At 48.0% G+C, this 58,152-nt stretch overlaps 17 protein-coding genes across 17 annotated transcripts; 7 read left to right on the top strand and 10 right to left on the bottom strand.

Moving 5' to 3' along the window:
* Nucleotides 1–2,374: 2,374 nt before the first annotated feature.
* EDD37DRAFT_698807 (uncharacterized protein) lies at nt 2,375–2,807 on the bottom strand (the record flags this gene model as incomplete). The annotated part of the gene is made up of 2 exons (XM_062820186.1): nt 2,746–2,807; nt 2,375–2,688 (listed from the first exon to the last, which is right to left on the bottom strand). The coding sequence occupies exons 1-2, from the start codon at nt 2,768–2,770 to the stop codon at nt 2,375–2,377; spliced, it is 339 nt and encodes a 112-aa protein (XP_062665098.1). The 5' UTR covers nt 2,771–2,807.
* A 3,340-nt stretch (nt 2,808–6,147) lies between these two features.
* On the bottom strand, nt 6,148–6,378 carry EDD37DRAFT_548102 (uncharacterized protein; the record flags this gene model as incomplete). The annotated part of the gene is made up of 1 exon (XM_062813675.1): nt 6,148–6,378. A coding segment is annotated over one exon (231 nt), but the record flags the coding sequence as incomplete, so codon positions are not given.
* A 3,458-nt stretch (nt 6,379–9,836) lies between these two features.
* On the bottom strand, nt 9,837–10,619 carry EDD37DRAFT_644093 (uncharacterized protein). Its single transcript, XM_062817462.1, has one exon. It carries the CDS (start codon nt 10,470–10,472, stop codon nt 9,900–9,902), a length of 573 nt encoding a protein of 190 aa, XP_062665096.1. The 5' UTR covers nt 10,473–10,619; the 3' UTR covers nt 9,837–9,899.
* A 2,677-nt stretch (nt 10,620–13,296) lies between these two features.
* EDD37DRAFT_614145 (uncharacterized protein) lies at nt 13,297–15,897 on the top strand (the record flags this gene model as incomplete). Its single annotated transcript, XM_062815511.1, is given in 3 exon segments — nt 13,297–13,327; nt 13,347–13,468; nt 13,489–15,897. 3 exon segments carry the CDS (start codon nt 13,297–13,299, stop codon nt 15,895–15,897), a joined length of 2,562 nt encoding a protein of 853 aa, XP_062665095.1.
* A 984-nt stretch (nt 15,898–16,881) lies between these two features.
* On the top strand, nt 16,882–17,750 carry EDD37DRAFT_655002 (uncharacterized protein; the record flags this gene model as incomplete). Its single annotated transcript, XM_062818733.1, has 5 exons — nt 16,882–17,043; nt 17,098–17,163; nt 17,214–17,310; nt 17,410–17,561; nt 17,616–17,750. 5 exons carry the CDS (start codon nt 16,882–16,884, stop codon nt 17,748–17,750), a joined length of 612 nt encoding a protein of 203 aa, XP_062665094.1.
* On the bottom strand, nt 17,573–19,861 carry EDD37DRAFT_584745 (uncharacterized protein). Its single transcript, XM_062814441.1, has 6 exons — nt 19,500–19,861; nt 19,317–19,449; nt 18,898–19,263; nt 18,270–18,798; nt 18,122–18,224; nt 17,573–18,073 (listed from the first exon to the last, which is right to left on the bottom strand). The coding sequence occupies exons 1-6, from the start codon at nt 19,623–19,625 to the stop codon at nt 17,840–17,842; spliced, it is 1,491 nt and encodes a 496-aa protein (XP_062665093.1). The 5' UTR covers nt 19,626–19,861; the 3' UTR covers nt 17,573–17,839.
* A 4,754-nt stretch (nt 19,862–24,615) lies between these two features.
* Nucleotides 24,616–28,166, bottom strand: EDD37DRAFT_305779 (CHAT domain-containing protein). The gene is made up of 2 exons (XM_062811258.1): nt 28,057–28,166; nt 24,616–27,994 (listed from the first exon to the last, which is right to left on the bottom strand). The coding sequence occupies exon 2, from the start codon at nt 27,846–27,848 to the stop codon at nt 24,837–24,839; it is 3,012 nt and encodes a 1,003-aa protein (XP_062665092.1). The 5' UTR covers nt 27,849–27,994; nt 28,057–28,166; the 3' UTR covers nt 24,616–24,836.
* A 900-nt stretch (nt 28,167–29,066) lies between these two features.
* On the top strand, nt 29,067–30,127 carry EDD37DRAFT_305791 (uncharacterized protein). Its single transcript, XM_062811259.1, has 2 exons — nt 29,067–29,940; nt 29,999–30,127. Exons 1-2 carry the CDS (start codon nt 29,104–29,106, stop codon nt 30,008–30,010), a joined length of 849 nt encoding a protein of 282 aa, XP_062665091.1. The 5' UTR covers nt 29,067–29,103; the 3' UTR covers nt 30,011–30,127.
* Nucleotides 30,128–31,182: 1,055 nt separating this feature from the next.
* EDD37DRAFT_305872 (uncharacterized protein) lies at nt 31,183–32,112 on the top strand. Its single transcript, XM_062811260.1, has one exon. It carries the CDS (start codon nt 31,300–31,302, stop codon nt 31,777–31,779), a length of 480 nt encoding a protein of 159 aa, XP_062665090.1. The 5' UTR covers nt 31,183–31,299; the 3' UTR covers nt 31,780–32,112.
* On the bottom strand, nt 31,840–32,986 carry EDD37DRAFT_660450 (alcohol dehydrogenase; the record flags this gene model as incomplete). The annotated part of the gene is made up of 6 exons (XM_062819108.1): nt 31,840–32,183; nt 32,229–32,279; nt 32,341–32,397; nt 32,512–32,563; nt 32,625–32,791; nt 32,878–32,986. 6 exons carry the CDS (start codon nt 32,984–32,986, stop codon nt 31,840–31,842), a joined length of 780 nt encoding a protein of 259 aa, XP_062665089.1.
* Nucleotides 32,987–33,895: 909 nt separating this feature from the next.
* EDD37DRAFT_678547 (uncharacterized protein) lies at nt 33,896–34,529 on the bottom strand (the record flags this gene model as incomplete). Its single annotated transcript, XM_062819652.1, has 1 exon — nt 33,896–34,529. A coding segment is annotated over one exon (369 nt), but the record flags the coding sequence as incomplete, so codon positions are not given.
* Nucleotides 34,530–39,367: 4,838 nt separating this feature from the next.
* EDD37DRAFT_571635 (uncharacterized protein) lies at nt 39,368–39,643 on the top strand (the record flags this gene model as incomplete). Its single annotated transcript, XM_062814347.1, has 1 exon — nt 39,368–39,643. A coding segment is annotated over one exon (276 nt), but the record flags the coding sequence as incomplete, so codon positions are not given.
* Nucleotides 39,644–43,705: 4,062 nt separating this feature from the next.
* EDD37DRAFT_614137 (uncharacterized protein) lies at nt 43,706–44,672 on the top strand (the record flags this gene model as incomplete). Its single annotated transcript, XM_062815510.1, has 3 exons — nt 43,706–43,858; nt 43,908–44,243; nt 44,319–44,672. The coding sequence occupies 3 exons, from the start codon at nt 43,706–43,708 to the stop codon at nt 44,670–44,672; spliced, it is 843 nt and encodes a 280-aa protein (XP_062665086.1).
* A 50-nt stretch (nt 44,673–44,722) lies between these two features.
* EDD37DRAFT_571625 (uncharacterized protein) lies at nt 44,723–45,505 on the bottom strand (the record flags this gene model as incomplete). Its single annotated transcript, XM_062814346.1, has 1 exon — nt 44,723–45,505. A coding segment is annotated over one exon (783 nt), but the record flags the coding sequence as incomplete, so codon positions are not given.
* Nucleotides 45,506–46,493: 988 nt separating this feature from the next.
* EDD37DRAFT_678539 (glycosyl transferase) lies at nt 46,494–47,080 on the bottom strand (the record flags this gene model as incomplete). Its single annotated transcript, XM_062819651.1, has 2 exons — nt 46,494–46,832; nt 46,888–47,080. Coding segments are annotated over 2 exons (532 nt in total), but the record flags the coding sequence as incomplete, so codon positions are not given.
* A 4,350-nt stretch (nt 47,081–51,430) lies between these two features.
* EDD37DRAFT_614134 (uncharacterized protein) lies at nt 51,431–52,382 on the top strand (the record flags this gene model as incomplete). Its single annotated transcript, XM_062815509.1, has 5 exons — nt 51,431–51,496; nt 51,561–51,700; nt 51,726–51,962; nt 52,004–52,071; nt 52,105–52,382. 5 exons carry the CDS (start codon nt 51,431–51,433, stop codon nt 52,380–52,382), a joined length of 789 nt encoding a protein of 262 aa, XP_062665083.1.
* Nucleotides 52,383–55,031: 2,649 nt separating this feature from the next.
* Nucleotides 55,032–56,760, bottom strand: EDD37DRAFT_660448 (uncharacterized protein; the record flags this gene model as incomplete). The annotated part of the gene is made up of 5 exons (XM_062819107.1): nt 55,032–55,308; nt 55,375–55,574; nt 55,692–56,075; nt 56,139–56,265; nt 56,729–56,760. The coding sequence occupies 5 exons, from the start codon at nt 56,758–56,760 to the stop codon at nt 55,032–55,034; spliced, it is 1,020 nt and encodes a 339-aa protein (XP_062665082.1).
* Between the last annotated feature and the right edge of the window lie 1,392 nt (nt 56,761–58,152).

Genomic DNA, 58,152 nt, shown 5'->3' with positions numbered 1-58,152 from the left:
AATAAGACTTATAATAAGTTATATATTAAATATAAATATTAATTTGTCCTATTTTATATTTTATAATAAATAAAGTACGTCGCGATATAAAGGGCTCGCTTTCACGTCGATACGGTATAGCGCCGCTTTAACGCCCTCGATCGAGTTTAGCGGCTGCTCCTTCGGGGAAGGCGTAACCGTTCGAGGTTTAGTGCTGATCGGTCGAGCCTCTCGTCGCTTTGCCTTCGACCCCCTACGACCCTCCCACTATAAAGAGACGTCGTCCCTCGCCGTTTTGTCGAGACTCCTTCTCTTCGACTATCGTGCCGTTCGTCCTTATCCCTTATCGTCCCGGAAAAGAAAAGCGTCAGCCGATAGCAATAAGGATCTTGCGATGCTCGTAACCGTACTACTATCGTCGCCGAGAGCGGACCCTAAGCCCCTTTACCACTTAGCGCCTTGCGACGATCGAACCGCCCTTGTCCTTCGGAACGAGAAAGTTAGGCACGTCTACCGAGCCGTATTCACGCCTATATTGATCTTACTTACTACTCTAGCTACAATGCCCCTCGGTCAACGAGGTCCACGCGTATAGGCGTCACCTTACGTCTCTCTACCGTTCAGCTAGTTAGGCGTCCTTAACGTCTAGTCGCCTTGCACGAGGACTCGTAACAGCATTAATTAGGGCTCTCTACGGCTACAACGGGTTAGAGGAGCCTCCTTAGTCCTCGAGGCCTTCTGAGATAGCGAATTAAATTAGGACGAATATCGTCCGGGGGTTTTAAGAGCGTCGTGAAGACTACTTCTTATTACTAGACTCGTTTTACACGATTAACGATTTCACTAAGGACAAATTCTTATCTAGAGCGGATAAAGCACTGCCCGGTACTCGATACTACGTATAGCGCTAGCCTATTCACGGAAGAGTACGAAGAGATTATGCGTCTCCGTAAGGGCTACTAGCTTCCCGCTAACGTTCTATCCAAAGCCGCCCTTTCTCGTAGCTCTAGAATTTTTGCTTTCGAAGTCTTAGGGAGAATTGCTTTATATTCTAGTACTAATTGAACTAGTAGTCGGGCAATAATAGGGTTAACTACGAGCGTAATAGTATATTGCCGATTGAGACGTCCTTAACCCTCGTCTTCCCCTACTACGGCCTACTACTCTTTCATAAACGGGCGGTATTACTCGACTCGGCTAGGATCCGCGTCGCGGCCCCTTCGAATACTCTCTACTTAACTATACTAAGGCCTAAGGACTTTAGAGCTTAGAAGCGTTGGCTTACTTCCCTATACGGCCTATCGCTTGATTGGCCTCTACTTATATCTCGGCCCGCCCTAAACGAGGTTATAAGCTTAGGGGTTAAGGGAATAGTTCTATCGCTTCGTCCTCTAGCTAGCTAAGAGTTACGCGATTCCTATAGATATCGATAGATAAAAGCTACTCCTAACTAGACGGGCTAGAGAACGCTATTATAAACTATCGTCGCTCTATACTCGATGTATTTATCTATAACTCTTATAATCGAATATTAAGGGCGCGACCTAAGTACGCCGAGTATATTCGGACTTTCTATACGGTCTCTAGCTTCGGCAACTTTAGCTATAGCCTATCTAGCGAAGGCTAAATTACGGAAGACGCCGAGTAAAATAGCTAGGGGAATAGTAAAACCAATAGCGGTATTGATAACTATAGTCGTTCATTGATCGCGTAATCGCGACTTCCTCGCCGGTGGTAGTTAGGCTCTAGCAAGGGCTAGATAACCATTATCCTTTCCGAGCTCGCTATTCATTAAGTTCCACTCGTAACTCTCTGGCTACGATAGCCCTAGCTATGTTTAGATCTAGATAATCTTCGCTATCTAGGAAATACAAAGGAAACCGCGCCTAGCTAGACCCATAATTATATTAACTACCTTAGAGGATCCGACGATACCTACCGCGATAGGGTTATACTACCTCTCGGCGTGACTATCTCACTATACGGTAAGCTACCCCTTATATAGAAGAGGACGATCGGTTGATTTCGTCCGATACTAGGATCCCGACACTATTCTATCCCCGTAGTCTACTCGAGCTACGGATCGCCTCGGCGGTAGCTAACACACCACGCTAGTAAAAGTAGACCCCGACGCTATAAGGCTAGTTAAAGAATTAGACGGCCTGCCCCTTGCTCTCTCTGCGGCTGGTGCATATCTGGAGCACGTGAGCACGAGTTTCTCAGATTACCTCAGGCTCTACAAGGCATCATTGCTAAGCTTCATATGACGAGCCCGCGGTTGAGATCCTATGAGGATCGGTCATTGTACACGACATGCAGATCACTTTCGATCGAATCGAAAAAAAGAATGCTGCATCGGCATTGAATGACCCACGCAAATCTAGCTACTATAACCTTATGGCTTCGATTCCTCCTTGGCAAGCTGGTCATCTCGCCAGCCAGTAACATCTTGCACAGCTTTGGCAGGATCTTTCTTGCGAGTCAGAAGGAAACCTTGAATCTGAGCTGGGCTGAAGACGCCACCAGGCAGCATTCCCGCGAAACTATCTGCCAATTGCGAAAGGTTCGCATCTTCGGACGGCGTCTCGAATTCTTGCGTTGAGTTGTCGTTCGCCGTGTGCTTAGACTGGACACTATGTCTATCCATGTCACCGCCGTTGGACCGTGACTTCGGTAAGATGTCGCTCATTTTTGTAAGATGTCGATTATCAATGTTCGCGTTAGTACGGTACATGCGGACAAACAACTCCCTCATCTACTGCTTACTCGCTCGCCTGAACTCAATCGTCATGTCTACCCGTCCAGGACGGACGAGGGCTTCGTCCAGCTAATCACGGTAATTGGTGGTCATGATAAGAACTCGGCCTTCGGCAGCCGCTACGCCGTCAATAGCGTTGAGCAGGCTAGACAAGCTGATTTTGCTATCGCTTAGTCTTTGTAAGTCTCCTAAAGGAGCTCTATCCTCCGACGACTTTTAATCCACGTACTTAACCGACTCCTTAGATATAGGGATCCCCTTATTACTCCTTTAAGTCCGTTACCGAGAGACTCTAGTAGAATCGATATCTTCTAGGAGAACAATGCACCGAGGTGAAAGTATATTCAAGAGCGATTTCATATCTTCCTCGGTTATACTAGAGTCGCTTAGCGATAGATAGAAAATCGGGAGCCCAAAAACACTAGCCAAGGCGAAACTCATGCTCGACTTTCCCGTCCTAGGCGGACCCGTGAACAAATAGCCACGTCGATATGGAATACCGCGGTACGCGTACTATATAGCCGTCTTAGGATAGAGGAATTCATTTATATCCAACAAAAGTTCTTCTTTTAGTTGATTATCGAGCGTAACTATCGACACTAGCCGTAACGGTCGAGTAGCCGCGACTTGCCAATAATAGCTCCTCTACTGATCCATAGCTACTAATAGTCGATGAATAAACGTATACGATATAGATTTAGATAAGTAGAATTCGCGAGCCTCTTTAATTAGAGACTTTCTCGGCTCCGTAGATAGCCAAAGCACCATAATACGTAAGTTTTCTCGCGTCCGGCTATAGGTACTTTATAGACGTTCACGAGTGATACGAAAGAAGTACCCCTTGTGGAGAAAGAAGCTAAACGAAGAATAAGGATTATAAGTAAGCGGGGTTCTCGCGACTTAGGTAATAAAATTGAAAACTATAGTGTTAAGATACTCTTCGACGAGATCGTTATCACCGAAGTCCTCAGCGTAATCCGCATAGGTATTTTAGCTCCTTAACTAAATGGTGCGAAGACGTTACATTGATAATTGATTCCTCTACTACCGCAAGACCTCGTCGAAAGTCTCGTCGACCTCGTCAATTATGATGGTCGAGCTATAGAGTTATATTAATAGCTTAGTAAACGGGATAATCGTAATACGTATTCTAGTCTATAGAAGAAGTAGCAAGGTATACAACGAGACGTAGAAAGAGATATCGATGCCGATAGCCTCGGTAAGATAGCTAGCTAAGACTAAGTAGCCTAGTATAATAGTATCTAAAAGAGTCGGAGGTAGGTATAGAAAGGCTTGTGATCGAGCTTGAGCCGAGTTCGACTTGCTAGAATCGTTCATAATGGATATTTAAATAGCTATAGCACTCAAGGGATAAGAATTTAATAAAGAAAGATCGAATTAAGTTCTTACGTAGTTATCAGTTCTTTTAATATATAAGGCATCGAAATGAGGACGCTCACCGCCTCGTGAGTGAATTAGTACCAAGCGAAAGTAAGACCTCTTTTGCTCTTAGTGGTATATAGATTAGATACTAGCGCGGTTTCGGTCTATAGGTATTAGACTATACACACAAGTAGTATGCCATAACATAGATTTATATAGTGGATTTATACGAAGACGTATAGGATTAGGGTACGACGAGAAGAGTCATCTTTTGCCACTCGGTAGATCATTCAGGATATCTCGAAAGGGGTGCTTTTTGCTTCGCATACACCCTAGGAAACACCCCGCCTAAACACCTCTAACAAGATAGGAAATGAATACCGAGAACGCGAATAGAAGCGGTCCTGTAATGCCGTGGTCCCTAGACCCTCTCGTTTAGTTCTTCCTAGATAGATAATTGGAAGATACTCACTAGATAAAACTTGAAATAAATAGGGCGATAGGGACTAATGCTACGTAGACGAATAAGATCGCTACAAGACTGATTTTACGTCCCAATCAAGCGTAAAGAAAGGTATAATATAGCCAGAATTAAAAATATCGAGTGTGCCGTGATACCTTAATGACCTATGCGGACTTTCAGCAATAGTCCGGCAACGAATAGAAGATTCAACCGACTTCCACAAAATTGATAAGGAAAAGAGACGTTCGGTAAAGATGGATAGTCTCTTAGGGCAGCGGTTTCTTCACAATAGCGATAAGCGTAGCAGCAAGCGGCGTCAAGGCGTAAGTATTGACCAAATAGGCGTAGGGAGATATATGCTTCGGTGGTTTCAAGTTGACAACGGCTGATAGCCAGTAAAGTAAGGTTAAGACGAGCTGTAGATACTGCATGCGAACCTAATTCTGCTATGATATTGGATAACCGGTGAGAGAAGAACGAATGAGTGAAAGCTTAGAAGAAGAACGGCAACCAGGAAATAAGCTATCGTACAGGGCAAGGGGCTTTTTGTGTTTCTGCCCGGGTGTCGGAAGCTCCAACATCGCGGTAAAGTGAGTCATCGGCTCGATGGACGACGCGATTTTAAGGGACAAGTGTTATCGCTCTCGCTACTAGCATTGCGTATAGAACTGAGTGAAAGCACCTTAATGAGCAAGACATATACTATATAATCTAACCTAAAGTTCAAAGCTAGAACTTTCTTACACGTGCACCGTATTCCTACGTTTCTTGTTCTTGTGTGCTAAATATATCCTGCATTGCTTTGCTCCATGAGGCGAGGTTCTCTATGAGAACCTACTCTAAGTCCATTAAGTCACTCACTAGCTTAGTTCTCTAATCCTCGCTTCCTACTATAGTCTTGTAATAATTGATTAATATCTTCGGTAGTAGAATACTCTGACTTATCCTCGATTTCTATGAGCGTATCATCTTCATTTGAAAGCTTTAGGTAATGAACTCCGGACACGAAGGCTAGCAACGGGTAAAGATTATCGAGTGACTATACACGTATAGGCAGGGGCTTTATCCCACTCTCATAGGTTTTCAGAAGCGTCTCAAAGCAGGTACTATCAACATTGATCCTGAAGTCAACGACTTACCCATAAGAAGGAATCTCCCCTTTCTATGCGCGATATATATCGATAAGCAAAGTATAAGCCACTTAGTTTATCCGTATTATGGCGCTATATTTCCGTACTAACGCAAGGTCTAGTGAATCGAGCATTAATTTATACTCTATAGCCACGTTTCGAACGAATGCTACTAGTTAAGTATATAGTTACCATAAGGAAAGAGGTCGCCGAGAATGTAAAAGTGTGACAAGCTTAGGGAAGTTCCAGCAATATGTGTTGGTGGTTGACAAGCCAATTATTGTAGTAGTAAAATTAACGAGCGCATCCTGGAGGCGATCGTCGTTATGTCCGAAGAAGACCAGGTAGCCGACCAATCGGTCTCCGACCGTCAGTCCGGGGATACGGTGGAAACCACCGGTCCCGTCGGGGTAGACGTACTTCGCCGCCTTCCAGATGTTGTCGGTGTTCTGTAGAAACTCGTCCCAGTGACATTTCTTTTGTCGTTTCACCGTGTCGTGGAAGCGCTTTTTGGCCTCTCGGGCCGCCCGCTCCAGCGATTCATCACTGGTGCCAGCCCTTCGCAGGCCCCGACAGCGGTTTCGTACCTGGGTGTAATCTTTTCGGAGTCTCGTCAGATCGAGATTCCACCACCGTCGCGTATAGGGTGAGGGCCTCGACGTAGGCACGTGTTGATGGAGTACCCTTTACACCATCTCGTTCAAGCGAGTCGACTGCTCCTCCACTTCATCGTCTCCTATACTTTCAGGGAGAGTTCCCACCTCTCGGGCCATGGCCCTCCGAATCCGTTTCCAATCCGCGCTTTTAAACACCTTTCGAGGTGGCGCACTTACCTGGGGCACGTCCAAGGAATCATATAGTATTGTGCCGTATCTGCCTATCCAGATATACTCCTTGTTTTCCGCGCTCCTCGCTGGTCTACGCTTCCATAGAGTGAGGCGGACCAGACGTCTCCTCTACCTCGATGACTCCCTGTTTACTCCTCAAGCATACATCAACGGCCTGCACTGCTAGGCGATACCTCTTTGTCACAACTCCGACCCGTATGTTTCCCGCATGCCTGGCTCCAAACTATCCGTCGTGGACGCTCAGTCCCATCCGAGCTTGATCCCCTTCGTCTGTGTCAGGTTGCGGCTGTCGAGGGTCCCCTCCATCACGTGTGGGGTCGCGGCTACCGTCAGTCCCCTTCCTCTGCATCGGGTGGCGGTCGCCTGCGTGCAGGCGATCCCAGACAGAGGGGGGTTGCGGTCACTCGGTAGTCCCCGTCATCGAGTGTCGGGTTGCGGCTCACAACAGTCCCTTCCATCTCGCGACGTCACCTCGCTTCCACTCCGACCCGTAAGCGCCCGCACGCGTTCCTCGAACTGTCCATCGTCATGACTCAGGACCCTAGTACGAGTAGGGTAGACAGTGTCCGTTCTCTCTGTACACCGACATACGCCTCTGTCCTCTCGAGCCATGCGGATGGTCTTGTAGGGTTTCCCCCGCCATGGCTACCAATGCTACGGCCCGCGAGTCGCATACTGCTCGTACACGCCTCATTTCGCGTTGCCTAGCGCGGTCTCCCGCATCTAGGCCGTCCATGTCTCGCGAGAGGACCTTGAGAGAATTCTCGCCCGCAATCCTTGTCACGTTGCGATCTCTTACTAACCAAGCTTATGTTCCCCCTTCCGTTGTATTTCCTCGCGGTGGCTCGTTCCTTTCCGTAGACCGTCCTCCTCCTTTCTATGGCCCCGGTGGCTTGTTCTCGAAGTTTAACAGGGTCGGAGGGATAGAGTCAACAGGTCGAGGGGGAGCTTGTTCTCGGAGTTTAACAGGGCCCCTCGCAGGCAACCCCCTGCGCCGTGGACGGTGATTTGTTCTCGAGGTTTAACAGGGCCGGACGTGTCGCAGAGGACCACCTAAGATAGAATACGTCGGAGTTGAGAGGGCCGCAAGTACGTACCTTCCTGGGATCCCGCCACCTTCGCACGTGCCACTCACGACACGTCTCTCAGAGCGCTTATAAGCTGGGGGTGTCCTGTCCCGTGAATAGGCGATACCACATTCGCAAGCTTGATAGGACTTGTTTCGGTTCCAGGTACGAGCTGGATACTGACGGGTCGGATGGTTTTCAAATGGTGTTTCCCCCTTTTCTTGATGACCCGTGTCGCAACACGGTATTTCCTTGACGTTGAAGCTGCGGACTCATCTTGGTTCACACTTTTTCAGTGCTTAACACCGGACACCGCGAGAAGGTGTGAGTCCATCGTCCCGCAGACCCGTAGCCTACACCCTACGTGCTCGCAGAGGGCGATTGTCCATTGCATAACGTGGTAGGAGGCTGGCCCGGCAACTCTTTGGAGTGGTAAGCACGTGACTTGCACTTTCCACTAGAGTGTACATCACGTGGCAACAAACAGGGATACGCGCCAAGACATAAGGTTGGACACTTATAGAAAAGGCTCGGGCCTATCTAGCAATATACTATACTTCCCTATTTTTAGCCCCACGAACACTAGATCCGAAATTAAACCCCCTAGTATTAAACGAAGGCTATCTACGGAGTATTTCGAAGGCTATTCTCTATAAGCCGTCCTTGTACTTCGTACTCTTCTTACGTATTAGAAATATCTTACCTCTTACGTATTAGAGATATATTACCTTAACGATTTAAAGAACGCTTCTATTCCACGATAATTCAATCGAATATTTATAAAAGCCATTATTTTCTTTATAAGGGTATACGATATTTTCTTACCGCGCTAGAGTCGATAATACTATACGAGTACGCGAGTCTCTATAGCCTATAAGCATAGAGAAGACCGAATTTCGACCTTTAGAGGCGTTTCGTAGAATAATAGTATCTATCGACTCGATCGGGTTGAAGGTCGGAGAATAATTTAGATAAATACGTTAACGTGCGACGATACGATCGTTAATAAGCTCGTCTAGCGCTTCGAGAATAACCTAATAAGATCGGGAGGCCTTCGTTATATCTAGTACGATATTGATCTTAATATACGATCGCTAGAAGAGCGCTAATATATTAGTATACTAGCCTAGTTACTCGTCTAGCCGCTCGCTAATAACTAACTAGATAGGACTCGATTTATTATTCCCGGCCTTTATTAGCTATTTACTTATAAGTCGTATATAAGCTTTAGTACTCTATTCGCGCTCTATAAAGAGAATTATAACTTAGTAGCGACGAACGTATTATATCTAGAACGAAAGATTTAAACGATAATAGCCCCTCGCGATACTAACCGACTCGAAGCTTAAGTCCGAGATAGTTAGGGTCATAAGTTCATATATTCTTAGGGTATACGATATTGCTTAATATATTTCATATAAGACGCTAACTTAGTGGGATATCTCGTATAAGACCTTTTCTTAAACTACTAACGAGGTCGTTATGATCTACCCGTATAGTTACTATTAAGGTTTCAATATAGGCTCGATATTGGCGGAGGCGACTAACTACGCCCCTAAAGAATAGAATATTCGCGAACACTACGAATATCTATCTAGTTATCCTAAATATTCTATCCTAAACGCTAAGATAGAGTTCCGACCTAATAGAATAGCACAGGAGGAAGACCTAAGCGAAGGGTAGCTAAGTATTCGTAGATATTTCGGGACCGAAACGATAGTCGGGAAAGTCTTTAGCGATCAAGCGGGGCCGATAGGATTATAAGTACTCGAGAGATATAGAAGTAGCGTAAAAGAAAGTTAGGAAGAGTAGTACGAGCAATAGTAGTAGTAGAAGAAGAAGGAGAAGAAGAAGGAGAAGAAGAAGATTATTAGAGAGAGAACAATATCGCTTATTAGCATAATAAAGTCGATAATAGTATCGAATATAAAAGGGATATAATTTATAAAGAGATTACGTATCGATATACTATTAAAGACACTATCGAAGAGACTTAAAAAAAGAGGCTCAATCCAATAGTAGGCTTTACCGAGCTAGTCAAGGTCGAAAAAAGGAGGCGATACTAGTCTAGTCGTACTGGGACGAGTGGGACGCAAAACGAGAGTCTGAACTTAAATAGGGGGACACTAATAGACAGATCATAAAAGCAGTACGAATGTGGCGACGACTCTCCTCGCATACTCCTGCACCATCTCCCGGCGAATATCAGGCCGCTCTATCCCGCGATCGTGTCGATAGCGTCGTTAAAATGGTGTTGGCGGTAGCTAACAGCTATGCCTTTAGTGCTTTAAAAGAGGTCATTTTCTTTCTGCAGCCCTCATCATGAGGTTCATTGATCCATTCAGATATTGACACCTGGCTCTTATACAGAATCACAATTACCATTCGGTCCGTTAGGTTGACTACCGAGATGTTAAGATGTAGCGACCGGTCCGCGTCGTCTGAAAGATTCAGAACCGGATTCAACGAAGTCATGTCTACTGGTAGGTTGAGTCGCCAGTTTTTCAGTTCAGCCTCAAGCAGCCATATTCTTGCTTCCCTGCTTGCTCGTGCATTTGGCACTTCGCAGTCTGCGCGAGGGAGGCGTAGGATTCGGTATATAATGAGTGCTAGCTCCGCCTTTTCGATAAACGCTAGCTCAAGTCGATGCTGTACCCAGGGATCTCGCCGGAATTTCCCAACCTTTGAAAGGGACGTATAGTTGGTGGTCCTGGCACCATTGACAAAGGATTTTCGTCGTGGAAGCAGCATCCCATTGGGGGAAATGCGCGGTGGTCGACCCATTGTCAGGCATACGTCGGCCTCCCTAATAACGAGAATCCACCAGATTCGCGAGCGGAGCATGCGAACAACGTGGGGAAGGGATACATGACTTTCGGTTTGTTGCAGTTTCAGCACTGGCGTTAGCAAGCCTGCAACCTTCACTGAGTGACATTTTGAGATGCAAAAACGCTCAAACGTTGTCTTGGTGAAAGGGTAGAAAAGGAAAGATAGGTAATGGTATATATCTCTGGCAATCCCGGTTGGCGGGGAGACTGATATACCTACGTCATCGCAGATGCAGACTTATAAAGAGTTGACTTATCTATCAGGTTTAGGTGTCAAGTGCCCCTAGATAGCCACAAAGAGGGGTTCTTCCCCGTTGTCCTGTAACGTCAGACTGGAATATCACCTCGACAAATCCAGCGGAGATTTTCTGTTGATACCTACCCTTCAAAATCAGTGGAAATCTCGAACTTCTTGCTCACCCAGACCTTCTTGCCCTGCATCAAGACCTGTTCCCATTCTCCTTTCCTTATCAAGATTTTTTGGCCACTCATCTCTACCATCCTACCGCGCTTTCCCTCGTCGACCTTTGATTTCACATATTTCAGCGTCTCTTTTCGGCTCACCCAAATGTCGAGGTTTGACGAGTACTGTTCGAAGCTTCCGGAATGGCATATTGTGAGATGGCAGATCCTGCATGATGAGTTTCCCCTGGAGTAGCAGTCGTCGGAATCGGCCTTTGGTTGGGCCTCGGAAATATTGGATTTTAGTAATATATACCTTGTGATGTAGAAGCAGTTGCTGGACATCCGACATTTGCTTGTTGAGGGATCGGTTTTGGCTGACGGTTCTCTACCTGCTTCATCAGGACGTCACTCTTCTGGACCGACGAAGTGAACACCCTTAGTACCAATCTATCTTGTAGGTAGAGAGCTGGACCGTTAGAGGCTTTTCCGTCCACGAATGCTGTACCATGCTCTCCCGGACGATATTGACCAAGGGGTTTGACCTCATATCTTGAAGAGAGAAGTCAACTTGAAATTTTCATGGACACCTGGCGATGAATCGCCCTCCTTCTTCTTGGATGCTTCGTCCGTTGAGAGCGCATCCGCAACGGCGTTTTCGGGAGGAGCTTCCCGGTGGTGTCTTCGGGCTTCTCTGCAAGCGGCTACTTCAGGTGTTGCAGAAGGCGCATCGACTTCCGACATTGCCTGCTGTAGAACTTCACTAGTTTGTTCGGGTGGAGCATCGGCCTTCTGCATCTTTTCTACTATTTCCACCACGGTGAGATGGACATATTCTTCCAGCTCTCGATGCTGACCCTCGGCCTCGTCGCCTCACTTTTGCACGCCACTAGTAGTAGTTCTACGTGAGATGTTTATAAGTCTCAGGGTTGATCGGCCACGGAGTAAGATACCAATCCGATGGTACTGGATGATATTTCCCATTCCCGATGATGCTGAAGACGATACTTAGGCCATGCTTCTGTACCCACGTTGGTTCCGGTCGGGAGCTTCGGAACGTAAGTTACGCTGATGCAATCAACCTTATCACCTAAAGTCGTTTTCTACCATAACACGATGGTTGGTATTGTCATAGAGCATCTTGTTATATTTACATCATAGTCGTTATCACTGGTAATTTTCATCTTTTGATTGAAGTTCTTAACAAGAGCAATTGTCTGTGGTCAAGGGGGGAACAGCGACCCAACCTCTTGGCTATTACAGAACTACAGGTAGGTGGGAGAACAAGGCCGATTTCTCAAAATCAAAGGGCTGTCTTTCTCACTCTAGTCTCCACAAAGTGATGCATCAGGTGGAGGAAGGTTCTCGATTTTCTGCGGACCCCCCCCGGGCTCTCCGGCAAGCGAGCGGGAAATGTGGAGGACACAGGCTTTGGGAAGGGAAAAAACGCCCCGAGCATCCGTTATATCAGGAGATCTACCACCTGAGACAATCTTTCACAATTCATGATGCGGAGAGCCCGTTCTGCTTTAATGGTACCTGATGTGCCTTGCGAAAAAACTTGATGATTGTGTCGGTTGCGTCCCCAGCAATTTCGCGTTGAGGCATGACAGGCTGGAAATTTGCCGGAGGGACGGTGAACACTTCACAGCCAGGCGTTCGTGGGGCCTGGGAATTTCGCCAGCTACGCCCGTCCATGGCTTGCGCCATGTCTTCACTATTGGAGCAAAACCTCAAACGGTTTCCTAGTCGGAGCTTCAAAGTGGTGAAGTGAACCGAGCTGACGGCGAGCACATCGCCTAGGGCCCTCGTGAGACATCGCTAATCTCTGGCAGGAAGTCGAAAGTCATCTTCACCTCATTTGGCACACCATGAGCCGCTTGTCCGGAGCAGGAGAGACTTCTATTTGTCGACGTGCGTTAGCCAGAGGCTTTGCACATTAAGCTTTTGCCTGGCGAGCCGGCCCTGAAGAAGACTCGACACGTTGGACGCGCCCGGGCTCCCGATACGGAAAGCATGCTCCACTGAATCAGCCGCTCAATGGGGAAAAGAATACTTCCAGGTCGATAAGCATCCAGACTACACTCGTTTTTAGCAAGTTGTCCGCCACAGCTATAAGCTATTGATCTCTGCCGTGTCAGCGGATGGTCTACAAGCCAATGAGAATTATGTTGCCCTGTCGTTCACGAACAGCATGCGGTGGCTTGCGCCCCTTCTTGAGCATGCCATAGCTGCAGTCGCATGAACTACAAATATCTGCGCCTCCACTCACACCACTCGTCCTGGCCCTGACGTGAATACCATACTTCTGTGCACGGGGTATGGGAAATTGACCCAAAGGCAACGTCTTGCGAGCACGAAATGCTGTCAGCTATGGGTCTGTTCTATCTTTTCTTATTTTGCATCGCGCCTCGCCTTCAAGACGGGCTTGATCCCCAATGACAATACTTATACTCGGAGTCGCGACAGGTCACAGAATATGTTACAGTCAACAACACCGTCACCATCACCGACGACGTTTGTCTGCAGCCAACCGTCCCCATCAGGGCTTGGTGTGTATACGACATTATCTACTTTGTGGAGTACACTGTCCCGAACGCATACGGTAATGTGAGTCTCTGGGCAACCAGACAAGTCAAGCAAGATTTAATCGAGACAAGGGGCCGACATCCTCCGCCTATAGTTCCTGCCTGGTCACTGAATATATCTATACGACTTACTCTGTCGCAATCGGAAACGGATTCATTACGTCCTGGCCGGTTGAGAACACCAGCACCGTGTCTCCACCCGCCCAGGGTCCCAGAGGGTGCATATCTGGTTTGCCACCTGGCGCGCGAGTGGTGAGCACACTTTCTATCATCACCAGCACTCTGCAGAGCGCCGGTGCTGGTTGGCCCTCGTCCACTTCTTTGACAAGCGCTGGTACTCCAAATGCGCTCCCTTCATCCTTATCAAGCACGATACAAGTCCCTGGGTCGTCGACGACAGTATCTCCCGCAAACAGCGCTACAACTTCAACAGGCCCATTGACAGGACCTTCTGTGCGCACCACGGCAACGGCTACTTCGACTTCTACAGGTCTATCGACAGGATCTTCTCCTCGCATCACGACAACAGCTACTTCGGTTTCGACAGGTATATCGACAGGATCTTCTCCACGCACCACGACAACGGCTACTTCGACTTCAAGCACAGTCGCTTCCGCCTCTAGCGTCAGGACGTCTTTGTCGACATCACCTTCATCGAGCATCTCAAGCATTGCTTCTTCATCCTACACTTCTACGACTAGTCGTCTAGCGACCAGTACAAGCAGCTCCACTCAACCATCCAATTCCGATTATACAATCATCAACACCAGTGGCTGTAAGGACCCCTCGTCTCAGCTGGCAGATAAACTGTTACTCTGGCAGACAGGCTTGGATTCAGGGGCCACTTTGTTCGCCTACGGCACCGTCGACAGCTCAGGGACAGTCACCGTCACTGATGAGGTCGTCGAGGATGAGAGCGGCGAATTCTTCGATATCGATATCACTACTCTTCCAGACTCCCTCGTCGTTATCTTGATGGACGGATCTTTCGCCACGTTTACAAACTCAAATCCCATGGTCATAACCTTGGCTACGTGCGGTAGTCAAGCCACCAAGAGATCCGTCCCCAGCCAGCTATTGTATGCTGCACTGGCAAAAAGGCAAAATGCGGTTTCAGCACAAGTGTCGGTGACTGTTGTCGACACCTGCAATAATCCAGTGAAAGGGCTAGCTCTCAAGGTCACCTGCTCCGAGGAGTCCCAACATCTGACAGGCTCCTATCCCAACAACCACGTTGCAAATCTAGATACACAATCTATCGTGGATACCGGGACAGGTCTCTACGTTGGATCGTGTGCCTATCTATCTTCGAGCCAGGTACTGTCCAACTGCGAAGATGCTATAACCAGCCTGTATCAGCCATGCTCGGCCAACCAAGAGTTCATCTCTGCCGTGGCGACGGTCTCCATAGTCGGCGTCTGCTCCTTCTTCACTCGCGGCCGCTCCGGTTGTGCGGCGTTGAGCGTTGTAGGATTTGTCTGCTCGACCGTGGACAAGGCAAACGCCGACAACAGGGCTTTGATGATACAGTCGTGTCAGACCACAGTGTCCAACGTCGCCCTCTTCGTGGAAGTCGACGGAGTGCCAGGGCATGCGGGAGTGGGTCTAATCGCTGAAGGCATCAATGCGGGCCTCTATCCCGCCAGTACTACCGTCACAGTTCAGGCGACAGCGGGTTGCAGCACCTCCACCACCACCACGACTACGACGAGCGCAACCACTTCTACGACTACAACCAGCACGACCGCTCCTACAACTACAACCAGCACGACCGCTCCTACAACTACAACCAGCACGACCGCTTCTACAACCACAACCAGCACGACGGCTTCTACAACCACAACCAGCACGACCGCTTCTACAAGTACTACCAGCACCAGCACCACGAGCACCACATCTAGCACTACGACTAGTAGTAGCACCACGAGCACCGCTAGTAGCACGACGAGGAGTAGTACCACGAGCAGCATCTCGAGCACCACAACCAGTACCACAAGCACCACCAGTAGCACCACGACGGGCAGTACAACAACCACTACCGGTACCACGACTACAACCTCTGCAGGCTGCTCGGCCGCCTCGCCCACCTTCCTCCCACAAACCTACGGCACCGACTTCACGTGCCCTAGTGGCTTCGTGGCTGAAAGTTCGGGGTTCATTCTCTGCTACAACTGCTGGCAGGACTCGTCCGGGGCCATCTACGACGTCGTGTGCTCCTGCTGTAACGAGTACTGCTGCACGGCCATCACGAACGCGGATTTACTCAGCGGCCTCGATGGGCCGGACACAGGCGTGCCGATCCTGGGCGGCAGTTGCGGGTGTGAATCCTCCGGGTTTGGAGTGATCGATTATTGCAGCTCCTCCTACGGCACCATTACCCCGGATATGTGCTCGACCGACAACCCCGCGAACTATGGTTGCTTCTTGGCCGGTGAACCGTATGGGTCTTGAAGATACTGAGAAGGACAAGGTTCTGTTTGGGATAGGCAGAAAAAACACTAAAAGGTCCAGTTGTTCGTACAATAAGCATTAACATTCCACCAAGCCCGATCTGGAACGTAACTACTCTTATATATAAGTTGTAGGATAGATCAGGTTCGGCTATTATAGAAGGTGAAACCCCGACTCCAATGGTGAACCACAAAAAACTCAAAGTATCATGATGGCCGTCTCTGACTGGTTCTGATTCATCCTGAATGTGTGAATGGCTGACATAGTGATGGCTCGTGCGCGATCGTGAGATGGCGTAAATGAAGGCCTTCTTCGGTTGAGTGAACACGCTAGATGCAGTACCGCTGACGAGTGGCCAGCAAATCTCATCGTCACCAGTTCCTAAACAGTGCTGAAGGAAGTCTTCGACATCTCGGTGGGTCATTCGTAGCTTTTCCTGAACACCTCCAAGCAGTCCCGAGCCCCCTTCAACATCTCGGTGGTATCACAGACGCGAGATAGATACAATTTGCGTGATATGGTCTGAGGGATCTCCGATGTGTGGTCAATGTCAATGTCCGAACACCTGGCGCCAACTCTCTTATCGATCAGCAGTGGTACTTACTGCTAATTCGGAAGTACCTTCGCATCAGGTTTGTCGACCTGCGTGAGGTCTGGCAGGTTTTCCTTGATAGAGAGATCCTCACTAGGGCACTGTATGGGAGCACCTGTGGTTAGCAATCATTCGTAAGATCAGTTCAGCAGGTAGTAGAGAGGGTCTTTTCAGACAGCGAGGTAGACTTCTTGGGCTAGACCAGATTAGGCGCAGAGTCCCAACGTCTTCTGCCAGTGCGGAGATCTCTTCTCCCGATATGAAACTAATCTCCCGATATGAAACTAAAAATATCTTATTGACTACCCCCCTTTCAATTGCTTCAAGTTGACCCCCTAACACCTGTATCACCTGGCTCTCATCTCGAAAAAAACCGATCGAGCGATCCCAAAATGGCGAAACCAACTGTCACCCTCATCCCATGGGACCCTTATTCCCCCAAACATGTCAAGCGCATGGTTGAGCAGCGGATAGTTTGTGGCTGGCATGCGCCAATTGTCGCGACTGAATGGAAAGATGGACACATTAACGGGACGAAGTGCATTTACTGGATTGTATGTCTCATCTCATCGCATTATGTTGCATCAGTACTCTTAGTCTCTTTCAAGATCTTCCCACAGGACGAGCCAGAGCGTGAGAAATACCTCAAGATGCACATCAAGGCTTATCCCAAGGTAGCTTCAACGATGCAAAGCGGTTCGGAATTTTTCTGAGCCTTTTGCAGGAGACAGAAGAACTCGTCGATTCAAGCAAGACGCTACTCGGAAATCCGCGCGTTCCCACTAATGTAAAACTCCTTCCAGTTGGGCATATCGCTCTCGGTATCCATGTCGCTGACTACGCAGCAAAGCTTGACCTAAACATTCCCAAGTCTGGCTCGTACTGAATCAAGAGTCTTTACGTATCTTACATACTTCAAGGCCTTGGTGTCGGCGGAGCTGCTATGAATATCGCTGAACGCATGGCCACGGAGGAACCCCTCAACGCTAGACATCTCCTACTAGACACGGTGGACCACGACGATCAATCCGACAAGGACTTTGCTATAGCTAACTATGGAGGAGAGTTCAAGGTCAATACTTGGTTTGGAGTAGTTGGCTGTGAGAAACGCTAATCATTGATTTAGATTCCCACTCAGGCCTGGTACGAGAGACGTGGATACAGGTTGATTGGTACAGTCGAAAACCTGTACCAAGATCCTGATCCGAACGGGAAAATTTGGCCATCCAGAACAGTCTTCTTACAGAAAGACATAGTTTAGAACATTACATCACATTGCCTAAGCATGCGATAGTACAGACGCATGGTCCACATTTGAGACGAGGTGACTGTTGCTGCTGCTGTCTGCCATCACTTGGCATGATGAGCTTTATGCTTTTTGTGTGGTCCCTGTCCAGTCAGGCCTTGTGGTCTCTGTCTGTCTGTAGTATCGTAGATGAACTTCTTGTCCCAACTGGTGCCTGAGAAGCCACCTGTGGAGACGGTCTCCTGGGTCAAGGTGTGTTCATTCGGATTGACTGGCTTGTTGAAGAAGAATTGAGTGTTCCAGTTGTTATCCGTGACTGCCGAGGCAGTATAGGTATTCTACCAAATTAGCAAGGCAAGGTTATAGAGTTGACAAGCAAAACTCACATTGTTGAAAGTAACATCGATACGACCGTCCTTTGAAGAAGCGCCATCTGATCCATGGGAAAGCTCGAAATTCAGGCCAGAACCATCATTGACGATAATGAAGCTGGATTTATTAGCAAAGGTTTTTCAGCGAAAGCTTCAAACTCACTTGATTGTAACATCTCGCTGGAAAGCATGAGAATATTCTCTGCCCCATTGGATCTTGGTGCCGCTGAAAACGAGATTGTCAACGGTTGGAGGCAGATCAGGATCTTGGATGATATATGCACTGGGACTGGTGATACCGAACTCGCCCCAATCTGAATTGATAGTGACGACACCTTTGGTCCAATGTGGTGCTGGATTCTCCAAAATCCAGTAGAATGCGCTCTTGACATCGTTTGAGTGCTTGAGAATATCCGGGTCAAAAGTGGCAGCCATAACCGTCCACAAAGGCGTTGTTTCAAGGTTCATGACGCCAGGATTGAGAGTTGAACTCTGGGCCCATTGTTGGAAAGTTGAGTAGATATCATCTGCGCGATAGCTAGTATTCAACTTGGCGGACAGGCTGACATCACCACCCTGGCATGAGACTTGTTGCATGACCTCCTTGGAATATGATTTGTACTGGTCTTCCGATTGCACAGAAGCGTCGATCTTGCCAGAAGTCACGAGACCGTTGTAAGCGACGCTGAGATCTGCAGTCACTTCAGTTTCATAAGAAGAGTCCGAGTTTGAGGCATAGATGGACTGGATTCATGTCAGCTGCTCGGCCCTGCTGGCAGATGAACAACCACGTACCATTTGGAATCTACCTCCGTACGTAGCACCAACAACGATATGACTGCCAAGAACATTGAACAACGTCTTGTAAGAATTGACCACATCTTTGTTGGCAGGATCCCAATTTTGCAGATTGAGGCCAGAGATGGCGGTGGCGAGAGTGTCCTTATCAATAGATTGTCCATAAGACTTGAATTTGACATCTGCAACATTTTGGTTGTAGCTGAACAAAGAGTAAGATCGATCCTCCTCGAACGACGAATTGACACAGTAACTGATCGATACGTCACCCGAGACGGCCATGTATTGCGCAGACAATGATGCATTAGTCTTGAGAGCCTCGGCTGTCGAGGTTCCGTCCTTCCAAGAGTTGAGCGAAGCTGTGTGGGAGATCAATGTCAGCAAGATTCAACTATAGTTTGGAGAGTCTTACAGGAACTGGATGCAACGTCAACAGCGACGTTCACATTGTCAGGTTTGTTCCATTTGGCATTGGCTACGTCAACCACTGAAGTTGTCGGAGACATAGGAATGAGAGCGTATGTGGTGATGATTGCTTCGGTCACCTATGACAGCTTTGTGAGTTCTTTCACCGGAGATGTACGTTTGGACTTACAGCGTTGATGTCGTTGGGACCCACAGCTGTAAGATCAATGCCGTATCCAAGCCAAGACGAAGGTGGAAAGTCGTCGTCCGCCACATTCTTCTTGTGAAAGTTCTTGCTTCTGTGTGAGTGAGTCATGATGGCCCAATTCTTTGATTCAAGCTTGGAGAATCGCTGAAACTGCTGAACTTGTTGAGCCTGCTAAAGTTCGATGAAAGGAAACAGAAACAAAGGATCAAACGAGGATTTATATATTCGTGAGGACAAGAGTAGAGGCCATAAAAATCCAATGTCTCGTTGGTCTTGCTGTAGAGATCTGCACTGTGCTTATCAAGGACATCAGCCAGACAAGGCATTCCGCACTACATTCCGACAGCCCTTGGCCTTTGGTGCAGAGTCCAGGTCTCATACCAGCATATCAGCACACTTTGAGCCCGCCATCGATGTCTCAATTGCATCTGGCTGCATCTGGTCTTGGATGATCTTTCGATAGATGGTCTGGTCTTTACGGTCCAACCTGCAGCCCACTGATGTTCAGACAACCATGAGAAGCTCATCGCTCAGCCATTGGACAATCAGCTAGCCACTAGGCGCCTCGTGAAGAGCTTCCAGGGACTGCTAGCACCATGGGCGTTAGCTTGTTGATTCGACCCTGATTTATATGTCAATCACATCCGATCCCGTGATTTTTGCCTCTTAGCGCGATAAATTCAGCCAGCCACGAAGAATGCCGCTCAGCCAGCCATGTCCTATTCTGCTGCAGCCCGCTATATCCTAAACTAGTCTTTTTATGGCTTAGTATGAGTTCGGATTCGGCTGGGGATATCGCGAATGCTTTCAGTATGTAGAAATGATGCACTGATCCTTTTTGACACATGCATAGAATCGAAGCTTAGACAAGTTTCGCAGTTGACCGCTGCGCCATAAACGCCACCAGCGCTGTGTTCCCCATCCACACATGTTGATAGGGCTGAACAGAGTGTGTATACATTGGTGCACGGGCGTTAATATCTTAACGCCGGTTTGAAACCACTATTCGGCCAGCCACGAAGAATGCCGCTCAGCTAAGCGAACTGAGGAAAGTGCGTTGGACTGCATGAGCAGTACGTTTCTAATGTGTCAGTTCAGCTCCCACCCATAATATGCCGAACTTTGTTGTGTAGCTTTCTCGATCAAGCGAGCAGTGCTTGCCTTGTCTGACTCTTCTCAAAAAAAGCCTATTCTGCTCTTGCATTGACTTGTCGCTTCCCCGATCGTCTGCCTCATACGATTTGATAGCTGGCAACCTTGGAATGCACGAGCCGTATGGACCAGCGTACACATATGGGCGGTCAGGCTTTTCACAAAAGTCTACGAGGCTAGTCGTTACGGAGAGCTACGTACCGCTAGCTTCAACAATCGAAAATTTCGCATCTTGTATGTTGATCAAATGCTTCTGGCCTAGAGAGCAAGAATTCACGAAAACTCATGCTCAGACGGTGTAAGTGCCAGCCATCAACTGTGTGGCCGAGGTCTAGAAGAGGCTGCAAAACCGGCAGTAGATACGTACGCGATACGTGAATTCAATTACCCACGCACCTTTAATGTAACATCTATCCCAGGTATTGAAGCGTCCATCACTTGCACGACTGAAACCTACATGAACCTGTGCATCCATGAACTGATTACATTCGTGCCATCGAGATCGGTCCAGACCACTTTAAGCCGGGTCGCATGACTGCTCAGGAATTCATTCTTTGTAAGCCTGAAGGAAGAGCGTACAACAAGAAATATTTCCCGATCCTCTGTAAAAGTTATTAACTCGCATCATCCTTGATCTCCGTAAAACCCAACAAGTCATCCTACATCTCTTTGGCGGCAAATTTGGGTAACACGAACATCTGTCGTGATCAATCATTCGAATCATACTCGATCCAACAGCTCTTATTATGGCGCCACGCAACATCAAGATTTGGTTTACGAACAAATCAACCGTAAAGCAGATCTGGTCCAGCAGTATCAGCCCATCTCAAGAATTAGCACCTAAAACACAAGTCAAATTCGACACTACAGTGACAGGTGAGTCACCCGTCTACGATAATTTTTCCCTCATATTCTACTGATATTCTTCCCTTGGAACACTGCTTCTCCTACGGATTTTCTGGAGGCTTGTTTTCCATTCCAATGCTAAGTCTGTCAACTTTACTTCATCTGTTGCCTCATTCGGAATGGGACATGTTGACTAATTATTACAAAAACACAGGTGATAATATTATTCAGATTCTCCTTGAAGTGGATGATAATCACACGGGCGTCTCTCTTCGCTACAGTTGGAACGACGACAAGTTCTCCTTGAATCCCGAGTCGAATGATTTCAAAATAATTTTACAGTTCACAGGCTCAGTCGTAGTGGGCAGCACATATACCGGGGCGGATGCTGTCCCGAAAGGCCTCAAGGTCAACTCTATCGATACCGAACCGCTTCCGGAAGACATGTCAAAAGCCAGTTCCTAGGAACCTAGACCGTTTCCTGGCTGAGTGGGATCCAGAAGGATATATACCAAATCTCCAATTAGATACGTACGTACCACAAATCAAGAGGGACGCCCCATCTTTCTTGAGAGCATGATCTCTCCTCTACCATCAAGCTTGAATTCGTACATTCATTTTCCATCCTTTGCGAAAAGTGACCAACGTCACCTCTTAGCATATGCTCCATTTTCATCTGAGATTGGCGTTCTAGAAGCGCGAAGAAATGATGGGGGCATGATACAAGTTGCAGAGGGCTCGTCTTGCGTGTTGAATACGTCTTTCTGCGTAGCCAAGAGATGTGGTGGGCCACTCGCCAAAATCTGCGGCTCAGTATAGGACTGCTGAGCATAATTGTGGCGCACATCGCTCTCAGCCCTTCCTGTGCTAAAGGTAAGTAGACTGTTGTCCACTCGCAGACTTGAAACGCCAAGCTCCACTCCAGTTGAGGTCAAGTTCACCTGTGCCAATGCTTTTGGTACTTTGTTGTTAAATGGTTGCTCCACAGTGTCAGTGTGGGGATAGGCTAGGAAAGCTTGGGGACGGAGCATGCCAATGTCCAACCACAACTTCTTCGACCATTTGCGCGGTGCCGTGCGGTGCTGTGTAGGGCCTCTTATGTACCTTTCATCACGGCCTAAAAATCACCCGCATAAGTAGGTACTTTGGTGGATAATTTGATCAATAGCTTCCCCCGCATTTCAGCTCACATCAAGCCGCCTCTTTGTGCACCTACTCTTTCCAGGCAATGCTCAGTAGTGCAGGCACAAACCGCCTTGCATAAAGACGGTGAGAACTCACCACTTGCTACTGCACTCCTCAAACTCAATTCCTCAAAACTTTCCGGATATTTGATGAAATGATCCGTGATTTTTTGGTGCTCCGACCTCTCCTCCTCACCACCCAGACTGTGGCTCAGCTGAAGCGTGGACATATCCACCAACTAGTTTAGCCACCTAATCCTGGCTCTGGCCTATTTTCGAGACTTGCAGTGCTCGAAGCTGTAGCCGAAGCCATTCGGGCTCTGATGTTCTCGAACCGCAGTAAAGAATTTACGCTTAGGTACAAGGACGGTGTGGAACACGTGTGATGTACGTTCTAATTTGCGAAAGGCCCTGCTCGAGACTACGCTGACCATTTGGTGTGACGCGGCTTCGAATGTCCTTCAATAGGGTCTCCATTTCTTCGGGAGTGCGAACTTTACGTTCATGTGATAGTCGGTTTTCAAGATGGTACTTTGCCTGCTCTTGCCATTGAGTGAGGAAGCAAGGAAGGGTCAATAATAACAGTAAGCCGATCACCTTCCGCGACAAACTTGATCGGATGTTGTTCACAATCCGAAGTCGACCTCCACATAATATGACTTGCCTTTAATAGCTGTATTGTCGTCAAAACTTGTGTTGGAGGGCAAAGCTGGCCTTTGGTGAAGTCATTGACACCGTCCGATAGATGAATTCCTGAATCACCCAGCAATAAGCTTTCGCAGCGGATCTCAACCTCGAGTATGGCATCGTCGTCACCGCCCCTGTGGTTCTCGTTGTCACAAAACAGGACGAACCCATAGTCTCGTACTTCAGCACGTCGTAAGGTTGTGACGTAAGTGTCGGGCCCTGAACCCACTGTGATCTGAGTATTGTAGAATTGAGAGACTAGAGCTGAAAGGAACCGTCGGAACTGCCTTGTGGGCGCTGTTTATTGCTGGGCCCGGAATGCGGATATGACCATGAGGATGTAATTGATACTCGGGCAGTCGGGACAACTTTGGTGGATCCCGAGAAAGAGTGGTAACACCGAGAAGGCGTACCATCCAGGTAAAGTCGATATCTCGGAGTACCATCCAGGTATGTTATAATTCTTTTCCGAGTTTTTGATCGTTGACAGGGAAATCTTGCAAGGTAATTGATTTGAGACAAGGAAAGGATACCCGTTCCGATATCCCCAACGCAGGCACCCTACCCTCTTCACATCAAGCGTTCCGTCAGGAAAAGAGATTGATTCCTTTGCCAAAACCTGGCAAGAAGCAAGTTGATGGGTCGATCCGTGCGGTTGAGGCAGAGCGGCAACACTCTTGTCTGCTTTCCAATCTTCCAGAGGACAAAACTGGGCGCCTTCAATGTCCTCCATCTGAAGCACGTGAAAGTCGAGTTCGCTTGTAATTTGACGACCTTGTGAGTTCTGGAGGCTATGCAGCTTCCCCACGGCCTCTGTCAGCGCAGCACGCTCCAAGGCTGGTCGCATAAATGTATGTGGTTCTCGTAGCAGCTTGTCGCGTATCCACTTGATCGGCATCGCAGAGGTCATACTTTCTGTGCCACAGAGGTCGCGACGCTGAGTGAATGAAAGCAGCAGGCAGTATTGCTCGCCTCGTAACATAAAGCTTGATTCATAAAGCACTCTCATAAACAGCCTTAGCGATACTTTTCTTTCATTTCTGTACCTCCGCTTTAGTACCTTCGATATCTTTTTAGTTCTAATCAGCCTTTAGAAGTGCGGAACCAGCAGACACGACTGCTAAGGTGCTAAATGTGAGAAAAGTGGCAAGCAACCTGCATCCCTTCATGTGGTGGTCATCGAACACAGATCCGCCTCATTGGGCGAGCCACTGTTACATACTGCGATATCCGGCGAATCCAACTCGTGTGTGATAGCCCTCGCGACCACATCATCTCCTTGAACGGAGCAAAGGCTTCTTATCCGCTTTGCAGGATGAGTGTTCCTTATTGTCTTGCAGTTGCCTTGCTCTTCCCTGAGCTTGTGTTAGTGGCAGACTCGACACGCTTAAGGGCACTGTTGTAGGGGGCGTCTTTCGACTCAGGAGCTCTCAAAACTCCATGAGGACTACTAATTGGAAAAATAGAATCCGGCTCCATGAAGAACAAATGCGGCCCAGTAACAAGGTTCTGGCTTGGTCTTTTTGATAGCCAAAGTTGCCTCCCTGAAGGCCAGTGCAAGATTCAGAACTTGACGAGGCGAATGCACTCGGGAGACTGCTGGGTCACTGCCTTGTGCCTTTAAGTTGCTGTAAAATTTCTCCGTAAAGAATCGTCCCGAGGAGCTGCGGACAGGCCACAGTGTTCCAACGACTGAAGATGCACCTGCACAGAAAAGCGCGGAGACGAGCCCCAGAGGATCATTGCCAGACGTGAAATTCTGGACACTGGAATCGCACGCGATATTGCAGACCACAGGATGATTCCGAGAGATGTCCATGACGAATACATCCGCGACAGCAAGGCGAGATGAGCGCCCCAGTAGATGGTCCGTCAACAATACCTCCTTCGGGGTAGGAAAAGCTTCGAACGGCATCTCAGCTTCGAGACGCGCCCGGGCCTCTTGTATCGAGCTTTGGTGATTATGAGATTGAAGCTCTTCGGAGCCCCCGATTGATCCTAAAACCAAACACTGGTTCAGAGCCTCTCTCTGCGTGTAGTAGGCATGCCCATGGTAGTGAATCCAGGTCGCTGTTTCGAGAGCATTTCGCAAGGAATCTCTCGTGAGATCGAGGCCCAACAGTACGCTCCCGTCGAATAGATTTGCGGTATTCCTCAGATGGTTGAAGATCGAATCTCGCTCGTCCTCGATGCCTGGTTGTTCGTATGCAGAGGTAAAGACGGCTTTTCCAAGCAGGCGCCCTGCGCCAACGGCTGGAATATCCAAAGCTCTCTCCAGACACCGTCGATATAGGTTCAACCCGGATGAATAAATGACCGGGTTGCGCTCGATCATGATCATGCCGGGATTACCGTCAAAAGGAATCCCGTGGAAAGGGATGCCTGCCATTTCACCTGGAATATTCAGAATCATCAGGTCTCCTGGCCTACATACGTCCTCAAGACCCATAACCAAGTTGCGTAGAATGTGTAGAGCTTTCCAATCCAACTCTAATTGTGCGACTTGACCTACAGGGAATTGCAGGTAGGACTGAGTCCAGACCTTGATCTGTTGCAGCTTTATATCCAATTTCCAAGACCGTGGCATCGAATGCTTTTCCCTGGAATTTATCGCTAGTCGCCATATAACTTTCCGCGAATCAATGAACCAGTCGACAAGAACAATATTGGCGGCCTCAGGAAGATAATTGAGAAGGCCCCAGATATCCTCTAAATTGTCGTGATGCATTGGTCCGGAATTTTCAGGCCCATCCAGCATCTGTCGAAAAATCGGATGTTTTCTCATTCGATCTCGTTGTCGATTCAGTACTTGGACGGTTTCAAAGTAGTCGATCGGGTCTAGTTTCGCAAGCCCCCTTATCAGTCTGATCTCTTCGGAGAGGTCATCTGCAAGATCCTTGTGGTGCTTCACTGCCATCAATACCCGACTAGAAGCAGTCTCCCGATCTTGCAGCATGTCATGAAGAGCTTGTCCGTATCCCCGCTGAATCCATGACCAGGCAAGTCCCTCGTTTGCTGTCTGGAGGAAGAACCCACCGGCGTATTTGCAAAGACCAGAGAAAGACCATGTTCCGCCCAGGGCGCGTCTTCGAATCCATTTCTCCAAGTCATCACTTGACTGAATACCCCGACGGACGTTGCGACAGATGAAGTGCGCGCCCTCAAAATATTCAATCATCGCTCGAACATATTCAGATCGAGCGTCTGGCCAAAACTTGAGACATTCTGGGACAATCATGGCAAGCAGAGATGCTCGCTGCAAGTATTGTCGCTCCGAGAGAGCGGACTGGAGCGCCTTCAAGTTAGTGGTGAGGAGCTCATACTGAAGACGTCGAATGAATCTGAGGACTTGTTCTGAAGGTCGCGGTCGGTGCGATGACAGTGACTGAAGCGCAACAGCATAAGCCATTGCACTGATGCTCATTTGGTGAAGCGTGGCAGTCTTGTTATGCAGGACGATCCCATACATCTTGCGAGCGTACGAAAAGAGTTCCGCATAGCGCCTTTCTTGCATCAAGACCCTGATGTGAATGAGTGACGTCGGCGTTAAATCTATGCCTTTCGTTGTCTGAGCATCATTCGGGGAGGTGATCAATCTTCGTACACGATCGTCATTGACTTGAAGCTGGTCACACAGTGGTGAAACCATCGAAGATAGTTGGTGCGTCTTGTCGTGGTATTCAGGCCACCTAGAGGCCTTTCTGTCGGAATCAATCCAGGTGTTTAGAAGGATGGTAATTCGTTCGAGCTCATGTCGTAAGTCATTCAGACGACTTTGATTCTCTGAGTTGTGAACAACTTGATTTGCTCGGGTCCGGACAATTGATAACCTTGACACGACCACATGATAAGCCGCGACGGATCTCTTGGACTCTTCGAGGATACACTGATAACAGTCAAATTCTCTAAGAGCATACCTCAAGGCGTTTTCATCGTCCTCCAGCGTGCGGTAGCTTGTCCAGGCGCCGCGACAGGCTGCACGGATGAAGTCCGGGATCCGTACCGAGTCCTGCTGAGTTAGCACGTGCTCAAAATACGCCCGAGCTTCATCAGCACGCCCCAGGATTTGGGCCAATTCAAGATAGTACCAAGACTGGACCAAGTACACTCCTCGGCGATCACCGAAAGATCTCAATCGAGCCAATACCGGATCCAGGAAGGGCTTGAGCTTCTCCGGGAGTCCCCGAACAGCTGCTGCAAGTTTTATTGCATGTTTTGCGCTATTCAAAAGTAATGACGCTTCGAGCCCACGCAAAATTTTCTCGTGCAAGCCGAGAAGGGTCTGTAGGCGACGATCTGCTTCGGCCACTGTAGAACGCAATCGCGCACTCCAGAAGTTGGGCTCGGTAGGGGGTAGCAGCAGCTCATGTGACGACTGGACAGTAATGTCATCTGCCTGGGATTGGGATTGGGTCGGTTTAGGTGGATGGTCATCCCCCAGCTTGAGCTCGAGCTCCGCCATATCTGGGAAACGGTGCCAATAGGTCAGTGCCAAATATGCAACGTGATTGGCACAATTTTCCTGCAGCGCGATCGAAGACGCTTCCTCCAGGTAAAATTTGCTGGCTTGGATGGTGTTGCCAGATGCATGAATGTTGGCGAGTTGACCTAGCGCACATGAGCGAAGCAGGCACAGATTAGGACTACTCAATGTCTCGAGATATTCTTGCCATTTGAGCATCAGTTGAATAGGATCAGAACTTATCGCGAAGTCTCCCGAATACGTTTGGAAGAAAATGCTCGCTTCCATGAATCGACGATTTTTGGCACGAAGAAATTTGATAAGTGGCGGAAATCGATTGCGTAGTGTCGTGAGAACATCGTCTCTGCGGACATAGCCAGAGTCACATGCCCGTTTAACGATGACTGCGATTGCATCTTCAATATCAACCTTGCCTGGTTCAGCATGAGAGTGACACGCGGAAATGCACTATTCTCACTCGAGCGTCACTCATCGGAGCATCTGACTCGTCATACGTTTCGGGATCGCTCATTTTCCAGAGAGCACGCTGAGTCATGATCGCTCGAGCTCGTACTCTCAATCCTTCTGACTGGAAGTCGGTCTCGATGGCCCCTTGTCAATGATGTCAAGGGTGAAGAGGCACAGTCAGGACAGAGCGGGCGCTTACATTCACGAAACATGTAAATCTGGTCAACTTCTCTCGCGAGAGCAAGGGCAGATTCCACTTCGAGGCATGATGTTGACTTCACTACCGCCGACAGTAGCGCGAGAAGTGCCACATTTTCGTTGAGCAGCGCATACTTTTCCAGGAGCAACTGACTGATCGGAACACGGTCGAGAGTCCGTTGAGCCCCACTGTAGTCTCCGTGTTGTAGATACAAGCAGACTGCATGACTTGCGACGCATAGGTCCTCAATGTCCGCATTTGCTAGTGTGGAAACATATTCCCTTCCATTCCCCCACTCATGTCGGAGACAGAAACGTCGGATGTAAGCGACAACCTCGCGGACCCGGATCGAAGTGATTGTACAATCGGGAAAATACAAAGTCAGGGACTCGTCGCCGTCCATTTCAGAAAAAGCCAACATGTCCAAAATTTAGACGTTCAAGCAGGTTATGTGGGCTATCAGGAAAAAGGACGCCAGATCACGTCACGTGAGTCTGCTATCATCCGGCTTGGCGCCACCAGCGATTGAGGCCAGAACGTCCCGAGCTCGGAAAACCTCAAAACCAAGCTCCCACACTCGCATCCACTATGCTGAACGGCGATTTCGAAACGGGATTTTCCATCGATGAAGGCTCTGAAGCCACCCTACGCATACGTCATGACGGCAACCCAAACAGGACTAAGATCACCGCTCAAGATCTTGGCAATACCTCGTTCGCCGTGAAGCTCTCCCATGTCCAATACGGCACCTATTCCGGCCAGGAAGCCGTCCTCCTACGATTTAATTTCGAATTCACCTTTCAAGATGGAGGTTTGAAACGATTTCAGTCCGCTGCGATTCGCCTAAAGCTAGAAGAGACGCAGGATGCCAGCCTATCCGACCCTTCTCCGAGATTACCCAAAAATGACCCAAAGATTGTCGTCATCGCCCCAGTACAAATTTACGGCGAAGTCAAGAAAGAGTCGAGGACCAGAAGTTGGGAATTGAGCGTGCCTATACAGTATAATAATCGAGGTGCTCAGGCTGGTTTGGAAGCTAGCTACACCTCAACCACACAAGTTGAAGTGGATCACCGCATGCAGATCCATGGATCCACCACCAGTGACGACGAACATGACGATGATAACATCGCGGTCTGGCGCACCATTGAAAATAAGGCACAAGAGAGCGGCATACTCCATCAATTTCCTGCCGCAGTTGTCGCGGTTCTGCCGGCGGAGCATGAACGTCCAGTCAAGCTCACCGCTTTGGTCCAGCCTTCCATAATCTTCAGCCTCAATCCATTGCGTCTTGTGCAGAAGAAGGATGACGCTGTCTTCCTGGACAGAAGAACGCCGAAAGGGAAGCCATTCGGGCATGGGTTGGACTTCGACAACCCCGCTTTTCCATGGGGTGACGTGGTAAATATTCCAAAAGAATATCATGTAAGCCTTTGCATTCGATCTTGTCCAGGGCGGGAACTGACCTAGCGTTCAGGATCAGTTGACTTCGTAGTGTTACGAACCAAGCATGCGGCCATATGACGACCGCAGGCAACCAGACCAGGAAGGAAGGAAAGCCGAGTCAGGCTCGGCGTCATACTACAAGGCTATGTCACGTGATTGGGATCAGCGGGCCGCAAGGCTGAACACTGAGCAGGAGAGACCAGGGGATCAGTGTGGCTCAGTATGGATCACTGAGCACCACTGATCCGTGCTGATCCTCCTGGGGTATATATACATGGTCCTTTCATAGTCTTACTTCGTAGTCAACTTCGTTCACGATCATACCCATACGTTTGGCTCTTTGATCACTTCGCTCTTGTACATTGACTCGCTCTGTACTCGTGCTCTCTTTCGACGACAACCCCCTCGCATACTTCCCACTTGCCAAGGAACCCTTGTCTCGTGACATCACCCCGTGGGGCGATTCATAACACGTAGGTGTTCGTGTGGGAACTAAAATATCATACAGACGAGGACAGGTCCTAGAAGGATTCGACACGTGCTTTGGGGGTATTCTACGTCTAACAGCCTTCCCTGTCATGCTGATTGTAAAATGATGCTAAGGTATCATGGGAGATCTCTACAAAGTGCTTTGGACGGGTCTGCTCGCCTGAATATTGTCAGGAAACCCCCCAGGATAAGAGGTATACTGGCGAGGCTCCCCCAGGACAAGGGACCTATATCACGTGGCTACAGCACGCCAAGCCACTTGGCATGCTGACAGTATATACAGCGTACATAACGCGCACCTCGACGTCGCTCTCTAACGATGAGCGTAGTCGATGTCGATAGGACTGCCATACCAATACTACTGGCAATTGATCTGAGCTGTTGCGAGCCATGCACAATCACGCTATCGGTGATACAAACCTGCCCGTGCTGGTGCACTCGATCATATCGACCTATCCGCAGAGTTGCGGCGGACTCGCCGGGTCCATGGTCTGCATCAGCTGTTCGAGGATCATCAACGACGAGAGGCCACGCACTCCGCCGCCATCAAGCGCCAGCAGACGTACTCTTTTGGTCGCCATGGCCGATCCAGCGACACTCAAACGACGGTTTTGATTATGGAAAATTGAGCCTATCAACACACATGTACCGGCACCGGCCTGATATCGTCACCGGCACTGTCATCATCGGAGTTGTCCGAGGCGAGTTCCCACTGACAGGCTTTGCGGGACGATTTGATCTTGAGAGCGTCTTTGATAAGTCGGACCAATGCTGAACTTTGCTTCAGCAAAAGGTGTGTGTCCGTCAAAGCTTCGAGGGTCTCCGGACGATTCGCTTCCGGAAGCCTGAATGGGTGCCCGCTCGAATGGCCCGAACCTCCCATATATACCTCCACTGCCTGTCGGCACTACGCCGTGGAGGGCGCGGATCTTTGTGTGCTTGCGTCTTTTGGCTCTTTGGAGGTGCCACACGGGTGAAAGGGATTTGTTGATCACGATGGCCGTTTCCAGCATAGTAGGTCTAATTGACCTATTATCTCGTCTGCAAGGATTCCCGTTGAAGGTGAACGCCGACACGAGCACACCTCGAAAGTCCATTAAATCCCGTGGGTTCCAGCTCCAAGGAGAGTTTTCCCATTCTTCGAGAAAACCTTGTTTGACAGTTTGTCCCGGATCAATTCGTCTAGCTGCAGTACCTGCTAGGCCGAACCGGACGGAAGCGTTGGCACTGCAGAGCGCTTCTGAGCATCTCGTGGGCTCTTCCACAGGCGGGAGGAAACAGCCCTTGTCAGCTACCAAACGACCTCGACTTCGGGATGCCAAAAAGTGACACTCTTCCTCTCTACTTCTTTCACCAACTCAGCAGCAGTGGGCTCTTTCTCCAGACCCATCACAATGACAATTCTTTGCCGTCAGATCGTTGAAAGTACTTGCCCCTCGCAGGTCCCAAAGCCAACACCGAAGCCATCCAGAAATTTAATGCCTCTTCGAATCTATCTTTTGGACCACCTAGAATGCCCTTCAAGGTAGCGTCCTTCTTGATCGCCAGGACATTAGCATTGACCCGATTCCCCGGATCATCTTCCTTGCCGGAAAGGTAGCCGATGGCGTTAATCAGACCGCCAGAGGCTCCACAGTCAAATGACTTGTGCAATGTTCTAGCGTCGCCAGCTTCGATATCAGCTTCGAAGACAATATCGGCACCATTATATTGGGTGATCTGCATTACTGTATCTTGCTAGTCGGGATTCGTCCGATACTTGATTGTGTTTGTCGCACCGGGCAATTTGGCTCGCTCCAGTTTGCTGTCTGAAGAGAACGTTACGATTGCTGATATTGACGAATTAACATCTTCGAATACCAACGGAACAACCGCAGGGGGCATACTCACTGGTCGCACCGACAGTATGCGCAATTTGCAGTCCACAGATGGAAACTCCGCCAGTTCCTTAAAGCAGGACTATCTCCATTTTCCCACTTGTGGTGCCCAGAGGCATCATTCCGTAGAGAGACATCTATGCCGTGATTGCAGCGATGGGCAAGGTGCAAGCTTCCCCATCACTCAAATAATCTGGAGGCTTCACAAGTCCAATGGCATGGAAGACGCGATATGTCTGCAGACCCCCGCCAGAGGTAGACCAAGCCCAGAAGCCGTGTCTTTGGCCGTGATTTGACCACTGAGATGTGTTTGATTGCATTCGGCACGACGCGGTCACCGACGTTCCATGCGCAGATCGTCGTGCCCTCGCCTATTTCCACTACAACGCCGCACATATCTGAACACTGAGCGATTGATGAAGTAGCCCCAGTCGACTTGTGGTGTGTATATGTTCCCATGCACACTATCATCAACCACGTGTATCTCAGCCCGCGACTCACAATACTTGCTTGCAAGAGAGAGAGAGAAGAGAAATTTCGCAAGACTCACCTTCTGTGTCGCGGTAGTTGAGCGAAACAGTCCAAATCTCGACAAGCACTTCACCCTTGCCCGGCTTCAGCATGGGCTTTGTGGACATTGTCAAGTTTCCTAGGGCCATCTTGTGAGGCTTGCCATTGATGGACCTCTGCTGAACGCGTCATATTTGCCACAAGTGGAGGACAAGAGTGAGATCGTATAACAAGATCTGGGGTTGAGTAGAAGCTATAATCTGCAGCCGCTGTGCCTCACGAGTGTATTTGCATAATGGAAGGGAGGTATGAAATAACTTAAACCTACGAGTGCATTCCCGTCAGCTATTTATCCTGGAAATGAAGTTCGCATATCTCCGAAGGATTGACCAAGAAGCCATTAGAGCTGTCTCGGGGGCGCAAAGAAAGCGGTATCCCGCAGAACTCGGTTCCCAGAGTCTTCAAGAGTTCGACATATCACCTCTTGCAACTTCCACAGCATGACATTATCAGGTTGTTGTTAATGAAGCAATCTCAGCAATGCCATCATATACGGACTTTTCGGCTCCCATCTTCCATCATCCTCGGACAGGTTGAGCGGTCTTCTAGACTCACGCCGGGAACGCCCAGCCGCTTTTTATTAATGGGTGAATGGTGAAAAGGTTAAAAGGTTGGCGTTCACCCGGTCCGTTGTGAAACTAGGACAAGGAGGCGTACGAGACAAAAGAATTGGTGGTATGGTTTAGTAAAAAGGGGAGAACACTCAGTCATGTGATGCCAAGGCTTCACACCCTTCCCGACTTCAAGCAAGGTGGATTTCTTTTTTCTCTCACTCACACCTGTTACGAGTCGCTCCACCAGAGGTGTCACAAGCACGTGGGTTTCCTGACAAGTGGGAAGTATAGAGTCGATATCAAAGAGAGCACGAGTACAGAGCGAGTCAATGTACAAGAGCGAAGTGATCAAAGAGCCAAACGTATGGGTATGATCGTGAACGAAGTTGACTACATAGGAAAGCTATGGGATCGTTAGCCGTATATATAGTTGTGAGTGCTCAGTGTTTGATTGATTGATTGATTTTCATACTCCCAGGCGGGCTAAGCCCAATGGGGAAATAGCTGCTTCTACATGGCTGCACGTGAAATTCCCGGTTCATGGTACTTCCTGCTCTTGGTCCTCGGCGGCATCCCACCCGCGGCTACTGAGGTCCCTCCACGACCCTATACACTTCCATCCTCAATACTACTCTTCTTGAGTGTTACTGCTCTTTCATCGGCACAGGAACTGTCGAGTGTAGGCTCGTTGCATTCTCAAACAGGGTTATTACCTCCTTTGTTCAGGGTCGAGCTTCAATCGACCGGTGGCTTTCGCAAAACGGATCGTTGCTCTGACTGCTTCCATGTTCGGCTTCCATTTCTTGAGCGCTCCGTCCACTCTTTCATTCGTCCATCCTCCGAGAAGGAATGACACATCCATCCACCGATCCGTAGTAACCTGAAGATATTGTTGGCGCTGTTTGGCCCAATGCGTGCATTCCGTTAGAAAGTGTCTGACCGTCTCGGGTCGGCAGCACCATTCACACTGATCCGAATCTACCGCTTTGCTAACGTAGACGGCACTGTTGAGTCGATTCTTTCCCGTTCGGAGTTGAGCTAATATCTGGGCCTCGTCGCGTTTAAGGTTGTCATAGAGCTAGGCCGGTGAAGCAAACGTCTTGAGAGATGGATGAATGCAGCTCTTGCGCAACGTCCTAGCCTGCAAGATCAAGTTGCACAAGTGGTCCGCAAGGACGATGGAAGGATATGCGGACCGCAAAGTTCAAGAACCCGAAGAGGAGCTCGGTTGCCATGTGTCAACCGATGGCCATGTGCTTCCGGGAGCATGCAGATCCTGACTGTCTTGAGTAGGTTCGACTCGGAAGGATTCTCACCACTGTCCCCCAAGCGAGACTGGAATAGGCTTGAGACGCTAAGCGTAGCAAATGCAAGCCAAAGTTCGCGATACCGTGGACAGTTTGTCACCTTAGACAGCTTGCATAGTTTGACTATACTTCTAAGGGTACAGTGCCGAAGATAATGCAAGGAGTCTTCAGAGACAGCGGACGCAGGGGGAAGAGCTGGAGGTAAAGGTCCAAGGTTTTGAGAAAGGCCAAATGACGCCCCAAAGCAAGGACTTCTTGTGTTCGTGAACAAGAAGGCCGCATACTGCGCCAGATCGACCCAATGGTGATGAGACTGGAAAGCATAGGCGTTAAGTGACGGACACAGGCCATCATTATGAGTGGTTCCACCATTGTCGATGGAACCCGGGGAGGCTTAACGCTAGCAGTCCCTAAATATTGACACTAAGGATTGCAAGGTTGGTCAGGCCTTCGACCACCCCAAACACCTGTTTCATGCGCGGCACTCGAGCGGCATAGAAGCCAATTTCCCTTGCATCGAGGTATTGGAGTGTTCAACATTGCTGGGTTTCTGACAGCTCCCAGAGCTTGGTTTGGATGGTCTGTGTCATTCGAACAGAAAGGACGGGGGAAGGTGGACCCGGAACAAGTACAAAAGTCCCGAGGAGGGTAAAAAAAGAGGGGGGGCCACTCAGGCTCACCAAGGGGTTGACTTTGCGATTTAATCAGACGAGGCTCTTGGCGAGCAGCGTAAGTTGACAGATGTCAACGTGTACGTACAGACCTTTTAACCAGCCGGCAAGTTAATGCGAAGAGAAAGATAAGGGTCTCGCATAGGCAGATGAGAGACATGATAGCCTGCATGAGCCCAAAGCATCATTCCTCCGTTATGAGGCCGCTGACTCGGTGTTGATACGCGCAATGAGAATGGTTGGAGGTTGTTGGCAAAGCACTAATGCAACGTGAGGCGAGATGCTTTTGCAAGGATAAAGAAGGAGGATGGAGAAACAGAGTGACAGGGCAGAAGAAGGAAGAGAACTTAGAGAAGGTGGAAGGTGAACTGGCGTTGGCCAAGACATTAATCACGACTGATCTACGCCTGGCCAGACGTAGGTCTGATTAGCCTCGCTTCTCACCACACTTCACACATCATCTCTCAAGCGAGAGAAATATTGTATCTTTGTTCAACGCCTGACCAGAAAGCCGTTAGCAAATTGTTGGTGTCGCAACAGCCGCAACATCACAGCATCGAATCAATTTTGCTGACTCACCGAAGTTGAAAGCGACGAAAGAATCCTCGAAATATTTGTCACCTCCAGACTCCAGAGTTTGTGCCGGCCTCATCCTCCCGCGGCTCGTGGGAGCCATGGGATAGTGCGAACTTTGCCGGCAGTAGTTAGTGCCCTCATTAGGGAGTTCTTGCGCAAGTAAGCGAGTGAAAATGGCTTCTCAGGCCTTGTGGGGCTTCCACCGGGCAATCAACCATTATATTCTCCAGTACCGAGGACGGAGCACGGTCCCCGCGAGAATAGTGCCAGTCATTTTCACTTTATTTTGACTCGATTGTTGCTTGGGAACCGTTCGATGTCAACGTGAGTTTGAATATCGTGTCGACCACTCTGCACCAGACATTGCATGTGAGTTTTCGGGCCTTCCTGTTCGATTGGCTTGCCATACAAGCCCCTCCTGCAAGCCATCAAGTAAGCGGCGTTGGGCTGTTTGACATAACGTTACTTTGAAAGCCAGAGTTGTGAGGACATTGAAGAAGCGATCAGGAAGCGTGAAGAGAAGGGAACTCCTAAAAGAAACGGTCGCGCGCGTAAAGCAAAAAAGCCAGGGCCGACGCCCAGGCAAGGCAGAAATCACGCGAAGAGGGAATTCAATTGGCGCAGAGAGAAATGGCGAGCGAAGAATGGGGATGCTTTACATCTGTCTTTTGATTTGGGCATCTTACTTCAATTATTACTAGGGCTGTTTCGCTCGTCGAAAATACAAGAAATGGACGGACGAGGTGGGTTAGAGCCAAGGGACTAACAAAAGCCACCTTATCCACCTTGTCCTCGATTTTTATCCACCTCGTCCTTTTTCATGAAGCCTTTCCTATCTAGGTAACTCGTCGACGTGGACGAGCCTGAAAAATGGACGAGCTCGTCCAGAAAAAGGACCCAGTTTTTTCAGGACGAGAATTTTTTGCCCTGTGACTCTGGGACTTCTCGACGAGATATTGACACGTGATTTATGTTATTATATAATCATGTAAATAAACTCACACTAGCAAGATCGGGAGATTGTCTCTTCCAGTCCCACTCTCGTCCAGCCGACGAGCGAAACAGCCCTACTGAGTTGTGACTGATGTTGATCGTATGTCGCAATGCAATACAATACGTAAGGAGGGATTCTTCGTTCTTCCCCAACTGCTCCATGTTCATGCGTGAGGGTACATATGCTAGTGTGAAGGTGTTACCGGTGCGCGGAAAAGCGTGAAGCTCCTTTTCGCACAGACTTTGCAGATATTTGGAAGGCTGTGGCTTTCGACGCCAAGTGTGGCTCAAACGTTAGCAGGAACCAATCATGTTGAACATATTTCATACTACCCGGCGTCGCCTCATCTCTGTCCAGCCCCTCACAGCTGCGGTTCAGCCGCAGTTCAACACACACGGAGCACATTGTAACAGGCAATTCTTCCACAAGATGCCGCTGCATACAACTTCCACAACTTGTGGGGTTGTAACATTTTGCGACCCGGCGTGGCAGAATGGAAAGGTTCAAGCGGTTAGTACATCGACGGCAAGGTAGTCCCTCGACTGCTGCTCCCTCGACTGCTGCTCCCTCGACTGCTGCTCCCTCGACTGATGCTCCCTCGACTGCTGCTCCCCCAACATTTCCACCATCGAACGCTTCTTTTACCACACTTCCTAGACCCAGTCCTGCCCTTCCTTGGTCGTCAGAATCATTATGGAGAGATGCATACGAAATACTGAAACAACGAGAACTTGGACTGGTACAATCTTTTGAACAGCTCTCAGGCGCTAGCTCCACTTCATTGGATTAGATACATTCTATTGTTAAGCCAAGATTGAATAGACGAGAAGAACGCCAGTGGATTATCGCTATTGCCGGCAAGCCTATTAAAGTTCGAGAATATAGAGAACACCTTATCAAGTTCGTTCTATGGAGCAAGGATATTGTAGCTAGCGCTATTAGCACACAACCGTATATGGCGCTCGCGTAGTCGGGCGTCACAATGCTATTACCGGTATCGTACTTTATGGCATATTATGTGCGTCGCTAACGAGTTCAGTTGGCCTTAGCACTAAGTGAAGAGAGCGATACTATGATCGAGGGGCTTGAACACATCGCCTCATTAATAAGGCTATACGATATACGGACTCATTTACGCCGCGGAACTACCGTAGATGGATACCGCAATATAGTCACCTAGCTATACTCTTAAATTCTCGAATATTAGGCGTCCATAGCCTATTATCTATCTCACAATAGTATATTTCGCGGTATGCATAGTATCAGTCGACCTAGTCATTGGATAGACTCGCTAAAGAAGATTAACAATGCCGATCAGTACTATCAGAAGCATAAAGCTTTGTGAAATAAAGAGGATAAACGAGCACAGTAGGAGAAACAAACTAGCGCTATAGAGAAGTCTAGCAAGATCCAACAATAGATCCTTGACGCCGTGCGCGATATTCTTGCCACTCGCGCTGCCGACAGGGAGGACGATCTTCGACGAGACATACTTCAATGCCTAGCTACTAACTATACTAGACAGAAAAATGTCAATTCGAAACGTATGCTAAACACCTATCGATAGTTTCTTGATGACCCTCGTTTCCGTCGATAGCGCGATTCGAGAGAGTCAGGCCTACTTTAGCTCTCAACTAGCCCGGGCTATAGCAAGTCAGTCCTATCGCGGGCTTTAATTAATGAAATGCTTCTCACCACGCAGTTAATAATATCAATCGTATGCTATTTCTTTTTCAAAGATAGCCTCGAGCGGCGACAACGAGGAAAGGACGCGCTATATAGTATCCTTCACTAGCTATATTCTCAAAATTTAGTATCCGGTTTAATTAACTACGCGTACTAGCCTTTCAAATCAAATGAACTAGGACTACGTTCAATATTCTTTCCTCTATGGAACCTCCTCACGGCAATAGCAGGTGATTCATCGTTAGGAGAAGTAATTTATCTCTTAGATACTTTGGATAAATGTCAAGCGGATACCAGACATTAATTGCTCGATCAGCTCCGTCAGTTCTATAATGACACTAGGCTAAGTAGCCCTAAGACATCTCGAATTAAATTCCTCATCACGAGTCGTCCAAACTATAATATTAACGGAAAGTTTCGCCTTCTAGACCTTAAGGTCAACTTCATTAAATTTACTAGTAACGACCGATCCTACCTTATTAGCTAAGAGATCAATCTTGTTATCGATTAGCGCATACCAAAAGTGGTTCCGCGACTCGACTCTATATCTCGTTGCGTCCTTATAGATTATCTAAAAGGAATGCAATAGCGAATATATCTATAGCTATATTTAGTAATGAAGGAGGTTCGACTTCGATTCCCTAGTTATGCAATAATGAAACGAATCAAGAGTCTACTATAGCAACTTCCCATATCTATCGCGGAAGTATACGAAAATATCCTCGGTCGAAGTCTTGACCCGGAAGCTACTCGCATTATCTTGCAGATCGTTCTAGCGACTATACGTCCTCTAACGATTGACGAGGTAACCATTATAGTTACGATAGCAAGAACGGAGGGTATTCGATCATATAAAGATCTTAATCTCGAACCTAAAGATATCCGAGAATCTAATCTTCGCAATATATACGGGTTTTTCATTAGCATTAGTGATTTGAAGGTATCTCTCCTTCATTAGACTACACGTGACTTTCTCCTTAGAACGAACATAGAGAATAGTACTAACAGAACGTTCTCCGCTTTAAACAAGAAATAGCACTTTTCTATGGACTTAGGCGTTGCTAAATATACTATTACCAAGATTTATATCGCACTACTCCTTTTCGATGTCTTTCGGAAGAGATTACCGTAGTCGAGTTATTATGGGTACAACTATTAGTGACAAGGCCGATACCAAAACCACGTTTCTAAATATCCATTGCTCAACTATACTTCTACAAGATAGCCTAAATATTATCGGGCGTCCTAGCACATATTAGTAAATAGAGAGATTAAATTAGTTCTATCAATTTACGATATTCGTTAGAGCTACTTTCAGACGTAGTTTCCCGTTTACTAGTATTTAGAAAAGCGGGAAAGTCGCCCGTCGGTAACAACTCTACTTATTATAAGTACCTTTAGTTTTACCGCGGTAGTAAGAAAAATCCTCATTATTGCAACTTAGGGCGAACGCGATAAGGAGGTAGCTCGTCAAGCCACGGTATTAGGGGACTTGATTAACGAACCGATTCAATATTACGGCAATACGCTATAAGCAGCGTTAGTAAGAGGCTACGTCGAGCTAGTGAAGCTACTCGTGAACTTAGGCGCCGAGGTGAACGCGTAGGGTGGACGCTACAGCAATACGCTACAAGCAGCGTTAGTGAAAGGCCGCGTCGAGGTAGTGAAGCTACTCATGGACTTAGGCGCCGAGGTGAACGCGTAGGGTGGATACTACGGCAATACGCTATAAGGAGCGTTAGTGAAAGGCCGTGTCGAGTTAGTAAAGCTACTCATGGACTTCGGCGCCGAGGTGAACGCGTAGGGTAGAGAGTACGGTAATGCGCTATAAGTAGCGTTAGTGAGAGGCCACGTCGAGCTGGTGAAGCTACTCGTGGACTCAGGCGCCGAGGTGAACGCGTAGGGTGGATACTACGGTAATACGCTGCAAGTGGCGTCAGTGGAAGGCGGCGTCTAGGTAGCGAAACTTCTTATGGACTAGGGCGCCGTCAATGCTTAGGCCGTGGGCTGGATTTGCCGATGCGGATGTTCAGTTCAGTCGCTTGTACAGCAAAACCATTCCTGTATTTCTCCCTTCCACGAGTTCCAGCATACTCTATTTTTAGCAAACTTAAAGCGGCGATGTGGGCGCTCGCAACCAATCTCTCCATGACGTAGTTAAAGTTCGTATCGCGAGTAACATCCCAGCTCATAGATGGCACCTTTCGAAACGCTACGAGTGTGAATACCTTCAGATGATGGTGCAAGCTCTTGATCTTGCTATACTATCTCATATGAATCCTCATACGTTGACTGTTGCTCGGGAATCGTCTGATTAACTCATCATGGTTCCTGCACGACCCGGGCAGACTATATCTGCAGAGGAAGTCCTTGTTTTTCGGCCCTACCGGCTTGCCTGTCTCGCTGGTCTGACTCGAGGACTAAAGGTATGGGTGTTCCATCGTCAGCCTGAACAGCCCAGAGAGCCACTGTATCCCCTTACACGCGCACATAACCTCACTGCAATAGGGGTCCGCTTTGGCCAGTTCCCACTCTCGAGAGAGACGAGCTGATCGATCACTACAACATTGGTGGCGGCCAACTCTATCCTGTTGAAACCCACGGCGGCCCTGTGCTGCTCAAGAACGAGCGTGAGTGCCATTGGCGAAAACAGGAAGAGCCACTTGACGATGATGCGGAGGATGCAGACCGTACGTCGAGTAAAGAGTCCGAGCCAGATCTCCGCCCTCCAAGACATTTACATGAAATAAGAGAAGCGGAACCTTTTAGGGTGGCTGACAAGCTGCTCATTGGGGGTAGTGCTGACAACCCGAAGATGGAATGGTTTTCCTGTGACTGCTCGATGTCGGAGTTTAAGTCACAAATACGAGGCTCACAACACCTCCATGCACTTCGATCGCGCGGCTGGTTCAACTATGTGTCCAACACCTCCCTTGGTTTGAATTTCAGCACTTTTAGTGTCGGCTTGGCAGGCACTGCAACTAGACAAGTTGATCCCGGACAAACCTTCAAACAAGGCTTTCTCGAAGAATGAGAAAACACCCCTCGGAGCTGGAGCCTACGGGACTTAATGGACTTCGACGTGTGCTCGTGTCGGCATGCACTTTCAATGCTCGGTGCGTCCACCTGGTGGATTTGTTGAGAACGGATACTTTGGCGGCACTGATTGATCGGTGCCATTTCATCAACGATGATGCTCGTACCCGGCTGAACGCGGCGCTGGAAAATCCTGACCCGTTCGCCATCGTAGAATTATGGGAGGCAAGGCCCGGGTGGCAGGACGATCTCGGCAACTCTCTGTTAGTTTGCATCCGGGCTCTCTGCAAGAGTGGTTGTGATGCACAGCATGAAGTATTCAACGTGCTCTGGAAGCCGCAACACGAACGAAAGCTCTACCGCCTTGAGCTGCAACCCCGGGACCACTCGTGGCTCAACTTGTTGAAAGATTCGGAGGACTCGATGACCATGGTTGTGCTCTCGAAGACCGGCTTGCCGCTGTGGGGAATCCATGCAGACGAGCTAACAGGACCACAAGACCTACTATGCTGGAGACAGCCATCGTAATCAACAGGTCGCTTTCGCCCGTTCGGCATCTAAAAAGGATGAGAGGACATAAGCATAGAGACCCGCCATGGCGCAACGCCGACAGGCAGTGGAAGTATAGTGGAAGGTTCGGGCCATTCCAGTCGGGGCCTCATTCAGGCTTCCAGAAGGGAATCGTCTGAAGACCATCGTTGCGTTGACGGACACGCACCTCTTGCTGGAGCAAACAACTTGGTCCAACTTATCAAGAAGACTCTCAAAATCAAGTCGTCCCGCAAGGTTTGTCACTGGTAATACGCCTCGGACAACTCCGACGACGACAGTGCCGGTGACGATGTTAGGCCGGTGCCGGTAGATGTGCGTTGACAAGCTCAATTTGGATGACAAAATTGTCAACGATCTTGATCTGCGCCTCCGGGAGGAACATGGCTTTGGCAGTGCTTATCTGATTGTTCTGTGACCGATACAGAGAAAGAAGGTCGGTGTAGTGAAGTCGACAAGGGTGGGCGATTTCTGGACACCACCCTGGCGAGGCTGTTACTTAGGCAGCGAGATTCAGCTTCTGAAGGGAGGGGATCGGGTGCATGTTCGTTGGGTTGACAGCTGCCGCAGGACTGCCGCTGACCTTGCATGTGCTGGACGAGGGGCGCCTAACGACAGTGACGAATGGGCTACTTATCATGGTCAAAGGTGCACACAGATCTAAGTGGTGAGCAGGGACCGTGGTGGCACGACTTGCGTCGTTGGCATAAGATGATGGATTAACAAGGAGTCTTCAAGGGCTTCATGACCTAGAGCTACGCTACGTGGACCGTCCTCATTGGCGGGAGCAATGGACATGAAAGGCTATTTCCATTAGGAAACCCACGTGCTTGTGACACCTCTAGTGGAGCGACTCGTAATAAGAGGGATACTTTAGGTATCGTAAGGGCTCTCTATCGCTATACGTAAATAGAGAAAAGGTATTATAGTTATTAAGTAATACTGAAAAGTATTTTTGTTAGTGGTAGCCTATATTTACTTTGTTAAACTTGATTATTTTATTTATTTTGCTTGTCTACACTGCTCTTTCACTGTAGATATAGGACAGTCTCAGGTCAATTGGCTCAAAAGTTCCACGGGCTAATCGGAGGGTAGGATTTTATCCCCGGACTAATGGATAAGCTACGATAACATGATTATATAATCTTGTAAAATTGACAGACATATCCTGAAAAAAAACGCCAAGAACTGAAAAAACAGGGTCCCGATTGACGCGTAACGTTATGTCAGACAAATGCCCATCCCTAGCCGAAAGGGCCTAGCGAGCCCCCAGAAAGATTATTCAGCGTAAACCAAGCGCTTCTTTTAACCAGTTTGGATTTAGTCGTCGATCATCCGACAACGTCATTTACCGTGCCATTTCCAGAAAAAAAAAGAAGTTCTTGTGCGCAGTTCGTTTCTTCGTGCTATTCGGTCGCAAGTTGATTGCGAAGCCATGGACCCCGTGAGTCTCATGGATCGACCTGTTGAGCTGAGACATGATTATGAAGAGGATTTCGCAGACGAAGCCTCGGAGGACTATGGCAGCGATTCGAAGCAATCGCAGGCTGACGAGTCGGATCAGAGCGATCATGAGAGTCACGATAAGGTACTACAGCGAGTCTCAACGCTTCTCGCCCAAACCTAACATATCATAGGCCGTTGATTCTGCATCAGAGCATGAAGAAGCTCTTCCTCTTCACGACATCAGCTTCGGCGTCCTAGCAAAAGCGCAGGAAACATTGAGTCCCCACCAGCGAAAACGAAAGCTCGCAGAGACGCTTCAAGAATCAGTTCCGGGTTCTGGCGAGCGCACAGCCCAGGATACCTTCGATACGCGGAAAAGATCGAAAGAAACTCGCGTTGACGCTCCAAAGCGGTCGTCGAAGCATGCCCCAACCATCGAGTCCGCCCGCAAACCAGTCTCGCGGAAGAGAACCATTTTCGAACCTCCAGCGGCGCAAAAATTTCGAGACCCACGCTTTGATCCAACCGTCATGTCCGCTAATCGCGACAGGAATTCAACCTACAAAGCAAACAAGACCTATTCGTTTCTTACCTAATACCAGGCCGCGGAGATTCTAGACTTGAAATCACAAATCAAGAAGGTAAAAGACCCTCATGTTATAGCTGACTTGAAGCGGCAAGTCATGTCTATGGAGGCCAAGGTCCGCAATGCGGAATCTCGACAAAAGGAAGAAACAATCGAGAAACGTCACAAGGAGGAAGAGAAGGAAGCTCTTCGTACTGGCCAGAAATCAAGACCTTACTACCTCAAAGAGGCGGATGTTAAGAAAAGAGTTAAAGAGGAGAGGCTACAGAGTATAAGCAAAGGAGCTCGTGATAAAGCCGAGAAAAGGAGAATGAAGCGGGAAAAGGGCAAAGAGGCCAGAGACATGCCTAGGGTGAGACGTGAAAGATGATCCGAGACAGACAGAGGAGATATTGAACGATTTATTCACTCGACTTCCTATCATGGCTTCAACTCCATATCGACTACCAATTTTCCTCCCACGCCACGATGATAATCTTCCACCAACTCGTTGAGCTTTTCGAGAGGATACGTCCTGATCTTGGCTTTGACGGATTTCTTGGCCGCGAAGTCGACCATGGCCTGCAACTGGTGATTCCGGCCTGTCAAGACACCCACCAGTCTAATATGCCGAAATACCAGATCTCCAGGTTTAAACCGCCAGCCATCCTTGGGAAAGCTCACACACACGCACGTGCTGTGGTTTTTGATGATTCCCATCCCAAAGTCGAATGCTGGCTGGGATTCAGGCAAGATCAGGGATGCATCGCAACCCTTTTCGCCTTCAAGGCCTTTCGCTGGCTCTCCAAACAGGCGCCTCTTCGCGGCCTCGACAGACTCTTGCAGGGCATCCACCACGGTGACATTCGCGCTATCCTCATCAAGCTCTTCAACCACGGCTTTCAGCATCCCGATTGCAGGCGTTGTGTCCACGGCCACTACATGCCATCCCAATTTTGCAGCGAATTGCACCCCCAAATGGCCCAGACCGCCTCCCGCCCCGACGATCGCCACCGATTTCTTCTGCCTGCCACTCTCGGCCGCCGATGAGCCAGTCATGTCCAATCCCGCGGCCTGCAGAGCGTTCCAGACCGTGACACCCGCGCACATGAGCGGCGCAATGTCTACTGCCTTCATGCTGCCACCCTCCGGCACCCTCGCGACCTGCCGTGGGTCCACGAGACAGAATTCCTGAAACCCGCCGTCCCGGGTCAATCCGAGATTGGTTTCCTCACCAGGGAGTCGTCATGGTGTCGATAGCGTATTCACTTGGTGAAAATGGTATCTGCACATACATGCCATTAGTTAAAAAGGCAATAAGTCGAGTCGGAACAAGAGTTTGAATGTTTTAAAAAAACCTGGTTGGAACCCGGTCGGATTTGTAGATGACAATGCTACCACCACGTTCAGCTGGCATGAACCAATTAGCATGGCAGCGGGTGTTGTCTTTCTCAATAATTCTTTACGTGGCTTGAGCCCTCTTCGCCGAAGTAGCTTGGCAACCAGTGAGAGTGGCAGTCCCGCTCTTCCACACTTCAGATCTCGACAGCCCCACTACGACGTGCCTCGATTGTTAGATGAGACCCAAGCATTGACCGCGTTGAGCTTCAGAAGTTTCAATGTGGTGTGATTCAAGGCTGCATCAAGCTTCCGTTCTTGCAAGGTGTGCCAAATCGTTTTCAAGATGCCTCGACAGAGGAGCCATCGGCGTGACGACTTGCTCAATGACTCAATCATGACGTGAAAGTTGTCGTAGACGTCGTGACTAGTGAGGAAATCCATAAGAGCAAACGCGCTCACGGCTGTTGCTTGTACCGAGTAAGGGGCGAAGCAAGTCAGACAAAGCTGGGCAATGCGTTTGCACGACTCCAGCAGTTTTTCTTCAGCTCCTTGCCTGGCCACGTCGTCAACGTCAACATCCAGGTTTCGTAAGAGGATGCTCTGGACCTGGATACAGCGAGTATGGTAGGCTAGACAGGGTCAAGTCAGCACTTTCCCTTGCTGCTGACAACACACCTACTGAAGATCCACCAATGGCGCAGTCGGGGAAGACAGATCTTCGGGCCTGACACCAAAGGGTAACGAACGCCGCCATCTCACCAGTTCGGCCTCAATCTGACACGAAGGACTTGCCCCAGGTCGAACTGCAAGCGCGTCAATTAGGCACATTCCTTTCCCAGCCGTTTGCATTTGCTGTTTTGGGACACTCACCTCGAGTTCTGAAGGACGTAATCTTCGGATGTCTGCTCATTGGCACTACGCTCATCGGCACCCATGATGACGGCCTGGCGCAAAGCCTCGACGGTGCCGTCGGTGTCCCAGGGATTGAACAGCACGCTTCCACGCAGTTGCTCAGCGGCACCAGCGAACACGGAGAGAAGCAGGACACCCTTTCTCTCGCATTGGGTCGCCACGTACTCGTACGAGACCAGATTCATGCCGTCCCGGATCGACGACACAAAGCAGATATCCGAGGCGGAGTACATGGTGATGAGCTGGTCAAACGGTACGCTTTGATGCAATAAATGGACCAATCTGTAGTCGTTCGACGCTGAGTGTGCTGTCAGCAGCCAGCACTCCAGACGGGCCCACGGACTCAAACTCACCGTATTTCTGGTTCAGCGCTTCGACCTGGCAATGGAGATTCGTCGCCAGATCCTGGTGGTCTTGCACACTCTGCCTGCTTGGCACGGCCACCTGGATCATACCGACTTGTCCGACGAGATGCGAGTTGATGTCCAGGACGTGCTCCAAGGCGGTAATCTTCTGGGGAATGCCATTGGTGTAGTCTAGTCGTTCGGATACTCCTTAGAATGATCCAATAGCGACGTCACTATACACGGGGTTAGTGGTTACTTTAAAATGCCCTCATGTCATCGAAATCTCCTACAATTTACGCGACTTGCACGATAAAGGACCACTCAAATAACTCCCTTCTCCACCTTTGACATTAAGCCATGATCCAAAAAGTCGAATACTCCCAGGATACGAAAGTCCGGCATTTTGATCATTGGAGACTTAGACAGTGGTGCAGCCCCCTTACTTCCTCACGATATATCTAGACCATCTGTGCTTTACCGCTCGCAATAGCGTATCACTCGGCGACGGACGGACTCCTTTGACAATCCATTTCGTTAAGCTATCTTTGATCACAATCAGGGCGTGTCAGGATGTCCTCGTGGTTCATTCCCAGTAAGGGTAGACCCTTTGCGCGACTAGAGTCCTCCAAAAGATCGAATAAACCGCCACCAAGTGCGTTATTGAGCTGCCGTAGGAATCGTCCCTTTAGCGCCTCGATTTCATTTAGGAGAAGTCCGTGTTCCGACGACGTCAAAGTGTCTTCAAAACTTGGGTCATTAGTACTAGTCTAGACATAATGAGTCTAACTTATATTCGATTACTCGCCGCCACTTTATTGTCTCTAATCGACTAATCTCGACTAATAAGGCCTAGTGACAACCACTTAAATCTGTCCGCGAATTTAAGCCATCTCTAGCCTGTATCGATCTGCTTGCCTAGCTTTCTACGACACTAATTCTACCGCACTACGTCAAAAGCGTCGGAATTAATAAGGCCACTTTGCGTCTTACGTTGCCCTCGATAACGACCCGAAAATTCGACGCCCTAAGTATACTAGATCAGCGAAATATAGGCTTCCGACTTCGATTCTTTAGTGGTCATCCTTCTGAGCGAGCTTATATTTAGCTCGCTATCGACCAAGTGGCCTCTATTAACGATAGTATCGTTATACGATTTCGCTAGACGAGCTAATGCGAAACGACGAAGATAACTATTTAAGTAGTTCGCTATCACAATAGCGTCGATACTTCGCACGAGGGTTCTGAGATTCGAACTAAAGATACCGGCTACCGATATTGCTCTATCTTGCTACAGAAAGAAAATGACTTCTTTGAAAGCACTAAAGGTATAGCTATTAGCTATCGCCAACACTATTTTAATGACGCTATCGATACGATCGCGGGATAGAGCGGCCTAGTGTCTATTAGGAGATAGTGTAGAAGTATACGAGAAGAGTCGTCGCTATAATCGTACTACTTTTATAGTCTATCTATTAATATCCCCCTATTAGAGTTTAGACTCTCGTTTTGCGTTCTACTCGTCCTAGTACGATTAGACTAGTATTACTTCCTTTTTTTTCGATCTTAACTAGCTCGATAAAGCTTACTATTAAATAAAGCCTCTTTTTTTAGGTCTCTTCGATAGTATCTCTAATAGTATATCGATACGTAATCTCTTTATAGATTATATATCTTTTATATTTAATACTATTATCGACTTTATTTTATTAATAAGCGATATTGTTCTCTCCCTAATAATCTTCTCCTTCTTCTCCTTCTTCTTTTACTACTACTACTACTACTACTACTACTACTCGTACTACTCGTACTACTCTTCCTAATTTTCTTACTTACTACTTCTATATCTCTAGAGCACTTATAATCCTATCGGCCCCGCTTGATCGCTAAAGACTTTCTCGACTATCTATTTAGTCTCGAAATATCTACGAATACTTAGCTACCCTTCGCTTAGGTCTTCGTCCTATACTATTCTATTAGATCGAAATTCTATCTTAGTATTTAGGATAGGATAGCTAGGATAACTAAATAGATACTCGTTATATCCGCGAATACTCTATTCTTTAGGGGCGTAGTTAACCGCTTTCGTTAATATCGAGCCGATACTAAAACCTTAATAGTAACTATACGAGTAAACTATAACGACCTCGTTAGTAGTTTAAGAAAAGGTCTTATACGAGATATCCTACTAAGCTAGTATCGTATATAAAATATATATTAAGTAATATCGTATACTCTATATATATATAAATCTATAACCCTAACTATCTCGAACCTAAGCTTCGAGTCGATTAGTATCGCGAGGGGCCGTTACTATTTAGATCTTCGCCCTAAATACAATACGTTCGTCGCTACTAAGTTATAATCTTCTTTATAGAGCGCGAAGAGAGCGCTAAAGCTTATATACGACTTATAAATAAATAGTTAGTAAAGGCCAAGAATAATAAATCGAGTCCTATTTAGTTAGTTACTAATAAGCGGCTAAACGAGTAACTAGGTTAGTATACTAATATATTAGCGCTCTTCTAGCGATCGTACATTAAGATTAATACCGTACCGAACATAACGAAGGCCTCTCGATCTTATTAGGTTATCCTCGAAGCGCTAAACGAGCTTATTAACGACCGTATCGTCGTACGTTAACGTATTTATCTAAATTATTTTCCGACCTTCAACTCGGTCGAGTCGATAGACACTATTATTCTACGAAACGCCTCTAAAGGTCGAAACTCGGTCTCTTCTGTGTTTATACGCTACGCCGATACGCGGAAAGTCACTTAATAGCGTAATCTTGAAAGTCCCTTTCTCCTCCGCGCCGAGCTCTCGTGCCCTTCGAAGGAGCCTAGGAAAGTCTTTTATCTAGTCCATACTATTTAAACGTAGTCGTACTACACCGTCTTCTTCGTCGAACGGAATAACTTCGGAGGGAGAATCGCTCGAAGTAGTGGAGAATCCGTCCTCTAGTGTAGGTGATACTCGCGGTGCCAAGTCAATAGATTGTGCAACTACGGTCCTACCTTGAGGTAGATTATCCCTAGTCTAAAGTGCCTCATACGTTGACGGGCGCGGCTCGTATAGTGCCGGTAACGTTACATTGCCACTCCGCGTCAATATATTCTCTACGGTCGGGTACGCGTCGACTTCGATTTCGCTCGTTATATCTAACTTAGCTATAGTGGAAGGTGAATATAGATAAAGGACTCCGGCGGCCTAATGGATTACGATATGGGCGACTAGATAGCCTATAGAGGGCCTAGACTCGTGATGTCTATTATGACCGCAATCTCCTAATGATAAGTCTTCTTCCAATCGGTTAGGCCGAGACTAGCATTGAGCTAATATGGGCTCGTTATTTAGGTCTATACTCGTACTGCTATTGAGTGGCGATAGCGTAGCTTATTTATCTAAAACTTAGGGAGATTCGATAGGGAGAGATCGTAGAAGGACCTAGATATCCTTATAAATAGCCTAAATATTTACTATAGAGTCGAGAAACTTTTAAGAAAGCTATATACTATTATATTCGAGACTCGCGTACTCGTATAGTATTATCGACTCTAGCGCCGTAAGAAGAAAACGTCGCAAACCCTTACAAAGAAAATAGTGACTTTAATAAATATTCGATTAAATCATCGTAGAATAGAAAGGTTCTTTAAAACGTTAAGGTAATTTATTTCTAATATATAAGAGATAAGATATTTTTAGTACGTAAGAGTAAGAAGAGTATAAGGACGGCTTATAGAGAATAGCCTTCGAAATACTTCGTAAATAGTCTATATTTAACACTAGAGGGTCTAATTTCGGATTTAATGTTTATAGGGCTAAAAATAGCTATAGTATATTGCTAGAAGCCTAGAGCCTTTCTATAGTGTCAACCTTATATCTCGGCGCGTATCCCTATTCGTTAACTACGTAATATACACTCTAGTGGAAAGTGCAAGTCACGTACTTACGACTCCAAAAAGTAGCGGTCACTATTATCGGCTACATTTAGTTATCTAGGCAAACCAAGGAACGAACTAGTGTAGATAGCGACAATGGAAGCTCTCTACTTTGGATTGGAAGGCTCCAATCTCTCCTTTTCACTTCTCTTCTACCACCGAAGGTATAGTGATTCATATCGATAGCAACTCCAACTACTCCGACTCCAACGCGCTCGTGTGCGCGTGACGCGTCAACACCACAAACTCAACGACGATCCTTACGGCCCAACACAACGCGCGCGAGGTCGATGAAGGAACTCACAGTACATAGGCGTAGATAGCGAGAACACGGAACATATACGACAGACGAAGTTTTGGGGTGATCGGCTGGCGAAAGAGCCACAAGCGCAAGTCCAAACCGAGACGCCCACCCCGGCTATTGCCCAGGTCTTCCAACTGGTCCGAAGCATGGTAATGAGCTACGAGACGAAAGTGAAAGACCATCCAAGAACGTACGAGCATAAGGTCGAGTCATTGTTATTTATCACTCACCGGTTGCTCATGCTCGTTTTTGGAATGGCCGGCCTCCTTAGTACAGGTAACAGTAGGTGCTTAACACGATTTGAAGGATGCATCTCGATTTTGGTTGGCTAAAAGCACCAAAATTGGACATGCCGATATGCTGCTGTGCAGTGGTGAGTCGGACCGGTTTGCTGATGTTGGCAAGACCTGAAAACCCGGATAGCAACAGGGCTGTAGAGGGCCAAGGCTGCTTTCATTTATGACTATCGTTCCTCCAACACTCCGAAGAATATCGAAGAGGCTGCTTCTGCCCTCTTCCCTCGTACCCCTACACGCAATTACAAGGTAGTGGAAGCGGGGCCCTCATTCCAGCGGCCGTACGCAGATATTGCCTTGCTTCAGATCGTGTACTCGTGTGAAACGGACCTCGTCGGTGCTAGTGGCGTCTTGGATTTTTGTCAGGATCAGAGATGGCTCCAAGATCTGGACATTGCATGCCACCATCGAGAGCCTTAACCGTCATTCTGAGGTGCCCAGTGGAGATGGCCACATGATCCGAGACAAGTCCTGGCACAACCAGTGGATCGAGGATGTCAATTTTGAAGACGTCGAACCTGAAATCGACATCGAGGGTCAGTGGTGAGTTGCTCTTGTCGTATTGCAACGCTAAGTATTGTGAGTGGCCTTTACATTGCTGCTGCTTTCAAAGTCCTCGGCGTCAGCGCCCTCATCGTCGAGCGCAACCACCGTATTGGGGACAATTGGCGCAACTTTCCATGAGGCCGATCACTTTCCCCACCATTACTTCCCGAACCACTGGCCAAGTTGACCCCGGCCGGGAAAATGGGTGACTGGCTCGAGTGTAACGCAAGCGCCTTCGAGGGAACCGCATGGACATGGACTGACTCGAGCGTCGTTGCTGCCCTTGCAAAATGCTCCACGGGTGATTGGGACCTCACCGTTCAACACGGAACCAAGGAGGGCCAGCACACTCGGACCTTCCGCCCCAAGCCGGTTGTCCTGGCTACCTCGCTCGTATACGAATTGCCTCGACTGTAAGAGGCCTTATGGGATATATGTCAAGTGGGAGGATTATCTATGTTTATGATTTCGTATCCCATGAGTATTATGGGTGGGGTAGATGATAAGCTACTCAATAGTCATTAAGGTGCGTCTTGGCATTTCTTCTAGTTAAGGTTGCTTACCTAAACTTAACTATACCTTGGTTAAGACTCTACTCATTGCTGCCTAAAAGATTGTATATAATTAAGATTTCTCTTCTAGGTTTTTACCTAGTTATTTCCACTACCCCTATATGATTTCACTATATAAGACTATTTAAGCTATTTCTAGCCAAGATGGTTTTTATTATTATTATAGCAAAATAGAAAAGTTTCCGAGTACCTCACAACTGATTTTCGTGATGGCTTCGTACCCAAATCAAATGTCAAGGGCTAAACTGCCATCCTCCATGCGCATGTAACAGGCAAAGCCACAGCAAGAAGGACACTCCCCTTTGTGGGCACGGTAATCAAGGCTTTTCTCTGGCGCCGTCTCGTTTGACCTGCTCACCAGGCTGGGTCGGGTCTCAAAAGGCAGAAAGTCGTCGGCAAACATTGCCCGTTTCTCTCGCCCGAGTAGGGGCCACTCCGTGCCTTAATTCGCTTCTGGCCCCTGATTGTAGTGGGGATTAATTGTGCACTGCAGCGCAAGGACACAAGACACAGGCCTTAGAACGGTACGGATACTATATACGGAGTAGTTGATCCGGTTGACTCGCGCAGAAACCATGCCGATATCCTTGCTTTTAATACTACCACGCAAGCCACAAAACAGCAACTCACTCGACGAAGACTGACCTACACCAATAATATTGTATTAACTTGTATTGTTTATTTGGAGCCATGCTGTCTAATAGCAAAGGTCAAGTCATCTCACCCTGCTGCGCGTGGAGATAGTCCTCATATTGCTGAAACAACCTTTCTCATATTTAGGATATGCTAAATTTCGAGGATAGAGACAGCGGACAGTGAGAATATCCACTAAGCTTGTATGATCTTGAAGCTGTTTTTATTGCGCTCTTAGGAACGGCAGTTGCTACCCTTTGGTCCCTATCATTGGCTCCTAGCAACTTATAACACACATCGCCATATCTAGCGCTATCGTTAAACTAGCCACCCTAGTATCCAGTTCCTTCCGTAGTGCTAGGACCACGAACCAACGTAGTCGCACGGTAGCTTAAGACCCTTCGGGAAACTAATCGAAGATCCACGGCCACGACTTACCTAATTGCCACCATCGTGTGAAGTTATCATCCTCTTTTACCGTCCACTAACCTCGCTTCGTTTCGCCGCAATCCCATTTAAGGCATTCGATAAGTAGATAGCTACCGAGCACCTCGGTATAGCTAGAAATACTACGTTAATAGGAATCTAAAGCCGACCTATATCTCTACTTTCTACTAAGTAGGTAGGCGAGGTAGTAAACGCTCGCTAACGTATTAGGATAGTCCTCCCTCAGCACCTTATATCTTCCTACTAGTGCCCGTCGATACTTCGATTCTACCTCCTCGTACTTCTCCTAATATTGTAGTACCACTACTAAATTATTCACACTCATTAATATAGTGAGGTAATCCACCCCTAGTATCTTCTCACTACTTACTAGTGCTCGTCGATATATCGATTCTATCTCCTTATACTTCCCCTAATATTATAGTATCATTACTAAATTATTTATACTCGTTAATATAGTAAGATAGTCTACCCCTAGTATTTTCTCTCTTTCCGCTAATGCTCGTCGATTTATCGATTCTATCTACTCGTACTTCCCTTAATATTATAGTACTAATACTAAATTATTTATACTTATTAATATAGTGGGATAATCTACCCTTAGTACCTTCTCACTACCTACTAGTACTCGTCGACCTATCGACTCTACCTTCTCGTACTTCCCCTAATATTATAGTACCGCTACTAAATTATTCATAATCGCTAACGTAGTGGGATAGTCTACCCCTAGGACCTTCTTATACCCCTTTAGTGCCCGTCGAAACTTCGATTCTATCTCCTCGTGCTTCTCTTAATATTATAGTACCACTACTAAATTATTTATACTCGTTAACGTAGTTAGGTAGTCTATCCCTAGTATCTTCTTATACCCCTCTAGTACTCGTCGATTCATCGATTCTACCTACTCGTACTTCCCCTAATATTATAGTACGTATACTAAATTTAGTATACTCGTTAATATAGAGAAATAATCTACCCCTAGTACCTTCCCTCTTATCGCTACTACTCGTCGACCTATCGACTCTATCTCCTCGTACTTCCCCTAATATTATAGTATCGCTACCAAATTGTTTACACTCGTCAACATATCGGGATAGTATACCCCTAGCATCTTCTCCCTTACCGCGAGTGCCCGTCGATTTATCGACTCTGCCTCCTTATACTTCCCTTGAATTTGTAGCACTAGTGCCAAAATGTTTATGCCGTCTAAAGTCGTACTATCCTCTCGTCCAAAGATCTCATCTCGTACCTCTAGACTTTTTCGAACCATTGCCTCCGCCACCCTATATTGGCCATGGTCCATCGCAAAATAACTTGCCTTAAACAACACTTTCGCCTATATCTAAAGGTGATCACTTGACACTCTGTACGTCGATATAGTCTGTACATAGGGAAACAGTGCCTAACACGTTGACTAGTTATCGTAATTCGCCTCGGGAAAAGCCGCACCCATGACCTCAATATATCGCTCTTGCCACCTTTCAAGGCCTCCTTTATGTATCTCAAGCCATGTTCTCGTAGAGAGCTGTACGAGCGAGTGCATATTGAATAAATGATTTTTCATGTCGATACCGATTAGATTGTACGCTCTCAAAGTCGCAAGATCATCCTCAAAGCCGATTTCACTGTCATGAGCACTAGTATATTGCCCCCGAAGGAGGTAATCAGGAATGGCCTCGCGGTCGAACATACTCATTAATGCAAGCAGATGGGTGGCCGATTCCTGGGTCTAAAGCAGATAATCAAAGGTCGTGTACCACGTTATGATGATCGAATTAGACGCCTTCCTATCTCGTCGAGGATCTGAAATATGTTTCTGTAGAAGTCTGCTCCGTTCGCTGTTATCCTTCTGTAACATCTCAATGTACCAAGACAAGTCGATTCGTGGTGCTCGTTGGTTGATGTATGCAGCCGCCTGCGTGATCGCCAATGGCATGTAGTCCAACTTTCGTACCAACTAAGCTATATCGTCAGCATTCGCCCCAGATCCAGCGTTTTTCAGCTTCCTTGTGAGCAGGGTTTGTGCTTCCTCCAACCCCATTGGTCCAATTTCCAAAATGTTCTCACAAGGCACATCCATCCCCTCCAGAACATCTCGGCTGCGAGATGTAATCAGGATTGACCCTTTAGCAGACCGCGGAAGGTATTCGGACAGTGAGAGTTCTGTCGGCGGTGTTGTTATATTGGTGTCCATCCCGTCATGCGATGACTCAAACATGACTTCGGCGGTGTCTGCATTGTCCACAACCATCCTCCACTGGCCGTGGGTCTCGTCCGATAGGAACGCGTGCACCAACCTCAGAACGTCCATTTTGGGCTCGCTCCACCCAGGCAGTTGCAGATATGCGGCAATTTGTCGATAACTCTCTTCAAATCTTACTGCACTGCTCGCGTGTACCCAGAAAACCCATGGCTTTAGATATGTGTCTCGGATACGATAGGCATATTCGATCGCCAGCTACGACTTCCTATCCAATTTAGTTTTCGCCTTCACCAGATATTGCAGAATGTCTTACCCTACTCCTCCCAGCCCGACAACTCCGATACGCGTCCCTAGTTCGGAGGTTCGCTGCAGAATAAGATCTAGGATAGGGCGCTCGACGAAAAAGCTATCCCGGCTAAAGGGGATGGTATCGTAGGTCGTAGGGCTAGTTAGGTGTGAATTAGGTGATGCTAGCAATGAGCCAGTGTTAGTAATGTGTCTATCGGCGTTGAGGTGAAATATAGTACTAAATAGTAAAGCTAGGAGTAAATAAATACAAGATCCGAGACCAAGGCCAGCTATATTGAAGTTATAGTTCACCGGGCCACTATTCGTTTGAGGACTATAGTTAGTGGAGCCCGAGCCGCTCGTCGTATTGTGTTCATCTCCGATAGCTAACTAGCTATGATCCTTTACTCTACCTAGAGTATTCGCGCTAGGGTTAGAGGACGCCGCGATCGAGAGACGACTATCTCGACGGCGAGGGAGGGCGAGGGGTCCAACGGACCGCCCCTCTAACGCGTAGGGTCGTCGACGGTTAGGGGCGGCCGCTATCGTCGTCGCCGTCCCGTCGGCGCCTCCCGCCAAGACTCGACCCCCGTTACGCCAAGTCGACCCCCCTCACTTACTTTCGACCGCCGTCCCTTCGACTCTCGACCATCATTACCGTCCTTCTCGACTCGACTACTCTCGCCTTATTATCTCTTCTCTCTCTTACGAATAGATTTTCTTTCCGACAATAACTCTAAACCTTCCTTAGTTAAAACTAATACTCGACCCTTTTTAGGCTCACTCCTATATATCGATAAAACTTTATCGTTAAAGAAAATTATTAGTCGATCTAGAAGTAAGGCGCCGAAGAAATATACAAGTTCGAAAAGTCGCGAGAAGATAGGTATAGGAAATCACCTCGCGACTTTTCGAACTTAGATATTTCTTCGGCGGCGACCCATAAGTACTTATAAGCGATTTGCGACTTTAGAGAACCCTTAACTACCCCCTCGACTACTACTCGACTACCCTCACCACTACTCGACCACCCTCACCACTACTCGACCACCCTCACCACTACTCGACTACCCTCACCACTACTCGACCACCCTCACCACCACTCGACCACCCTCACCACCACTCGACTACCCTTATCACTACTCGACCACCCTTACCACCACTCGACCACCCTCACGCTAAGTCGACTACCCTCACGCCAAGTCGACTCTCCTCACCATAGTTACTCGACCACCCTCACCACCACTCGACCACCCTCACCACTACTCGACCACCCTCACTACCGCTCGACTACCCTCACCACTACTCGACTACCCTCACCACTACTCGACCACCCTCACTACTACTCGACCACCCTCACCACTACTCGACTACCCTCATCACTACTCGACTACCCTTACTATTACTCGACTACCCTCATCACTACTCGACTACCCTTATATTCTTCGACTACCCTTATATTCTTCGACTACCCTTATATCCTTCGACTACCCTTATATCCTTCGACTACCCTTATATTCTTCGACTACCCTCACGACTACTCGACTACCCTCACTATAATTCGACTACCCTTATCACCACTCGACCACCCTTATATCCTTCGACTACCCTTATATCTTTCGCCTACCCTTATATCCTTCGACCACCTTTTCGATATCCCCCACCTACTTCGATCTCTATTCTCACTATTTCGAGATCCTTAGATCTTGAAATAATCCTAGTTGATTCCCCTCTAATACGTCGTAGCCTTAGTTCATAAGGTCCCGATAGTTCCTTGTCGTCGTAAGGGAGTCCGGGCAGCTGATCACTATATCGGCCACAACCATAGGGACTATATACCCCGGATAGCTAATCGTCGAAGCAGTTACGAAGTTCACGCGAGAAGCAGAAGAGCAAAAGATATAAAACAACTTTTCATTCTACTATGCCGAAAGGCAGGCGCAAGGGTTAGGGTTAGGGTTAGGGTTAGGGTTAGGGTTAGGGTTAGGGTTAGGGTTAGGGTTAGGGTTAGGGTTAGGGTTAGGGTTAGGGTTAGGGTTAGGGT

The sequence above is a fragment of the Exophiala viscosa genome (genome assembly GCF_022695815.1).
Source record: "Exophiala viscosa unplaced genomic scaffold EDD37scaffold_21, whole genome shotgun sequence".
NCBI lineage: Eukaryota > Fungi > Ascomycota > Eurotiomycetes > Chaetothyriales > Herpotrichiellaceae > Exophiala > Exophiala viscosa.
Note: the sequence above shows the minus strand (reverse complement) of the source record. Positions and strands in the feature narration are given on the sequence as shown.

Coding starts and splice junctions, on each gene's coding strand:
- EDD37DRAFT_644093 (XM_062817462.1), bottom strand. CDS start 10,472: ATGCTCCGCTCGCGAATCTGGTGGATTCTCGTTATTAGGGAGGCCGAC.
- EDD37DRAFT_584745 (XM_062814441.1), bottom strand. CDS start 19,625: ATGACTCACTCACACAGAAGCAAGAACTTTCACAAGAAGAATGTGGCG. Junction 19,450..19,499: donor GTCCCAACGACATCAACGCT/GTAAGTCCAAAC, acceptor AAGCTGTCATAG/GTGACCGAAGCAATCATCAC. Junction 18,799..18,897: donor AGGTAGATTCCAAATGGTAC/GTGGTTGTTCAT, acceptor AAGTGACTGCAG/ATCTCAGCGTCGCTTACAAC.
- EDD37DRAFT_305779 (XM_062811258.1), bottom strand. CDS start 27,848: ATGGCGGAGCTCGAGCTCAAGCTGGGGGATGACCATCCACCTAAACCG.
- EDD37DRAFT_305791 (XM_062811259.1), top strand. CDS start 29,104: ATGCTGAACGGCGATTTCGAAACGGGATTTTCCATCGATGAAGGCTCT.
- EDD37DRAFT_305872 (XM_062811260.1), top strand. CDS start 31,300: ATGGGTGCCCGCTCGAATGGCCCGAACCTCCCATATATACCTCCACTG.